The sequence below is a fragment of the Oryctolagus cuniculus genome, chromosome 17 (genome assembly GCF_964237555.1).
Source record: "Oryctolagus cuniculus chromosome 17, mOryCun1.1, whole genome shotgun sequence".
In the NCBI taxonomy this organism is placed as follows: domain Eukaryota; kingdom Metazoa; phylum Chordata; class Mammalia; order Lagomorpha; family Leporidae; genus Oryctolagus; species Oryctolagus cuniculus.
In genome coordinates, this window is record NC_091448.1 from 24,094,532 (window position 1) to 24,161,082 (window position 66,551).

Below are 66,551 nucleotides of genomic sequence, written 5' to 3' on the forward strand. Positions count from 1 at the left end.
GAGGGCAGTGGAGGATGGCCCAAGGGCTTGGGCCCTGCACCCGCATGGGAGACCAGGAGGAAGCACCTGGCTCCTGACTTCGGATTGCCACAGCATGCTGGCTGTAGCAGCCATCTGGGGAGTCAACCAACGGAAGGAAGACCTTTCTCTCTCTCTCACTGTCTATAACTCTACCTGTCAAATAAAAATAAATATATTTTTTAGAAAAACTCGCCAAGAAAAGACCCCTCAGATGTCAGCATGGAGGACTTCTTTGGGGGAGAGGGATTCCTTTATCTGACCATATGGGAGACTATCTTCTACCACACCTGGGAGGGCTTGGTTTCTCCCAGGAAGGGGACTTGTCACGGGGCCATCACAGTCCACACAGGTGTGGTAGGGAGTGTTCTCATTCCTGCTCAACCTGTCTCCCCCACTTCCTCTCCAGCAAGCCAGCAGACCCCCGTTCTTGCACTGTCTAAAGGCTTCTCCCAGTCCCCTGCCCCTTCTCCTGCCCCAGCTTTCCAGAGACAGATCACTGTCAGCTCATGCAGTCACCAATCTCAGCCCTGCAACTGTCGGAAAGACACTGAACCCAAGACTACATTTTTTTTTTTTTGACAGTCAGAGTTAGACAGAGAGAGAGTCAGAGAGAAAGGTCTTCCTTTTCCGTTGGTTCACCCCCCAAATGGCCACCACGGCCGGTGTGCTGCGTCGATCCGAAGTCAGGAGCCAGGTGCTTCCTCCTGGTCTCCCATGGGGTGCAGGGCCCAAGCCCTTGGGCCATCCTCCACTGCCCTCCCTGTCCACAGCAGAGAGCTGGCCTGGAAGAGGGGCAACCGGGACAGAATCCAGCGCCCTGACTGGGACTAGAACCACCTGTGCTGGCGCTGCAAGGCAGAGGATTAGCCTAGTGAGCCGGCCCCAGACCACATTTTTAAACTTGAAAAGCAGAGAAAAAAACAGACAGACAGACACACACACACACAGAGCGAGTGAGAGAGCTTTCATTTGCTGATTCACTTCCCAAATGTCCACAATGGCCAGGCCTGGGCCAGGCTGAGGCCGGGAATACGGAACTTAATCTGGGTCTCTCAAATAGGGGGGCAGGGACCTAACACTTGAGCCATCACCTGCTGCCTCTCAGGGTGCATATTAGCAGGAAACTAGAACCAGGAGCTGAGTGAGGACTTGAACCAGGGCACTACGATATGAGAGGTGTGCACCTTCAACAGGGTCCTAACTGCTGCACCACCCCCACCACCCCCATGAGCCCCCACAGAAGAGCAGACTCAGCACAAAGAGGGGAAGCACCAACACCTGCTCCAAACACCCAACAGTACTGCTCCCTTCTCATGCATCAGAGAGAGCCCATGGCCCCAGGAGAACTGATGCTGCTATGGGAGAATCACAGGAGGGTCAGGACCTCTTGGAAAACAGCACCGGGAGAGGAAAGGGGGCCCCGGTGACTACAGAAGTCTTTTCTCAAACGTTGCCTGGAAGTTTCAAGTCACTAAGGTTCTAGGACAGAGACCCAGTGAGTGCATGAGCTGGAATCCCAAGGCCTGTAGACTCCGGGAGGAGTCTTCCGCTGTCCATGGTGCTGCTGGCTGCAGGCTGTGACAGCCGAGGAAACCCGTGGGGGGCTACCAAGGACATCTAGCCCAGGGGTCAGACACTGGAGGGGGTTCTCTATCAAGATCGGGGGACGTCACCCCACGAGGGTTCTTCCACTTTGACCTCAGCAAGACCGCTCAGCAGGCCTTCGGAGCCTCCGACAAGAGAACCACACTTCAGAGTGCGCTGAGAGATGGTGACCCAAATATGGTGGTGACAAAAATGAAAGTCCACGGAGCCAGGAGCTTTTCGTTGCCAGTCCTCCCCCCCTCTCTACCCGCTTCGAACGCTGCGCCCCTCGCGCCAGCTCCCGCCCTGCCAGCGACCAGTGTCGTCCTGATGCTTCGCCTGCCCCTCTCTCTCGGGAAGCCACGGAGGAAACCCGGAGGTGCTGGGGTCAGGTGGAGGAGGCACCCAGGGTGTGGGGCGCCCTTGGCCTGCTTTCTGCAAGTTGGGTGCAGGCTGGGGGCCGGGGCCCAGGCCCAGCAGCGCCCCCTGCTGGAGCTGCGAAGGGAACCCGCTTGTGCACGCGGCTGCGCCCTCCCTTCAGGGGCCAACTTGCCTGGAAGCAAGGGTGAGTCTGAGAGAGCGAGAGAGCGAGAGAGCGTCTGCTCACAGAGGGAGGAAGCAGCTGCCCAGGTGTCCGGGCCTCCATCTTTGCCAGCCTTGGGCTCGCTACCCTTCCAGGACTTTCTGGTCCCTTTAGCCTGGTTTTCTTGCAGATCTGAGGTGGGTGGGGCAAGGGGATCAGGCATAGGTGCAATGTCAAGGCTCTGGGCCCCTGCCTGCACGCCACAGGGAATGGGATCGCTGACGGGAGGGCAGCCTTTAGTCCGCTGTCTCCTGGGGCCCCACTTGCTTCTCCCCGGGGAGCTCCTGAGTTCATTCCATTCCCAAACCCCCTTGCTGACTGCAGCTTCCTGCCGGTTCAGACTCTGGGAGGCAGTGGTGTCGGCGGGTTCCTGTCACGCACGCAGGAGACCTGGACGGAGTTCCCAGCTCCGGGCTTTGCTCCCTCTCTATCCCCAACCCTGGCTTGGCCCTGGCTCAATCCTGAGCGAGTGGAGCGGCTGAGGAGCGAGCTAGCGATTAGGAGCCCACCCCCAGTCTCTCTCTCTTTTTAAAATAAATAACTTTAGAAAGAATTTATTACTTTCTGACAAAAATAAGCAAATTTTTGTCTAAATTGTTTCAAGAACAAATATATAAGCATAAACATTAATTTTGTTTCTTATTAATATATTAAGACTACTATATTTACATTCTTTTTTTTTTTTTCACATATTTACTACTGAAGCAACCCACTGGTCACAGCCCTAATCAAACATGTCCAGCTGTCCAGATGGTGGTGGCATCTTCACCTTGATGTGGTGAGAAAGATAGTGACACTGAGACAGCAGAAATATGTGTGCCAGCCATCCAAGTGCAATTCCTTAGAGACTCAGCTTGGTTCTTCTCCAATGTCTACTCTTGGAGTTATACCTGATTTTATTACCAGTTTTTATCCGAGTCCACTGGGGAATGAGCCAGTTTTGTTTTTGTTTTTGGCCAGGAATCTCTTGATTCTGAGGGTCTTGTGGGACATGGCGAGGAAGCGTCAGGTACAGGCCCCACGATGGCAGAGGAAAGGGGGAGATGGAGGAAGAACGTGTTTAGAAGGCCTACATTATTTTAACCAGCAACGTTCGGTAAAAATCTGGCTTTACTTTGGATCAAATAGTTTATCAGCAGTTGCAGTCACCAACAGCCAACCTATCCTTTCTTTCTTGTGGGTTTATAATTCTCTGTGGCACAGACAAAATTCTTGCGTGTGCTGTAGTCTCCCACACCCACTGTTGTTTTTCAGAATCCATTTGATGATTAGGAGGTCAGTGACATTTAACCTAATGCATTTAGAAAACATTTTAATATCTGGTGGGAAAGTACTTAATCTGAATATTTTTAAAATTTTCCCATGGATCTAGAACACCAATAGCATTTAGAATCACACTGTCAATTTGTGATGATCTCATTTAGAATTTTTTTATTATAAGAATGGCCGGTGCCGCGGCTCACTAGGCTAATCCTCCACCTGTAGTGCCAGCACACCAGGTTCCAGTCCCGGTTGGGGCACTGGATTCTGTCCTGGTTGCTCCTCTTCCAGGCCAGCTCTCTGCTGTGGCCCGGGAGTACAGTGGAGGATGGCCCAGGTCCTTAGGCCCTGCACCTACATGAGAGACCAGGAGAAGCACCTGGCTCTTGGCTTCGGATTGGCGCAGCATGCTGGCCACAACGCACCGGCCTTAGTGGCCACTTGGGGGGTAAACCAATGGAAAAAGGAAGACCTTTCTCTCTGTCTCTCTCTCTCTCTCACTGTCTAACTCTGCCTGTCAAAAAATAAAAATAAAAAAAATTTAAAAAAAGAAAATGTTAAGAATTTTTTTATTATAAGAATAATACATATCCATGACAGTGAAACAATGCAAAAGACATAAAGACATTATAATTTCACCCCCACCCTATTCTATCCTTTTCACACAATGTGTAGGGTTTAGTGTGCATCCTTCTATAGCATTCTTTAAAAAAAAAAAAGATTTATTTGAGGGGGGCCGGCGCTGTGGCACAACGGGTTAAAGCCCTGGCCTGAGGCACCGGCATCCCATAGGGCGCTGGTTCTAATCCTGGATGCTCCTCTCCCAATCCAGCTCTCTGCTATGGCCTGGGAATGCAGTAGAAGATGGCCCAAGTCCTTGGGCCCCTGCACCCATGTGGAAGCTCTGGAAGAAGCTCCTTGCTCCTGGCTTTGGATCAGCACAGCTCCGGCCATTGTGGTCATCTGGGGAGTGAGCCAGTGGATGGAAGACCTCTCTCTCTCTCTCTCTCTGCCTCTCCTTTGCTCTCTGTGTAACCCTGTCTTTCAAATAAATAAAATAAATCTTTTAAAAAATGAAAGAAAAAAAGATTTATTTTAAAGGCAGAGTTACAGAGAGGCAGAGGGAGAGAGAAAGAGAGAGAGAGAGAAAGAGGTCTTTCATCCATTGGTTCACTCCCAAATGGCACAACAGCTGGAGCTGCACCGATCCGAAGCCAGGAGCTAGGAGTTCCTCCAGGTCTCCCATGCAGGTACAGGGGCCCAAGGACTTGGGCCATCCTCCACTGCTTTCCCAGGACATAGCAGAGAGCTGGGTAAGAAGTGGAGCAGCTAGGGCTTGAACCGGCACCCATATGGAATGCCAACACTGCAGGCTGCAGCTTTACCTGCTACACCACAGCGCCAGCCCCCCCATAGCATTCTTTGTGCTTACAATATATGCAAACATTTGTGGTTTTTTTCTTTTCCTGATAAAAAGTGAATTTTAGATTCTATTATTTACATTACTCTAAAATTTGCTTCTTAAATTGAAAGATAAATCATAAAAATATTCCTAATCAAATGCAAATATCCTCCATGTTTTTTTTTTTTTTTTTAGATTTATTTATTTATTTGAAAGGTGGAGTTACAGAGAGGCAGAGGCAGAGAGAGAGATATCCTCAATCCGTTGGTTCACCTTCCAAATGGCCTCAATAGCCAGAGCTGAGCCAATCTGAAACCAGGAGCCAGGATCTTTTTCCTGGATCCCTACGCAGGTGCAGGGGCCCAAGGACCTGGGCCATTTTCCACTGCTTTCCCAGGCCATAGCAGAGAGCTGGATGGGAAGCAGAGCAGCTGGGACTTAATCTGGCGCCCATATGTGATGCCGGTGCTGCAGACAGCGGCCTTTCCCGCTACACCACAGTGCCGGCCCCTCCTCCATGTTTTAATTTTCAATTATTTTAAAGGCTTATTTATTTGAAAGGCACAGTTACACAGAGAGAGGGACACAGAGTGGGGGGATCATCCACCTGCTAGTCACTCCCCAAACAGCCACAATGGCCAGGACTGGATCAAACCGAAGCCAGGAGCCTGAATTCCACCTTGGTCTACCTCATGGGTGCAGGGGCTCAAGCACGTAGGCCATCTGCTGCTGCTTTCCCAGGCACATTAGCAAGGAGCTGGATCAGAAGCAGAGCAGCCAGGACTAGACCCGGTGCCCATATGGGATGTGGGCGCTGCCACAGGCAGTTTTACCCTGGACTCCACAGCGCCAGCACCATCTGCCTTTCAAATGCTTAAAGAGGAAAACAAACAGACACACCAGGGCTGCAGTAAACACGTGCTCCACACTGGGATACAGTTCTACAGTGTAAAGGCCCCCGTTCTCCATGAGTGAGCAAGAGCAGGGGGTGCAGCCTCAAATTCCAGGGCCCCACAGAACTGGGCGTTGCTGCCCTCCCCCCACCCCCTCGGCACCCTGGGCGGAAACCACGCCTCTTTGCTCATCTCTGGCCACCCCACAGACTCTGTTGTTTGGTTTTTTGTTGTTGTTGTTTTTTTGTTTTTGACAGGCAGAGTGGACAGTTGAGAGAGAGACAGAGAGAAAGGTCTTCCTTTGCCGTTGGTTCACCCTCCAATGGCCGCCCCGGCCGGCGCGCTGTGGCCGGCGCACCGCGCTGATCCGATGGCAGGAGCCAGGTGCTTTTCCTGGTCTCCCATGGGGTGCAGGGCCTAAGCACTTGGGCCATCCTCCACTGCACTCCCTGGCCACAGCAGAGAGCTGGCCTGGAAGAGGGGCAACCGGACAGAATCCGGTGTCCGGACCGGGACTAGAACCTGGTGTGCCGGCGCCACAAGGCAGAGGATTAGCCTGGTGAGCCACAGCGCCGGCCCAGACTCAGTTCTAGTAATGGCTGACGGGCAGTGCTTTGCTGCACTTTAGCTGACGTTTGTAAGGCATTAATAGGGCCTGGGAGCACTTACGTGGCAAAAAAGAAAAAGTTTACATCAGTGTGACCACAGCAGGGGAAAGGACCAACGGCCTTGGCGGGAGGAGGTGACCGGAGGCAGCGGTTATCACTGTCTTTGAGGGCAGGGATGAGAGCGATTCTTTCTTCTTTATGCTTTTTATTTCTGTGCTTTTTATGCATTAAGAGGATCAGGATACTTTATAAATTTTATTTACTTATTTTTATTTGAAAGGTGGGAAAAGAGAGAGAGAGAGAGAGAGATCCTGCATCCGCTGGTTCACTCTCCGAATGGCCCCAGCACTGGGTGGCAGGGACACAAGCTCTTGAGCCATCTTCTGCTGCCTCCCAGGATGCGCAGTGGCAGGAGGCTGGATTGGAAGTGGAGAGTATGGGATTGAATCAGGTGCTGTGATACGGGATGCGAGTCTCACACAGCAGCTTGTCCACCCCTATAAACTATAATGTTAAAAAAAAATGCCCATGGGGGCTGGTGTTGTGGCACAACAGGTTAAAGCCCCAGCCTGCGGCACCAGCATCCCATATGGGCATAGGTTCGAGTCCCAGCTGCTCCACTTCTGATCCAGCTCCCTGCTAATGTGCCTAGGAAAGCATCGGAAGATGACCCAAATGATTAGGCCCGGTACCCACGTGGGAGATCCAGATGAAGCTCTTGGTTGCAGCCATTTGGAGAGTGAACCAGCGGATGGAAGACCTTTTTCTCTGTATTGCTCTCTGAAACTCTACTTTTAATAAATAAATAGATATGTTTTTAAGTGCCTGTGAATGAAGCACTCTGACAACCAGAACAATGCCAGCAACTGCATCTCTGGGCTCCTGCCCTAGCTGGGTGCCTGGATCCCCTCCAGGGTTCACCGTTCTCCTGAGCTATGTACGTGCTATTTCCCTGTTTAAGTTCAAAAAGTTTTCTGAAGTTTATTTTGGGGGCAGAGAGAGACAGAGAGAAAGATCCTATGTCTGGTTCACTCTCCCTAAGCTGCAACCTGTGGCTGGGAACACCATCCAGGTCTCCCATGTTGGTGGCTGGGATTCAAGCCCCTGAGCCTCACCGCTGCCTCCCAGGGTGTGTGTGTGAGCAGGAAGCTGGGGCCAGGAGTCGGAGATACCAAGCACAGGCACTGTGATATTGTGCCCTAGGCTAAATGCCTGCTCCATCAGTTTAAAAAATTACAGCCCAGTATTCACACACCCTTACACAAGATGTTATTTAGTTGTGCTTCCTTTTTTTTTTATTTTTTATTTTGACAGGCAGAGTGAACAGTTGAGAGAGAGACAGAGAGAAAGGTCTTCCTTTTTGCCGTTGGTTCGCCCTCCAATGGCGGCCAAGGCCGCGCGCTGCGGCCGGCGCACCGCGCTGATCCGATGGCAGGAGCCAGGTACTTATCCTGGTCTCCCATGAGGTGCAGGGCCCAAGCACTTGGGCCATCCTCCACTGCACTCCCGGGCCACAGCAGAGAGCTGGCCTGGAAGAGGGTCAACCAGGACAGAATCCGGCGCCCCGACCGGGACTAGAACCCGGTGTGCCGGCGCCGCAAGGCGGAGGATTAGCCTAGTGAGCCGCGGCGCCAGCCAATTGTGCTTCCTTTTCAATATTGGAAGTCTTTTTCAAGGCTTCTTAAGACACTTGGCCCACGGAACTCAGAACAGCTGTGTCTGAGTTAATTCCCTTGGAGGGAGAAGAGGTCAGACCCTCAGTTCTCCTCGCGACTGGAAGCCATGAGGCCACGGGGCTAATTTCATAATTGGCATTGATTCTCTCCAACCTGTTGGAGGGACGGTGTGTGGGTTACCCACGTCCCGGACAGGTCAAGGGCGTGTCAAGTGTTCCGCTAATGTCCCTCCCCCTGAGATGCAAATCACTCCTCCTCCCTTGCTCCGAGGATGTGGAAACACCAAAAGCCCTTAGTGTTCTCAGGTCTACATTGGGCACTTGCTGGTTCTTCCGGTTGCGGAGTGATCCCGAGGGAGGGGCGGAAGGCTCTGTACTAGGTGCAGGTGTAGAGTTCAGAGGGCGAGGAGACAGCCCCCGGTCCTCCTCGCTGCCCCTTTACCACAAATGACAGAGAGGAAGCAGTGGACGGAGAGAATTTCCAACAATATGCCCGGAGGGGTATGGCCTCACCTGGCCTCGTCCGGTAAAGAGCCAGAATCAGGGGCATGAACAGAACGTGCTGCGGCCCTGGGTCTCTCCTAGCGAGGGTCCTGTGGTTGCCTCAAAGTCTCCCAGTGATTTCTGGGCTGTAGAAACCAGTCAGGCTGAGCTCTGGCAGAAGTGTGGTGACACTGGGCTGCCCTTATCCCCCTCAGCTCACTCCATCAAAGATCATCCCCCCCATGGAGGGCGCGGAACCAGCTCCCGCCTGGCTTAAGCGGCGGCGCTCACCGAGGCTGGCCTGACCCATTGCCTGGCCTCTTTTCCCTCTTTTCCAGGTTTGACGCCGTCCCCATCTCCCTATGCACAAGTGCTGCTTACTGCATCGTGGAGACAACTGTGCACTGGACTCAGAGGTGAATTTCAGGGGCCAGCGTTCAGAGACCGCCATGTCCCAGCCCGCCTCCTGCCGCCAGCTTCCTGCTAATGCGGACCCTAGCGAGTAGCCAGTGAGGGCGCAAGGAGCTGGGTTCCTGCCGCTGGCACGGGACACCTGGTTTGATTTCCCAGCTCTGGTTTCTGCCTGGCCCAGTCCCAGCTCTTGTAAGCATTTGGGGAATGAACCGACAGAAATAAAAGAAAAAAAGAAGTGGATTTCATACATAGTCATTATAAGGTAAACAATGAGTGTGAATTGAACTAGAAACCGTAACATAATTATATGAGAAGGAAGTGCAGAGGAAGTGAATGTACATGGTGGTCAGAGCACGAACCCAGCTTTCGTCACGGCGTGTAAAACTGATAAACAGGCTGGTGCCGCGGCGGCCATTGGAGGGTGGACCAATGGCAAAGTAAGACCTTTCTCTCTGTCTCTCTCACTGTCCACTCTGCCTGCCAAATAAATAAATAAATAAAAATAAATTTAAAAAAACTCTAAAAAAACCCTGATAAACAAGCTATGTCCATAGCAGCAGAAGCCTTGTGTTTACTATATAGGAATGTAAACACCAGAAAAAAAGAAAAACAGCTGGAAGAGTTTGGGATGAGGGACAGGTTGGGGAAGAATAGATCAAAGAACCATTTTTTGTTGCTATAAGCACTATGTACATTTTAAGGTCCACACACATATGTATGTTAAATGTAAAAACAAAAACTTTTTTGAAGTTAATTTTTTTTTTCACTTTATTTGTAGGGCAAAGAAACGGAGATGAAAGATCTTCCAGCTACTGTTTCACTCCCTAAATGCTGGGCCAGGCAGAAGCAAGGAGTCAGAACTCCATCCTGGCCTCCCACCTGTGTTGTAGGTTCCCAAGCACTTGAGCCATCACCTGTTGTTGCCTTCCAGGGCGCACATTAGCAGCAAGCTGGGTCAGGAGCAGAATAACCAGGACTTGGATTGGGCACTAATTATTTGGAAGGCAGAGTGACAGAGAGAGAACAACAGAGACACAGAGAGCTCTCCCATCCCTGGTTCACCCCCCCCCCCCCAATACCCACAACAGCCAGGGCTGAGCCAGGCCCCAGCCAGGAGCCTGGAGATCCCTCTGGATATCTCACCCGAGCGTCAGGAACCCGAGTACTCGAGCCATCCTCTCTGCTTCCCAGGGTGAGTATTAGCAGCGAGCCGGATCAGCTGAGAAGGTGGGATTCCAGTATGAGACGTGGCATCCCACGCAGCCCACGGAGCCAAGAGACCTGCTCCAAGTCCTGTTTAAGCGGTCATCTGGGACATACCCTACTCCTGTTGGGTGGGTGAGTGAAGTAGGCCGTCAAGGATTGGGGTGCCCGAGGCCTGCTGTCTACGGGGCGTTGGGGCGAACGGTCCTGTTGGGGAGGGGACCTGCGAGTGGGAGGCAGCACCCTTCCTCCTGGTCCCCAGCGCAGTTGCCAGGGCTCAGGCTTCTCTGGTTCTCGAGCTCCACCCCGTGGCCGCAGGGCCGGCTGCACCCGAGCGCTCCAGGCTGGTGCCTGGGGCTCTGCTCCAGTACTCCAGAAGCTGCCGTCTGCGCCCGCTGGCCGGGTGTGGGTGCCCCCACGCCGTGTCCGCCCCTGCCACCCCGTGTCGGTCCCAGAGCGCTCGCTGAAGTCTTACTTGGGGCAGATGCCCTTTCCTGCCCCTCAGCCTCTATCTTTGCCAGCCTGGGGCTTCCTGGACTTCCAGAACTTTCCTGTGTCTCAGGTGGAAAAGGAGTGAACCAGCAGATAGATTCCTCTGTGTCTCTCCGTCACTATGCCTTTCAGAGACAGAAATAAATAAGTAAACTATAAAATAGAAAAAGCAGGAAGGAGGGGAGCGAGACTTTTAAAGTTATAAAAAGCAAACTTCAAATCTATTCTGTGCTGCAGTACTGACAAATAGAACTGTGTTATGACCTGAAAGGCTTGGTTTAAGTTTCCAGTTCCCAGACTCCTCAGCGTTCCTGGGCAGTGCGGGTGGACAGGGCCCCAGGCCAGTGCTGCCCTGGATTTGCCACTGCCCTGCCGTGCAGCGTTAGCAGGTGCAGCTGCCCTGGAGGAGGTATGCCTGGGAAAGACGCCTGCACATGGCGTTAGGGGCCCAGGACCAGGGCGTGGTCTATGAGGGGGTCGGGTGGACACATTGCCACAACCCTCAGCGTCCTCACCCAGAGAGGAAGGCAGAACAGGACCCTAAGGCACAGGGCCCCAGGTGGGGCACCTCTTGTCTGGCTCTGAGGGCGGCAGTCTTCCCATCGCCCACTCTCCCTGCCTTTCTCTTTGGAAGCCCCGAGCTGGGGGACAGGCCTACACGCAAGGATTCCAGTAGGGTATGTGATGGTCTCAGGGGCTACAGCAGCAGATGGGGTGTTCAAGGAAATGGGCAAAGCCCTCCCGTGAGGAGACTTGCGGGGGGTGGGGATCCTGCATCAGCCGTCTTGGGGGCCTGCTCCATGGCTGTGAGGGGACACCCTCCTGCAGACCGTCTGGGCGGCTTCCTGGACTGCTAGGGACACCTGGTTCTCCCTGACTCATGAGCATCCTCTGACAGTGGTGCAGCGCCCGGCCACCTGCAGGGCTGTGGGCGGTAAACGGCGCCTTCCCCTGCCGCTCCTCCCAGCTGAGCCAGACCCGCCACCGCCATGTGCTTGGGAGACTGGCACTGGGAGCCCACGGTGCTGCCGCCACCTCCCAGGTGGGGCTCAGGTTAGGGCTCAACAGTGCTTTCCAGAGCCCAGGCGCCCTCTTGAGGATGCTTGGAGAATCTCAGCACCTTGTCCCCGAGGCCAACAGCCCGGCTGACCTCCATGGTCGCACCTGCTCGCTGCCCCTTCCAGTCTTTTTCTCCACCCACACCTCTCCTGGAGCCCAACCCACCCCCTGCCAACCTAGGGCAGAGCCTCCATTTTGAAGCCCTCTCAACAAGGCCCAGACTGCCCAGGGCCCTGGCATCACAGGACATAATGCCAGAGGTTTAGACTCTGCATTTTTATCTAGCTCCCTGCTAATGGGCCTGGGAAGCAGCAGGTGATGGCCAGAGTACTTGGGCCCCTACAACCCAGTGGGAGATCCTAATGGAGTTCCTGGCCCCTGGCTTCAGCCTGACTCCACCCCAGCTGTTGAAGGCATTTGGGGAGTGAAACAGCAGATGGAAGATCTCTGTCTCTCCCTCTGTCATTCTGCCTTTCAGATAAAATAAATGTCTTTTAAGTTTGTAGAAAATGGGGGGCCAGCACTGTGGTGCAGCGGGTAAAGCCACCACCTGTAGTGCCGTCATCCCATATGGGCGCCGGGGCAAGTCCCAGCTGCTCCACTTCCGTTCCAGCTCTCTGCTGTGGCCTGGGAAAGCAGTAGAAGATGGCCCAAGTGCTTGGGCCCTGCCCCCCGTGTGGGAGACTGGGAAGAAGCTCCTGGCACTTGGCTTTGGATCAGTGCAGCTCCGGCTGTTGCGGCCAACTGGGAAGTGAACCAGTAGATGGAGGACCTTTCTCTCTCTCTCTCTCTCTGTCGCTTCTTCCTCTCTATGTAACTCTGACTTTCAAATAAATAAATAAATCTTTAAAAAAAGGAAAATGGGATTCAAAGATAAGTTCATTTTGGTGCAAAAATTTGAAACCCATGCAGTTTTGTATAGCAGGCATTTTCCTCATATGCATGAATTTTAAAATGTTTTGCTCCAAAATAACCTTACCTTTGGCGCTGTGGGTTACACTGCTGCCTGCAGCGCTGTCTGCATCCTATATGGGTGCTTGCTCAAGTCCCAGCTGCTCTACTTCCAATCCAGCTCCCTGCCAATGCACCTGGGAAAGCAGAAGCTGGCCCAAGTCCCTGGGCCCCTGCCACCCATGTGGGAGACCCAGAAGCAGCTCCTGGGCCCTGGCTTTGGCCTGGCTCAGCCCCAGCCATTGCGGGCACTTGGGGAGTGAACCAGCAGGATCTCTGTATCTCTCCTTCTCTCTCTGTAACTTTCAAATATATAACTTTGTAAAAATTATCTTTTGATTCTATTTTCCACAAACTTATTGCAGCAGCCTCGGGCTGGGTGGTTTAAAATCAGACATTGATTCTCTCACAGCTGAGGCCAGAGGGCTGAATGAAGAGAATGAAGATATCGGCAGAGTTGGTTCCTGCTGGGAGGCCCAGAAGGGAGTCTGTCTGTCTCTGTCAGCCTCGTCCATGCCTCTTCCTGGCTTCTGACGGTTTCCAACAAAACCCTCAGCGCTCCTGGCTTGTGGATGCATCACTTGAGTCTCTGCCTCCCCCTGCACGTGGCCTGCTGCCCCGTGTCTCTTGCACACGGTCACCTTCCCTCTGTGCATGTCTGGGCGCCCACATTTTGCTCTTCTTACAAGGACATCAGTCACCACGCACCATGACCTCACTTGAACTTGACTCAATTCGCAAAGACCCCATTTCTGAGCAAAGTCACATTGACAGGAGCCAGGAACACGTCTCCTCGCGGGACAGCATTCAACCCAGGACGGTGGCCAAGGGCCTTCCCCGACGAGCACACGCCTTTTCCAGTGAATGGTCACAGGCCAAAGTCTGGGAGTCTTTATTGGGGCTTGGAATGTCATAGCAGTTCCCCTGCGCCAGAGGGCAGCCTCCAGGAGAGGAGCAGCAGCTGTGGCCGGTGCCCAGCGCAGGGCTGTCCTGGCTCGGTTAAGGGATCCTGCTCGCCGGCAAGCAGGATGCAGGCACACACGCATGCGCACACGCTCTCCTACACGGACGTCCACACTCACACCTGTTCACTCGCTCCCGGTGGGTCTGAGGCCAGGCGCCTCGTCTGCTCCCTGCCTCTCGGAGGGGCATCGTGCATGGGGGATCTGCTGACTGAGACGGAAGGGAATCGCTTGCGGGTCAGGGCGCAGGGGCGGGCAGCTGCAGGCGCTGTGCAGTTTGGGGCAAGGGGATGCAGGGGGACAGAGGACTGGCCAGGGAGCAGCCATAGGGAGCGGGAGAAAGTCCTGCTGGGCCAGGGCGAGGGGAACCGGTGCTGGAGAGCAGCGGGGCTGGGCGGAGCAGGAGAAGAGGCCATGCCTGCTCCCTCGCTCACTTGAACCTCTCAGAACCCTGGGCATAGAATGCCTGGGGAGCATCAGGGGGTCCCCTGTGTCCTAAGAAGGCACTGAAGTGGGGAGCAGCCCCTGGGAGCCTGGGGTCTCCCCCGAGCACCCACGGGGGACAGGGAGGGGATGACGGAGCTTACATGCCGGCTGTTGGGGCAACGAGACTGGGGAAGCCTGGATGCTGCTTCTCACCCAACCACTGGGTGGCGAGGAGCTGAGATGCCGGCCGGCCCTCTAGCCAGCAGAGGGGGGCCGCCGCCAGCGATGCCCCTTTGATTGAAGGGCAGTGAGGGAGGAGCCCGGCCCCACCCATGTGTCTGTGGCAGGGCTGGGGGCAGGAGGAGTGAGGCCCCGGGTCCCCCTGCCCCCAGGGCCAGGGCTACCAGAGCACGGCCCCGTCCAGGTTCCCATAGCCGGGCTCGGCCCGCAGCCTCCAGTAGGTGTTGTTGGTCACCCACCACTCCTTGCCGCTGCTGTCCGTCTGCCGCCTGTGGGGGGGGGGGGCAGCAGGAAGGGGCATCAGATTGAAGCCTGGGCCCACTCCGCCGAGGTGGGGCGGGGGCGCGGCCGGCACCTGAAGAAGCGAGCCTGGTGGGCGATGTGGTTCTCCTCCATCACTCTGCGCCGGTCCCGCTGCAGCTGCTCGATCCTTCTCTTCTGGGCCTCGGCGGCCTGCACGTTCCCCTCCTCCAGGTACCTGGGGTGTGGATGCGGTCAGCGGGACTGGCCCGCAGGCGCTCCCAAATCCCAGGCCTCGGGGCCCCAGATGTGCGCGGCGCGGGGGCGGGGCGCACAGCCAGGCACTGACCTCTGGTCGGGCCGCAGCCGCGTGTCGGTGGAAGGCAGCGTCCGCTTCAGCTCCGCAGTCAGCTCATTCAGCTCCAAGGCAAACTGAGTGAAGCCGAAGTTTCGCTCATGGTTTGGGGGCATTGAGTCTGGGGGGAGGCAAGGGGCTGGGGCAGGTGGACTGTCCACGGCTGCCCTCAGCCCCGCCCAGCCCTCCCGACCGCCCCACTTACTGGGTTTCCAGATGCACTGACCGCCTGGCGGGGGTCCCCGGTACAGCCCCTCGTGCCACTTCCCGAAGAGCCGGTGGAGCACACGGCCGCTCCGGCTGAACACGGCGCCCTGCACCTCGTGCACGTTGGAGCTCCAGTACTTGGCCTGCAGTGGGCAAGGCGGGGGCTCAGGGAGGGGCCCCTGGCCCTTACCCAGGGAGGCCCGCTGGGGCAGAGGCTGCTGGGGGCGGGGCGGGCCGGGGCTGCCACCTTGCAGAAGGTGATCTTGCAGTGGCAGGAGCTGTCCTTTGTGTTCCGGATGAGCACCTCCCCGTAGTGCTCGATCCAGCGCTGGCCACTCAGGATGTTGTGGATGCAGGATGTCACCTTGTTCCACTCGAAGTGGTCCCCAAACCTGCAGGAGAGGGCACGGGAGGGAAGCGGCCGGCCCCGGGGAACAGGTGAGTAGGGGGCGCCTGGGGGAAGGCGCCGGGGTCCTGGGTTCTGCTCTGCAGTGCAGGAGGACTTGCACTTAGCAAGCAGAGCCACTTGCATGGAGGCAGGCAGTGAACGCGCTTTCACGTTCAAGCCCCTGAGCCTTGGAAAAACACAGACAGGGCACCTGCCCTGGGCTCAGGGGCACAGCAGGGGCGGTAGCACTGCCACCCCCAGGGGGACCTGTTCCTCTCATTTGATTCGTGGGCAGGCCAGGCTCTGAGGCAACCCAGCCTTCTGCTACTGGCAGAACCCCACCCAGGACTTCCGGCTCCGAGACCCGTGGCAGACTCCTGGACCAATCAGAACAAGGCCTTTCCCCTCTGGCTTCAGCCTCCACCTGTAAACTGACCTTAGGGAGGGTTTTCTAATGTGGGTTGTGACCCAGGCATCCTGAAATCAGTTTAGGTTTCTCTGCCCGTGCATGCAGGCATATGTGTGTGCATGTGTGCGTGTTGCATTGCATGCCCATGTATGTACACATGTGTGCACCACCTCAAAGCTTCAAAGGCACTCCTAGCGTGAGTCAGAGCCAAAAGAGTGTCAAAGCCGCTGAGTCAGATGACCTTGATGGGCCCTTCCTGCTTTACTGTTCTAGACTTTTCACCTTTTTGTATTGCCGACTGCTGTAAATACAGATGGAAAACGTAGTCATCACCTCCCCTCCCTTGCTGCGAGCAGTTCCAGGCCAGGCCTCTCTCACCCATCCCCAGCACTTGTCCCCTGACGGCGGGGCTAGGCCTGTCTGCCGGGGGCTCAGGGTGCTCACCTGGGCAAGCTGACATTGACCATCCCCACTGGCACGATCTCCAGGGATTTGCCCCAGAACTTGTTCTTCCACTTCATGTCTGCAGTTGGGTTGAGGAGGGAGAGGCATCCCGGAGATAAGGCCAGAGAATGTCCCAGCCCCTCCCCAGCTGCCTTTTACCCTGGACCCAGCCTGCCTTGCGCCACCGCTCCTCACCTTGCCAGAAGATGAAGTTCTCGGACTCCGCATGGCACGCCGAGATTGGGGGATGGTGGGAGACCTTGATGAGCAAAGACATCCTCTTGGGGCTGTCCCAAAGTCCCTTACCCACCCCCACCCCGTTCCCCTGCAAACCATCAGATCAGTTAGTTCCAGGTCTCTTATCCATGTCATCCCTGGCCACCACACAAAGCCACCAACCCCTCTTCTCCCCAGAGGGTCCCTCTATTCTCCCCTCTGGAGCCGCCCTGGCCGACCCTGCTGGTTTCTGCAAACAGTGGTGGGCGGGGCCTCCATGCCATGCCCTGCCTGAAACCCAGCTCCCCCAGGGGACCCTCTCCCCTAACCATTTCCTCCCTGCAAAGCCGATCACACACACACACACACACACACACACACACACCGCAGTGTCCACACCAGCCCCTGGGAGATGCCTGGCCTTGTCCTGAAAACAGCTCCACCTCTGGAACCTGAAACCCTGATGCCCCACAGCCTGCCTTCCTGGCTGCAGCCCAGCCCTCCAGGCCCCCGACTGCCCTACTTTCTCCTGGTCTGTCCGCCCCACCCTGGTTTCCCTTCCTTCCTGCCCATCACCTCCACCATCACACCTCATACCCTCAGTGACCTCCTCCACCGCCTGCCAGAAACGCCAGCACTGGTCTCCTGCGTGCACCCCCGACACACACCAGCCTGCCGAATCCCCCCCAGAAAGAGGGTCCCTGCACCTGACTCTCCCTCTGCGCCCATTCCCCTGTCCTCTACTCGAGGGAAAAGCCTGCCAACAACTGGGGCCTGACACCGGCAGCATGCGGGGCCCAGCCCAGGTGCAGGCCCCGCCCAGAGAGGTCTCAGCAGGGCACCCACTGACCCCCTGCAGCGGCAGCCCCAGTGCTCCCACAAAGGGCAGTTCCCAGCCCATCACTGCCTTCTTCAGTCCTCCTCACCGCCCCTTGCCTTCAGGATTTAAAACTAATCAGAAACCCCGAACCTCCTATCTTGACCTCTTTCTTGCCCGCGCTTCCAGCCTCCTCTTTGCCCACCCCTAACCTGCTCGGCTCCTTGACACTGGACACCCCACCCTCTCAGCGCAGGACCTGGCTCAAGGTCGCCCCCTAGAGTCCACCCCCAGATGGAGCTTCTCTCCTCTGACCTCAGAGCCCTGGACAGGAACTCCCCGTGACCTCCCCCGGGGGAGCTGGGAGCTCCCTCCAGCACAGCCGCTGACACCCCCAGCATGTGCCCCGGGGCCTGGCCCGAAGATGACTGCCCCTGCTCCTCTGACCCCTGGCTCCTCTGACCCCAGCCTCTGTCTGTGCCCAGCAACCCGAGGCCAGTTCTCGTCTCCCGGCACCCACACCTGCTCACTAATGAAGCGGAAGCCACGGTCGGGCCGCTCACACTCGTAGGTCTCCCCGAGGACCGGGTTGAAGGGCTTGCAGCCCGCGCGGTGGTACGTGGAGGAATAGGCCGAGACCGCAAATGCGGCGATGTACACCTGCGGGGCGGGGTCGGGGGGAAGCGCTGGGCTGAGGGGGGGCGGGGCGCCAAGTCCCGGCCCTGGGGGCGGAGCTTCAGCGAGCAGGGGCCCTGGGGCGGGCAGGGGCCAGTACCATGCGCTCGCAGGGGTCCGCGATGCGGCTGGCCTGGTCCAGGAGGCTGCTGTACTCGAGTTCCTCGCAGAGCCGCTGCAGAGTGTTGAGCGGCTCGTTGAGCTGCACCGGCATGGACACCTTGGACAGGTCTTTGCCGATGTTGTTGCGAAGAATGTTCCACAAGCTGACGTCGGCACCTGGGCCGCTGGCCGCGGGCAGGCAGCGGCGGCGTGGGGGCCCGGCAGGTCTCCCTGGAACACAGCCCCCTGGGCCAGTCCCAGCCACATCACTCTCCCCGAGGACACTGGCGTCCCGGCCACGGCAGGCCACAGGCTGGTCCACAGGGCACTCACTTGTAGAAATGCTGCCTGACGGGGGGGTGGGGGGGGTGGGGGGGGATCTAACTCTGGACCAGCTCTCTGGGGATTTTGGTGGCCACAGGACTAAGAACCACCCAGGGGGGGACAGGTGCCACTGCTGGACAGCCTGTGCCCTGGGAGCCTTCCCAAGGCCCCACTTTGGCCTTCTATCCCCTTTAGAAACATAGAAACAGGTGTCAGGATGCAAATCATTCAGCCCGTTTTATAGATAGGGAAGTGGCTCCAAGAAGAAATGACAGGTGCAAAGCCACAGTACTAAAAACAAGGGAGAACCTTTCATTTCTCGGTCAGCCCTATCTGAGCCTTCCCAGCCTGTGGACAGAAGCCAGAGCCAGGTCTGAGCCCGGCCCAGGCCCCAGGGCTGCTCCTGGAACATTCCCAAGCTCATGGCCCAAAGCTGTTCACACCAGTTTCCACAAGGGGCTGCCTCTGCATGGGGCCTGGGCCAGGGGCAAGGCCTGTGTCTGCCACACGCGCGCACACACACACACACACACACACACCCGCCCCCCCGGCCCACACGCCTGGCTGGCACCTTGCTGACAGTGCTCAGCTCCCCTGAGATCCAGCACCTCCTCGGACAGGCTGGTGGTGACTTCGCTGGTGCACGACTCCTCCTCTTCTGAGCCCTGGGACGGGACAGAGGACAGGCTGGGCAGTCTGGGCCTCCCTGGGGAGCTGGGCAGTACCCAGGGCCTGGCAAGAATCTGCCCGAGAGAGACAGGCACTTGCAGGGGAGGGGATGCCCGGGAGGGGCGTGGGGGCTGCTAAGAACTGGAGTCGGAGGCAAGGTTCCTGGGCAGGGGATGGGAGCTGGGACGGGGGCAGCGGTTCCAGGAGATGCTAACAGCGACAACGGGGAGAGCGGCCGCATAGACTCGGCACATTCCCAGAGAGAGTGGCCCGGGGGTGGGAAAGGGAGCTGGGGACTGCAGGTTTGGGTCTCTCCAGCCCCCACCCCTGCCTTCCCAGGTCACTCCGCCCTTGCTGTCAGCTTCCCTCTCCCTCACCTCATTCTCGGAAGAGCTGGCGGACAGCAGGACCTCGCAGGCATCAAAGAACTCCGTGTGGGAATCGGCCAGGGACAGGACGCTGCTCTGCGACAGCTGGGGCGTCAGCTCTCGCCCCTTCATGTACAGAGCCTCTTGCTGCGGGACCAGGATGGGGGTCAGGGATGCGGGATGCCCCCTACCTGAAAACTCCCTTAACTAGAGGCTGCCTGAGTCAGGGAGGGGCGGAGGGGAGCCGGGGAGGCGGGAAGGGGCATGGGAGGACCTGCAGCCTGGGAGGAAGTGGCAGGGCCCTGCCATGACCGCTTATACTTCCGGGCACAGACTGGCCCCCCTCAGGGCCCTCTCCCTGTGTTAACCCACCCCATCCTGACACGCCCCCTGGGAGGCCAGAGCAGACTGGGACTCGAGAGTTGACCTGTCCTGGAGTCAGATTCACCCCCAGTGGGCGCTGCCACCCCTAAGGTCCAGGTCAGCCAGACTGTAACGGCGGAGGACCTGAGCCCACCAATCACGGTTCAGTTTTGTCGCTGCTCTTTGCACTCTGAATTAGACGTCCAAGCACCAGAACAGTCAAGCAGCAGCTGCCACCGATGTGGGGAGAAAGACGGTGGAGCCAGGATCCTGGGTTCTGTTCCCGCCCAGAATCCACCTCTGCCCCCTACCCTGGCCCTGCTGGGAAAGAAGGCGCAGGAAGGAGGCCCTCGGGTGCCCGGCTCCTCACCTCCTCGGGGTTGAGGGAACTGAAGGAGTCGGCCGTGGTGTCCGAGGAGATGGATAGTGAGTGGAGGCGCCTCTGGCCGGCAGGGGCCTCGGAGATCTGGGCAGACGGGGAGGGGGGAATCACTGCCACCCTGCCGCCCTCATCTCCACAGAGCCAGCCCCGCCCCCCCCAGCTGCCCTGTCCCCCAAGCCTCACCCCCGTCCTGGATAGCTCTGAGCCCGGGTGCAGGTCCCTGAGTCGGTCACGTTCAGCAGTGAGGGCGGCCAGGACACTGCTGAGGGAGTTGTGCACTGCGGGGGCGGGGCAGGCCGTCAGCCCCCTTGGCCCTTGCGCCTACTCCTTGTGCCCCCTCCCCCGCCAGCTCACACTCACCCTTCTGTGCCAGGGCCCAGAAACTGCGCTGCAGGTGGGCGTAGTCTTGGGGGGGCAGCCCCCGGGGGCCTGAGGAGTCCCGAGACTCCAGGTAGCGAGACAGGTTGGGGACGGAACCGTGCAGACGACCAACCTGGGGTGGGGGGGCAGCGGAGGGTTAGAAGGTCACCCACATGCAGAGCACCAGGTCCCGCACCTGGGCGTCCACGCCCCACCTCACCCGCCCGATGCTGTCGTCCTTGGCGAAGCTCTGTGTGCACCACATGCGGCTGCTCCGCTTCCCCTTCTTGGGTCTCTCAGTGGTCACTGAAGCCTGGCAGGTGGGGGTAGGGGGAGCTCACTGGCAGGGTGAGGGAAGGGGCAGGAGAGGCGGGCAGCCCGGGGAGAGGGCGCAGAGCCATGGGCATGGGGGAGTCATGGAGACATAGCCTTGGATTGGGACAGGGGGGTGGGGGGCGAGACAGCGACAGATGCTGGGCTCTCTGGAAACTACAGGGACACAGAGAGGAACGGGGTGGGGGGAAGCTGTCCCCGCGAAGCAACAGGGATGTAGGGCCCTGGCAGGCCGCCACCTCCTTCCCCAGCCCTTACCTGGTGTGTGGGGATCACAGGGGCTGAGGGGATGCGGTGCAGGGACTCCAGGCTCTGGAGGAGTCTGTGCAGCTCCTGCAGCTTCCCCTGACACTCAGAGAGCTCTGGGGGGCAGAGGGAAGAGAACAGGGATGTCGCTCCCCCAATGCTGGCCAGGGTCCCCCCAAGGTCTGTCCCTTGTCTTCCTTCCACAGACATCACTGACAGCCGTGGCCACCCTGACTCTGCTCCCCTTTCCCTGCTCAGGGGCCCAAAGCACTTCCAGCCCCCACCCCCCCACACCCCCAGTGTGGCTTCCCCCTGCCAGGCCTGCAACCCAGTCTCCACTCTGTCTCCAGATACAGCTCACCTGTGCTGCCTGCTCCCAGGCTGGGGCTGCCCTTCCCCTCCCACTCCCCTGGCTTGCACCTCCCTTCTCAGCCCCTCTGCAGGAAGCCAGCCCTACAGTGCATCCTTCCCTGGCACTGCTCCTCGGCTTTGGCCACCAGCGTCATCTCCGTCCGTGTCTACGTGCCTAGGACATGAGCCCCACCATAGGACCAGGCTTTCCAGGGCAAGGCCCAAGTGGACCCGATCACCTTGGAGGCAGAGACTGTCACCCCAGATTCTCTCTGCTGCTGCTGCTGCTGCCACCTAGACCCAACAGTGGGACCCTCCCGACAGAGAATCTGTGCTCAGGGCCCCTCACCATGAGAGCAGCGATCCAGCCCATCACTGTCCCTCAGCCAGGAAGACACCTTCTCCCGAGGCCCAACCCCAGGCAGGGCGGCGGCACTGCCTGCTGTTGGAAGCTGAGTGCCGGGAACCTGCAGGGGGAGTCCAAGCGGCAGGAAGGTGGGCACCTACACAGCTGTCACAGGGGTCCCATCCCCTGCCCCTACCCCAGGGCCCACCTTACCTTCCGGTGAGCAGTGCTGGGCAGGCCTCGGGGCGTGTCCAGGCGCTGGGCCAGGCGGTGGGCACGCAGCTGGGTCACCCAGCTCTGGAACAGGTCCTGGGATTTGATCTGCAGAAGCCATGTAGGAAGGGGCTATCTGAAAGGAGAGTCTGGCTTCCAGGAGCAGGAAGTCAGAGCTGGGTCCACAGACAAGCAAGGTCTCCCTGGAGAGTGCCTGGTTGGGGCAAAGCCATCTTGTGGGTGTGTCTGAGCCCTTAGCACTGTGCTTGTTCACGAAACAACCAACAGGGATGGGTTTGGCCTTGGCTGTGTCACACGAGAGGAACTTTGTCCTTGTCAACCGCAAGGACAGATCCTGAGCTCCACACTGCCTCAGCCCCTGTCCCTGTGTGCCCCAGAACCTCTGCCCGACTGGAGACTGAAACGCTCCTTGGCTGCCAGGGAGGTCACCTTGAGGTGGTAGATGTTGTCTTCAGTGTCAAGGTCAATGCGCTGGGCCTTCTTGTTGATGGACATGACCGACAGCCGGACATCGATGGAGCCATGGAGCTTCCCCTTGGTGATCTGGGGTGGAGGTGGGGGATAAGGGACTGGTTTTAGGCTCCCAGGGCCACAGAGACACCATCTCCCTGCAACCACTCCAGGCTCCAGGGCTGGGCAACAGGCTCCCTGTCATGTCCAATCACACTGTCAGTTCTGACTTGTCAGTTACCTCCTTTGGACAGAGCACTCCACTGTGTCCAGGCTCGTTCTGGACCCCGGGGAGTCACACAGCCAGGCCCAGTGCTCTCACCTTCAGGAATCTGAGGGTGTCCAGGCCTTCGGCTCCTTCCCAGCATGAGCATGGGACAGGGACAGGTGACAGTAAGGCCTCAGGTCCGAGTGCTTCTTTCGCACTGGGTACCATCATGCACATCGCCTCCCGTGCACCACAACAGCCTGCACCTGGGTGGTCCTTCTCTCCCCATCTTACAGATGAGGAACCAAGGCCGATGGAGGTAGAGTCACCGCCTCAGTATCCTGGGGGTTGGTTCCAGGATCCCCTGTGGCTACCCAAATCCACGGACACAGTCCCCTGTGTAAGCTCATGCAGAATCTGAGTGTGACCTCCCCGGATCCTCTGCCCGCTTTACTCTACGTTACCGAAACTACCTAACACAATGGAAGCGCCATGTACACAGCTGTGATGCTGTGTTGCTTAGGGAACATTGACAAGAAACAAGTATACGCATGTTCAGTAACAAACACAATTTTTTCCAATTATTTTCCATCCATGGTTGATTGCACCCAAGAACGTGGAACCCGCGGATGCTGAAGGTCGGCTGTGACTCGCCCTGGATCCCACACTCAGCAAACAGTGGCCCCCTGAGTTCAACCTCTCCCCAGTAGACCCAAGGCCCCCAGAGCCCATCTCCTCCCACAACCGCCAGCCCGGGCCCCACACTCACGTCTTGGCGGGTGGTCGCATAGTGAAGGATGCCGTCCTCAAGCACAAAGTATCTCTGAGAGGAACAGGAGCCGGAGAGGAGAGGGGATGGAGGAGAGAGCAGTGCCCACAGGCTCGCCTCCCTCCCTGCACCTGCAGCCTCCCCACACAGGGCCCTCCCCCGGCCCCACCCACCCTACCTTGTGCCAGCCCTTCAGAGGCCACTTCCTCTTCTTGAGCAGGTGGCCTTCCTGCCTCTCAGGCCGGACACCCTCTGCCCCCAGCCTGCTGCGGGGCTCCTCCAGCACCTCCCACAGCTCCGAGGCCTTGGAGAGAAGGGCCGGCTGGTGAGGCGCCATGCCCCACCCCCACCTCCCCCAGCCCAAGCCCTGCCACCCGTCACCCCTGCATCCCCTTCGGACCTGCTGGGCGCTGCTGGGCTTTGAGGACTGAGAGTTCTGGGCCAGGGACGGGGGGTCCCTCTCTTGGACGTCCATGGAGGAGGGAGAGGCCACTCCTGGCTAGCAAACAGAGCAGCTGGAAGGGGAAAGGCGTCACCTGCTCCCGAGGGGGACCTTGGAGCGAGAGAGAGCCCCCATTAGCACAGATCCTGCTCTTGTCTTCCCCACTTCCACTGCCTCTCAGATTCCAACTCACCAACCACCTCTGCTCACCAATCCTGCCTCTCCCGTTGGTCCCGACACCACCCTGGGCGGGTCCCCCTGCCCACACCCTGCCACTATGGCGGCGGCAGCGGCAGCTGACCGGTGCCCAGAGAAAGCCGACAGAAGAGTGCCCAGCCCCACCATGGGCACACCAGGGTGCTGGGAACACACAAGGCTTTCTTGGGCGGATTCCCTGGGGTGATCAGAGGTGAGGCAGGGGAGTGAAGGACACGGCTCTGAGGAAAGACAGGGACTCAGAGCTGGACAGGAGACATCTCACAAGCCAGCTGCCTCTGCCTTCAGCACCCTCCACCCCAAGCCCCTACCAACTGGCCTCCCCACTCTCTGTATGGGGAAACTAAGGGCCTGGAACAAGCTCCATCGCCCCACCTCCCTGCCTCCTCTTCCCAAACATGCCCCTAGGATTCCCACCTCCGGTGCCCCCCATGCCCCCAGAGCCTCGCTGCTCCAGGGCCTCCGAGAAGCACTGCCCACCCAGAGAGCAGCACCTGGGGACACAGGGCGGGAGGAGGGCTGCCCAGGTCCCGCAGCAGTGCCTACAGGCGCCCTTGGCACTGGCCCTGGCCATTCTGGCTCCACTGGGAGATCAATAATGCATGCAGCTGTGCGTGTGTAAGCCGGGGGAGGGGACTGGAGGGGCGAGGTTGGCCCGAGGCTGAGGAAGCAGCCCGGATCTCATGGAGCCAGCGAGCACCTGAGGAGCTGAGACTGGGAGGGGACAGGGACATGGCAGGGTAAGGTGGAGGGGAGATTAGGCACGGGGGCCCCACACTGCAAGAGCCTGAGCGGTGGGGGGGGGCAACTCCTGTATTCAGCCATTGAAAGTTCCCAAACTCCGCCCATGTGTGCCCTTGCCCTGGCCCCGTGGGATCCCCAGCCCCTCGCTGCTTGCCGGTGGAGGGGGAGGCTCCATCCGCGGGAAGGTGGGAGGTCCCGGGGAGCCAGGCGGGTGTCCCCTTTCCACCTCCCCTCCCGCCCTGGTCTCCGGAGCAGCAGATCCTGAGCTCCAGGTGGGAGGAGGCCCTCCCCGGGGGATGTCAGCCGATGCCACCGCGGCCCCTTACCCCAAGGTCCATGGACGCCAGTGCTCCTTGGCCCGCACAGCGCTCTGCCTCTGAGTCACTGGCTCCCTCCTCACGGAGCTGAGCAGTGGCAGCAGCTGCTGCAGGAACCAGGAAGGAAGGAGACGTTGGAGCCTCCCCTCTCGCCGGATCTCCCCACCTTCCCCTCCCTGTCCCCTCCTCCTGCCACGCTCCGGGCGGCGGCCGCTCAGCTCTGCCCCCCTGCTCCCCGGAGGACTCAGGGCCGAGCGGAGAAAGGAGCAGGGAGCAGGAGCTTAGTCCCCACTGGGCACGGTTCCAGATGGATCAGAGGACGGGGAAGTGCTGGCCTCAAGCCAGTGGTGGTAGAGGACTTGTTCAGATGGGCATGGCCTTGACCCCAGTGAGTACCCAAGGCCATTTCCTTATTAACCCTCGCCTCTCATTTCACATCTGAAAATAGACTGCAAAATTTGGAGCCAGCGAAGGTATCAGGTTGACGGGGAAGGGACACATCGCCCCTATGGGACACAAGACAGTCTAGTAGCATAGTCAGCAGAGGCAGCTGAGCCCCGAAGACAGCCACGCTGAGGCTGCTCACTGGGGGCAATGCCCCCTCCCACCAGGCCAGGCCCCCACGCGGGCAGGATAAAACCCCAGAGGAGCCAGCCTGGGCATCACCAGCTAGCTGGCCATCAAGAAGGGCCAGGCTGAGCCAGTGTCCCTCTTGGAGCACCTCCACTCTTCTGCGGGTGTGCCGTGCTCACTCCATGCTAATTAAAAGTTGGCTCTTGAGAAAGATCTAAAATTCATTCAAATCAATGTGACAGCCTGACAGCTTTAAGCACAATGGAATGGGTTTCTGGGATGTGGGTTATTTTTAAAATAATTGATTTGTTTGAAAATCAGCATTACACAGATAGCGGGAGAGACAGAGATCTTCCATCCACTGGTTCACTCCCCCGAATGGCTGCAACAGCCAGGGCTGGGCCAGGCTGAAGCCAGGAACTATGAACTTCTTCCAGGTCTCCCACCCACGTGGGAGTGCAGGGGCCCAAGCACTTGGGCCATCTTCTACTGCTTTCCCAGGCCATAGCAGGGAGCTGGATCACCAGTGGAGCAGCTGGGACTCAAACTGGCATCCCACGTGGCTTAACTCACTACAGCACAGCGCCAACTCTGGGGATGTGGGTTTTTAATAGTGGGGCCTCAGGCACAGCCAGCAAGGTTTCTCTCTGGTCCCAGAAATGCCGCAGGCCACTGCTCCTTCCACCTGAAGCCCACAGGCCTTGGTTTTGCTTCAGGGGTCTCGCACCCGTCTCAGGGATGTCTACTGTCCAGGCTTGCTCAGGGCCTCGACACTGTTGTGGGTCATCCAGGGAGGGACATGGTTAGCACCTGGCAGCGTCTGGGACGTGGGCAGAGCCACTCCAGCAGCCAGGGCTGCACTGGCCAGCGCAGCTCTGGCATCCGGGAGCCTCAGGGGCCTCTCAGGTCACTTGCCAGTGATCAAACGTCCCTGGGCACATGGCACAGAACTGGGCACTGCGGGAAGCTGGTCCGGGGCCAAGCCGTAGAAAAGCTGCTGCAGGCCATTGCTGCCAGCCTGTGCCTGCCCAGGACTAAGGAGGTGCAGCACTGCGCCCAGTCCAGGAGGGAGTGCTGAGCAGCCACCCCAGCCCGACACCCCACACACACCCAGAGCGCTGGCCAAGGACACCAGTGGGTAGTCTTCTCCTTACACTTCCGGCTCCCCACTCAGAGGAAGCCTCCACTTACAGCCCCCAGACGCTCCTGGTTTCCCCAGAGCCATTTTGCTCAGAACCAGCTGAAACACACGGGCTACCACGCACAGCTTCGGCTGCCATCATGTAAGCGGTGCCGTTTGTGGGAACAGGCACGAGGGAAGAGAACGCTCTTCTGGAAGGAAAGGGAAGGAAGGCAGAGATGGCCCTGAGAGGACGTCTACAGAGAATAGGGCAGCAGGAATGCAAGGAAAACACATTTTATTTTATCATAAAGCCACAACCCGGCACACCCTGAGGGTGGAGAAGTCGCATCCGAGCACACCTGGCACCCACTTCTGGGTAATCTAAGGAGAAAGCTCCGATGTCAAAATTCAGGGCAGGTCTTGCAAGCAGAGTGGGCCTGTTCAAGTGCCCATTCCGCCACCTGCCAGCTGTGTGGCCTTGTGCAGGCTGTTCAACTTCTCTGCCCCCTCATTTTCTTCTCTGTCAAAGAGGGCGGTGTGGTAGGGAACGAAGGAACTGAAAGACAGACACGGCTGAGCATGGGACCTGGTACTCAGCAAGCTCTCAAGGGTGCCACTCCCAGGACACTCCCTGAGCTCGTGAACGTGTGAGGGGACAGACTGGGGACCGTGATCGAGGAGGCAGGGTCGGTGCCCTCATCTCTTCAGCTTCGCCTCCTTGGCCTGGACAGCTGAAAAAGAGCCTTTGCTCCTGCCAAGTCCCAAGCCGGGAAAAGGACGGCCAGTGACAGCATCCTACAGCTTCCGCTCTGGAGCCCTCTGCCTCCAGCGAGGTCCACGCCAGAGGACGCTGCTGTCGGCGGCAGCCGAGTCACAAATGCCACTCCCCACCCCAAGTTCCTCCAGGCCTCTGCACAACCAAGTGGGGCAGAGCGTTTGTGTGGGCAGGGCTGGGTACACCAGGCCGGCTAGGAGTCGGGAACAGGGCCAGGAGGGTCCGGCTTCCCGCTGGCAGATGCGGCGGAGTCTCCATCTTGTTGCTGTCTGACGTACTGAGCCAGAAGGGCCGTCGCCTGCACTGGCTGCTGCTGCAGCAGGTGGTGGGTCTGGGCCGTGAGGAGGGCGAGCCCGCCGACCAGCTGCCCCTGCAGCAGGGCCAGGCTGGGCAGCTTGGAGTAGTTGACAAAGCCCTGCCTGCTGAGGATGGTGTCATCCACACAGCCACCTGCGAGGACACGGGGTCAGCCAGGCTCCTGCAAACGCCTCCTCTCTGAAGACAGCACTGCGACCCGAGGGATTTGCCTCCACTGCCCCTCTGGCCTCCCAGCCTGCCCCGGAGTCTGGTTCCTACTCGTGCCCCACCCCACACTCATTCTGTTCAGGATCGCCCCCTCCCCTCCCCTCTCCCAGTACGCGTGCCTGCTGGATCTACTTGGCCCCGGCGCCCACAAGTCAGTGCTTCCTGCAGCTCCTGGAGACAGAGCTCCAGCCTCAGGGATGGGCGGCGGCCATGGCTCCCAACTTTCCCTAACACACGGAACTGCACACTTAAAACTGGGCACGATGGAGATGTTACGTGTGTTACAACACAAAAATCAAAAAAAAAAAGAAAAAGAAAAAGGCCCTTGGGGGAGGGGAGCTAATACAATCACAGATCTACGGCTCTGCATTTCCAGACACGTGCGGTATGTGCCGAGTCTCAGCACCAGCGGTGTCTGGGAAGCACGGGTCATGGTTGCTCAGTACCCTTCGCGCGGGGTGCTCTAAGTATCTCCCTCCACGTGGGTTTCAGCACCCACTGCCCGCTGTCCAGCTTCAGGTATCTGATTTTTCTCTCTCCCTGCCTTCTGCAGTCCTCCAGCCAGTGACCTGGGGCAGTGGGGTAACGCAGGTCTCGCAGTGACACCCCTCAACATCAGGCTCCACCCATGAAACAGCCCCTGCAAGAATCTCACGGTTCCACCTAGACACACCTAGCAGATGGCAGCATGCTGCTGGAGCGCCCGCCCCCTGCACCCCGCCCCCGGCTGCAGGGGTGCTGGCTCACCGAGCAGTGGCAGGAAAGGCACACTCTTCAAGATCCGCACCATCTCCTTGACCTTGGGCTCCTGACTGACCAGCAGCATGTTATGCCCCACAAAAAGGGGCAGCAGGCTTTGGTACTTGGACTGTTCCAGGAAGGGCTTCAGGACCTGGGACAGCAGGAGAGAATGGCTTTTGGGGGATGATGAGGAGGAGCCTCTCACCTCTGTCACAGGCTGCACCAGGCTCGGGCGGGAACCCCAGGGTCCCCTCAGCCCCTAAGTGCAGTTTAGGCACCTGCTGAGGGGCTGGCACACAGAGGGAGGAGTGGGGAGCAGCACACGGCAGGTGCAGCCCAAGCGGGCATGAGGGCAGAGGGTGCCCCCGCCAGGGGCCTGGCCCTACCTGGTTGGGGAAGACCTTTGTCAGGATCTCGTGCCTGCGCAGCTGGTGCCGCAGGAGAAGCTTGTCCTCGGCACTCAGGGGCACGTTCTGGCACACGGCGATCATCCGGTTGTCTCGGAACACCGCCGCGATCTCCCGCCGGAGGAGCCGGATGAGGCCTGTCTCCTGAAGCCAGGGAGGGACAAGCCGGGGACGTGAGCTGTCTGCTGTGCTGGCCCTTTTCGCTGCCTCTGAGAGGGGAGCTGGGGCCCCCTGTGATGCTCACCAGTGGGACAGACCAGGGACGGGCAGGACAGCTGGGCCCTGGTGCGCAGACCCATGTGACTGCCCCCACCCTCACCTGTTCACATCAGGTGACCGCTCCGGAGGGCAGTGTTCGTCAAACGCGAGGACAGCCGGTGCCCTCCTCCCCACCCACCGCCCCACGACATCGCCCACGCACTTCAGTCTGGCGCCGTACTCCTGCTCCTGTGCTTTATTTACCAACTACAAATGCAAGATGACTCTTTCGTGGCTAAGACGGTCGCATTTTCACAGAACAAGATTCCCTCTCCTTAAGGCAGTGTTGCTCACAGCTGAGAAGCACAGGACTGGAGACTACACGGATTCTGAAGTTCTATTTCAACAGTGCGCGTGACCTAGAGCCCTGGTGCTGTCTGCAGAACTCTATGCACGGATCCGTACTTGCCAGTTACGGTAACGGGCCGCACTGCTGGGCTCCATCTAGGCTCGAGACCTGCCTGTCCAGTCGGGTAGCCACTGGACACGAATGGTTTTTTATACTTAAATTACAATCATATACGATCACGAATTCAGTCTCTTCGTCTCACTGCAAGTGAAGTATGGTGAGCATGGTGAGTGGCTGCCCTACCAGACAGGGTGGGCAGAAATGCTTCCATCAGCCCAGAGAGCTCCATTGCGTGTGCTACCCTGGATTCTCTTCCAGTTATGAGGAGTTATGTACTAATGGGTTAGAAAGAAATTATGAAAGGAAAACTCAAGTAGGAAAATCCCATTCAATGACACTCTGTAATCTGAGCCAGGAAGGGGATATGCAATCAATTTTTTCTGGGCGAAAGCTAAGTGCCGGGAACCAGGCCCGGCCACTGAAACATGGTCCATCAGACACCGCTCGGCAGAATGACCCTGTCTCTGTTCCCATGGGAGGAACCCCGACAGGTGGGTGTTTTCCCACGTGTCCTGGAGGACTTGCTGCCGAGTCACTCAAGTCGTCTCCCCCTCAGTGCCTGCCGCCTGACCTCAGGCCCTCGGCCTGCAGCTGGGCATCCGCTCCCCACGTTCCAGCCTCTGGCCGGAGGGGCCGGCTCACCGGTGCTTAGACAGCAGCAGCAAACCAGAGAACTAAAATCTATTAGGCACTATCATCACAGGAGCCACTACAGAGTCATGTATTCCTCACCAGCCTTTCTGTTCTTTTTTCTATTTTCCCCATGAGGCAGAGTGCCAGGGACAGGGAGACAGACAGACACAGAGTTCCCTTCTGCCGGCTCACTCCTCAAATGCCTACAATGGCCAGGGCGGGGGCCGGAAACTCAATCCAGGTCTCCCACATGGGTGGCAGGGACCCTGATACTTGAGCCATCACCTGCTATCTCCCGGTGTCTTCACAAGCAGGAAGCTCAAGTCAGGAGCTGAAGCCAGGAATCGAACCCAGGTACTCTGGGTTCACAGTGGGAACACGGGTGTCTTCATTGCTAGGCCAAATGCCCAGCCCTTCCTGTTCTTTTTAAAGGAGAGAACCCTTCTATCATTCCTCTAGGAAAGTGGAAGCTGTGACTCCTTTACGACAGCAGATATTCCCCCCAGTTCCATCTGCTTGGGCAGCTTTCACACAAAAATCAAAGAATGAAGGAAATTGGAGACAACGAATGAAGGAAATTCAAGAGGCCTGTCCAACCCATAAAGCCCAGGGTCAGCTGCAGATTTCATTTTAAAGTATCTGGACTGGGGCCAGTGCTGTGGCGCAGCAGGTTAAAGCCCTAGCCCGAGGCGCCGGCATCCCATATGGGCACCGGTCCTAGTCCCGGCTGCTCCTCTTCTGATCCAGGTCTCTGCTCTGGCCTGGGAAAGCAGTGGAAGATGGCCCCAGTGCTTGGGCTCCCGCCAACCATGTGGCAGATATGGATGCAGTTTTGTACTCCTGGCTTCCAGGTGGTCCAGTCCTGGCCATTTGGGAAGAGAACCAATGGATGAAAGAGCTCTCTTTCTCTCTCTTTTTTCATCATTCTTTTTTAAAAACAAATACAGTACCTGGACCACAGACCAAAGTGGGGAAATGAAATAATGACGTGAGGGACTGTGGCTTGGGCTCCCACTTCACGGTGGCCAGAGAAAAGGTGGCTTCAGCCCACCATCCCGCTGCCAGGCAGTGTGCACCTCGTCTCCGCCTTACCTCCTTGGGGGCGCTGTGGGGAGGCGGCAGGCATCTTGGGTTGATGGGAGGTTTGGGGGGGATGTACTCGGTGACCGCCATCAGCTTCTGCCGCTCAAAGTGCATCACGCGTCGGTGGCGGGTGACGGCCTTGGAGCCATGGCGGACAGTCTGGAGAGTGGGCAGCCGGCCTGGGAGCAGAGACGGCGACATGGTGAGATGCAGCCCCTTGGAGGCCTCCCTCGCGTGTCCCCAGTGGAGAAAACACACAGCCTCCGCACCCTCTGGGCAGAGACAACCATGGCTCCCACAGCCAGACTCAGGTCAAGGAGACGCCTGCCAGAATCCTGAATTCTAAAACCTCTTTACCAGGTGAACTTAGGTCAGCCGCTTGATCCCTTGGGGCTCCCATTTTCCCAGTTCTACTTATGTGCAGGGATGAAGAGAAGAAGGAGGACAAAGGAGAAAATATCTTGAACACATAAAGAAAAAGTGGAAGAGGGTTGAGCAAACAGTCTTAAATGGCCAAACGGTAAATATTTTAAGTTTGGAGGCCACAGAGTGTGTTGCTAACACTCCACACCACCGAAAGCAGCCACAGACAATACACAAAGCGGCCAGGTTCCAATAAAACACAGTGACCGGCCCTGCTGTAACATGCCAACCTCTAAGAGAGTGGTTCTCAGAGTGCCCTACCCCGAGCCTACCCTCCCCTAGCCAGCAAGAGCAGTATCTGGGAACTTCTTCGGCTCACAAATTCTCAAGCTCTGCCCTAGACCTGCTGAATCAGAAACGCTGCAGATAGAGTATAAGCCCCCAGGTGATGCCAACACCCGCTGAAGTTTGAAAACCACTGCTCTACCCGCTGCTCTGAGGCCTTCTCCTACAACGAAGCAGGAAGGAGACAAGTTACTCTGCCCACACAGCCCTGGCAAACCCGTCTGCACCAGCACTGGAGAACACCCTCAGAAAACCAAGGGGGCCAGCGCTGTGGCTCACTAGGCTAATCCTCCGCCTTGCGGTGCCGGCACACCGGGTTCTAGTCCCGGTCGGGGCGCCGGATTCTGTCCCGGTTGCCCCTCTTCCAGGCCGGCTCTCTGCTGTGGCCCGGGAGTGCAGTGGAGGATGGCCAAAGTGCTTGGGCCCTGCACCCGCATGGGAGACCAGGAGAAGCACCTGGCTCCTGCCATCGGATCAGCACAGTGCGCTGGCCGCATTGCGCCGGCCGCGGCGACCATTGGAGGGTGAACCAACGGCAAAAAGGAAGACCTTTCTCTCTGTCTCTCTCTCTCACTGTCCACTCTGCCTGTCAAAAAATAAAAAAAATAAAAAATAAAAAAAAAAGGAAAGAAAGAAAACCAAGGGGGCAGGCACTCCAAAGCACTCAGCCAAAGCGACCCCTCTAACCTCCACACGAGGGCCAAAACTAGGGCTTCCCACTGCCACCCCCTCCCGAGGCTGGGACGGGGCCCCAGGGAAGCTTCAGAGGGAAGATGGTTCTAACAGCCCGAGAGCACGGAGCTTTGCTAAGGTAAAGAGCTTTTACTACCTGCGGCCACCAATCTAACTGTTTCCAGCACAGATGTGGAGTCAGATAGAGCTGGATTTCAATCCCTCCAACTAGCTGTGGCCTTGACCAGTCACTCACTGAACTGGTCTGAACTTGCTCCCTCACCTGCAAAAAGGGGATGATAATACCTTCCTCAGAGGGTACTGGAAGATTTAAATGAGATCACGCACGTGAAACATCAACCCTCTCTGTTAAGTTCTCAGACGCATTCCTCAACAAGTATCTACTGCATGCCTGTTGACATCAGACACCATGCCACCTGCCGGCTATGCTCAACGAATGCGCTTCTGCCCTAAAGGAGTTTAAAAGTTTACTAACAGAAGACAGACGAGCAAACCAATGCGAAGTTAGACTGTGATGGGGCTAAGAAGTCGACCAAGAAGCAAGGTGCAAGTTGCAGACGGCACTGGGGAAACCTGCCCGGCAGGGGGTGGTGACCGAGAAGGTGACATCTAGGCTGAGACCTTCAGAAAGAGGCAGAACGCAAAGGGGCAGGCGCTGAGGGATCCGAGGTAAGGACACCGCTGCGGGCGACAGCGGGGCGGTGGGGCAGACACCCAGCCTGGGGCTGGGGCTAAACACTGTTACTACTGACGTTACGGCTGTGAGGAGACGAGTCCCAGCAAACTGGGGGGGTTAGGGAGGCCAGCGACCCAGCTGTGGCCAGGGCGCAGGGAGCAGTCTAGGCTGAGATCACGGGAAGGGAGGAAGTAGAGGAGGGGAGACAAGGACGACGCGCAGGGAGGTCCTGAGCCGCTCCTTACCCGCCTGGGGCAGGAGGCCCCCTCGCACGACCGCCACCGCGGCCGCAGCCATATCCACCGGAAGAACCAACCGGCGCTGAGCGGAGGCGGAAGGAGCTAAGGATTGTGGGGCGGCGAGCGCGGGACAGGAAGCCGTGGGCTGACCCGCCGGGTGGGGCCTAGTCCGCATGCGCCGATCCAGGGCGCTGGAGCCGGACCAAACTCCGCCCAACCGGGCGTCCGGTCTCCTAGCAACGACACCTCGCTTTACTCGCGTCTTCAGCCGTACCCTGAAAAATTTGCTCCGAGCTTCTCTCGCTTGCTGGGTTCCGCCACGCCTAGCAGCGGCCCTCCTTGGCTGCCCCGCAACTCTCTCCCGCCTCGGGTCAGCGGCCGCTTAGGTTCGATGATGCCAGGAGGTGAGAGGCGGGCGGACCAGGGGGTCAGGGCTTCAAGAACGAGGTAGGGTAACAATGGGACTCTTCCGTGACAGCGAAGCTTGTCCAGAGCCCCGAGGAAGGAGGCGTGTGCATTACTGAAGCCCTCATCACTAAGCGAAACTTGACCTTCCCTGAGGACGATGAGCTGTCGGAGAAGATGTGAGTGCAGGGGGAGAGGAGGAGGGGAGCGCAGGGGAGCTCTGCCCGCTTCTCTCTGTCTCTCTCGGCTGACACCACGCGTCCAGGCCGTGCTAACGTCCAGCTGATATCCCCTCTTAAGTCACTGCTTCCTGTTAACCGCCCTCATTCGTCAGGCTGTCATCACTTCTCAACACACCCCAACTCGCCTCCTGTCCCCAGCCTGGCCCCCACAGCGTTGCCAAAGCGATCCTTTGAAATGGCAAGTCTGATGGAGCTGGCCCTCCTGGAGGCTCCCTAGCCTCTCCGTTACCTCCGAAGGAAATCCAATTGCCCTCGCAGGAGCGGACCTCTGCTACCCGTCCAGTCTTATCTGCAGTTTCTCATACCGTAGCACCTTACTACTGAGTGTGTGTGTGGGGGGGTACCACCGGGAGCTTGTTACAAGTGAAGAATCTCAGGTCCACCCCAGGCCTGCTGAATCAGAACCTGCAATTTAATGGCCCCAAAGGATTCATGGGCACTTGAAAACCAAGAAGGGCTGGATTAGCGTGCACTAGTCACTCAGCTGGAAATGCTGTTTCCCCACCCCCACCTCCTTCCTACCTACCTCCTACTCTCCCGTCACTTCCTCCAGGAAGCACTCCCTCACGCCCCTACTCTGGACTTGGTGCTCAGCCCAGGTACTCCCATGGACTTGCCCCTATCACCCACTTGTCTGACATGTGTAGTCTGCCTCCCTGACAGTGACAGGCAGGGATTCTGCCATTTGTCACTAGTAGGCACTAGTAACTGCTGTGGAATTAATGAATGGATGGGCAGAACAAGTGATTTGTTTCCTTCTGTGGCCACTCAAAAGGGAGGTAAGGAAGGAGCTTCCTGCAGAAGTGGTCGCCATCTCTGACCTTCCAAGCTGGTCCCAGGAAGCCTTCCTCCGGGCCCCGTCTCCTAGGTGACCCTTACTCTTCCATCCCTCCGATCCTTCCCAGTGCTCCCAGCAGAGAGCCAGGCCTCCCAGTCTAGCCAGTTTCAGGACCTGCACACCACCTCCGGAGTCAGGAAACTGCTCCTGGTATCTGATCAGTCACTGAGCCAGCCACCTCTTGTCCCCTCCCCTGCGAGCGGGCACAGAGTCGGCGCCCCGTCAAGCACCCCGCCCGCGTGCTTCCAGGTTTCACACTCTTGCTGAGCTGCAGACCGTCCGCCTGGACCGGGAGGGCATTACCACCATCAAGAACCTCGAGGGCCTGCAGAACCTCCACAGCCTCTATCTTCAAGCGGTAACATCCTGTCCCCTGCCCCTGCCCCGCCCTCGCCCGCCGTGCACCACGTCTGGCTGATGTCAGAGCCAGGCAGGTCCTCCTGTCAGTCCCTGGCGTGCACTCAAACCATTCCCATGAGTCGGGGCTGCTCCCCCTACACAAACAGGTCCTGACCATGCTCCTGGAGCACTCCCTAGGCTCCCGACACGTCCCATCTCTCCCGTGAGGTAGCTCAAGCCCACTTCCTGTTTTGAAGATGAAACCACGCAGACTCCCCTACACCCTGCAGGTCCTTGGTGGTGGTGATATTTGCTTTTTGTTGTTGTTGTTGTTAAGATTTATTTATTTATTTTGAGAGTTAGACAAAGAGATCTTCCATCTGCTGGTTCAGTCCCCAGATGGCCACAATGGCCAGCCCTGGGCCAGGCTGAAGCTAGGAGCCAGGAGCTTCTTCTGTATCTCCCATGTGGGTGCAGGGGCCCAAATCCTTGGGCCATCCTCTGCTGTTTTCCCAGGTGCATTAAAACAGAGCTGGATCAGAAGTGGAGCAGCTGGGATTCGAACCGGCACCCGTGTGGGATGCGATGCTGGCTTTACCTGCTGCTCCACAATGCCAGCCCCTTTTGGTTGCTCTTCAGGCTTTCCTGGGTTACACACACCCAGCTCCTTTGCCCTTCCCCCAGAGACTTTACAAATCAAATCTGTACCCGCCCACTGTGCTCTCCCTGTGTACCAGCCACCACCAAGGCCTTTTCCATTCCCAGGGTGGCCCTCGGTTTCCTTCTCAGATTCCCTGGTCATGCTCTGGTTGTGGGGTTGGAGGAACATCCTTGGGTCTATTAGGCCAGCCCTAGTTTTACACCTGTAACTGTCTACCTGGAGAACACAATTTAGCTTTCCCAGGGCAGTGACAACCAGTCAAGGAGTAGGGTGACCACGGCCAAAGTGCACTGCCTCCAGCTGCCAGAGTGGCGGTGGTCCTGGGGCTTTGATCCCTTAGAGGGACCCCCACCCAGCTGACCGTCCGCAGCTGTGTTTCCTCTTCCTGCAGAACAAGATCCAGCGGATTGAGAACCTGGCTTGCGTGCCCTCCTTGCGGTATGTGGGACCAGGGCTCAGGCAGGGGAGGTGCGGGCAGAACTTGGCAACACCCTGAAGAACTGGTTCAGATCTCTCTGAGCCTGGCTCCTCATCAGCGGGGAACACAGCAAGCCCAGGAAGTCATGTGCCCCGCGTGCCACGAGCTGCCAGCCAGGGGGCCCAGGTGGCTGGCGCCTTCCTCCTCTCCCCCCTAGTTGTCCTGATTCAGCTCTGGCTCTGCATCCCACTCTTCCCCTCCAGCTTCCTGTCTCTGGCAGGGAACCGAATCAGGCAGGTGGAAAACCTCCTTGGCCTCCCGTACCTCCAATTCCTGGACCTTTCCGCCAACCTGATAGAAACGCTGAAGCTGGGTAGGAGCTGCCTGGCCCTGGCTCATGGGCCACGGCCATACCCACATCTCCCTGTGCTCCACCCCGGCGTGTGCGCGCTGCATCCTTGGGGGCTGGGGGTGGGCAGGAAGGTGGGTGAGATGCTCAGGCCCTCGCTGCACTGTGCAGATGAGTTCCCACACGGCCTTCTCATCCTCAACCTGACCGGCAACAGCTGCACCACCCAAGATGGCTACAGGTGAGGTGGTGCTGAGGGAGAGAGCAAGGTGCTGGCCTCCTCGAACTCCCCAGGGCTCCCTCTCAGCCTCAGACGAGGGGGCCTCATCCATGGCACCCTTCTCCCTGGATTGCTCCCTCGCGCCCCTTCCATTCCCAGCCCCTGAGCCCTAAGGGCCCATCTCCTGCCCGGGAGCTGCCCCTCCCAGGTGAGGGGGCTGTGGCTGCTCCACTGCATCGCCCCCCTCCCCGGCGCCACCCCAGCCCACCCCACGGGTGTTCTCCGCCCTGTAGGGAGCGGGTGACGGAGGCCCTGCCACTGCTCCTGGACCTGGACAGGCAGCCTGTGTTGGAGCGCTGGACCTCAGACGAGGAGAGAGCCTCGGGCGATGAGGACGAGGAGTTCCCGGAGCTCAGTGGCCCATTCTGCTCAGAGCGAGGTGACGCTGTCTTCCCCAGCGTGCAGCCTCCCCGGGGCCCCACAGGCCCTGTCCTGCGGGCTGTGGGGGAAGCTGAGATTTCAGCGGGGTCTGGGTAGGGTAGCTCCAGCCCAGATCACCAGCTGGGCCAGAGGTGGTGGGCAGTGCAGCCAGGGCCGGGTGTCAGTCCAGGGCGGGCGGTCACCTCCTCCCCGCTAGGGATGGCAGGGGGTCAGAGCCTCCCTGGCCCTCACAGGCTTCCTCAAGGAGCTGGAGCAGGAGCTGAGTGGCCACAAGGAGCGCAGGCAGCAGGCAGCCCTGACGGAGCACCTGCTGAGGATGGAGACAAAGCCCGCCCTCGCCAGCCTGCCCCCGCGGCCACCGCTGGAGGAGCAGCCCACGGCTGGGGACAGCAGCCCCTCTGCCACTCCCAGGCAAGGGAGAGAGATGCCCCCTGAAGCCCCCTCCTCTTCCCTGGCCTCCTCTCCCACCAAGAAACCCTGCGCTCTGGCTCCCAGGGCCCAGCAAAGCTCCCAGGCAAGGAAGGGCCCCCACGCGGCTGCAGCCCCCAAGACCTCTGGGGTTGGGGCCACCAGAACTGTGACCAAAAGCGCTAAGAAATAAAGCCCCTGCGGCGGCAGCCCTGCCCAGTAAAGCGACCGCGCTTCTTGTGGTCACCAGGGGCCCTGGGGGAGGCACCAGTAAGACCACCAGGAGGCAGAACGCACACAGCCCAGGGAGCAGCCTGGCTCCAGGAGTGGCTTCTCGGCCCCCAGGGGCTGCCAGGGATGGGCACACCTCGGGGCCCCGCCTGGGGGGACGGGAAGTAAGCGCCACTCCTATGGCTGCCATCCCAGGCGGGCACAGCTTACTGCCACCCCTAGGGAAGGCCACTCCCCAATCCAAGGCAAGGACCAAAATCCCGTGGTCCTAACTGTCTCCAAATAGTAGGCAGTGGCCGTGCCCTGGGGGACCCTGGGCGGGGGAGGGGCTCACTTCCTGTCCCTGTGGCCCCTTCACAACCTTCATGGCTGGGCCCTATCACCCACTTCACAAGAATCAGCTCAGGCCTGCCCTTGGCCCTTACTTGGGTTTCCTACCCGCACCGGACTTGAAATCCAGTTCACTGACCGAGAAATAAAACGTTTATTAAGGCCCAGGCCAGCAGGCCGCTCAGAGCGCAGCCAGGGATCTGCCCAACTCCACCACCCAGGCTCAGGGCAGTTGGCCCAGGGGGTCGTTGGGTGCCCACGCCAGGCCAGCAGGAGCGCACGCTCAGCCATAGGCCTGGCTCTCTCTCTCCACGAAGGCCTGGAAGAGGCCAGCCAGCTCCTGGGGTGATGGGTGCCACTCGCCAGCCAGCAGCCCCCGCACAGCCTCCAGGCCTTCCTGCTCCAGATCCCGCTGCTTCTGCTGCAGCTGCTGCCCCGGACCCTGCAGGGAAGGGGCCAGGCAGGGGGCTCCGTCCAGGACCGGCCACCTCCACCTCACACAAGCGGGAGTGGGGCGAGCCCCTCGACCCTGGGGGTTACCTGCTCACTCTCCATCAGCCCCAGGGCCGCCTGGTGTCCCCGGTAGAGGGCATGCCTGCGATCCACCTGCGTCTGGAATCGGGGCAGGGTCCGGACAGGGTCCTGTGCTCCGAAAGTGGGGGACACGACCTGGGGGGCCGGGGCCGCCCCCACTCCGAAGACAAAAGGCTTGAACACGGACCTGGTGGGCCAAGGGTGGGAGGACTGAGGTGGGCGGCCTCCTCTCCCCTCCTCTGCCTGTCTCCGGCCTTCCCCAGCCCCGTCCTGCTCACCTGGACGGGTCAGGCGTGGCGGTGAGGAAGTGCACGCAGGGCTGCGTGGGATCCCGGGGCAGGACGGACACCATGCTGGCCGTGGTGCGGAAGCCGCCGGAGTCCATGCAGATACCACTCTCCTTGTTCCTGAGGATGTCCATCATCGCCTGGGCCGTGAGGGCCCCTGCCGGGGAGCGGAGGGTGAGCAGGGCGGCTGGGCGCAGGGTGGGGCGCTGGCTCCCAGGCCTGCCCTGCCCGCCCCTGCAGACCTTGCTGGTGCCGCAGCAGCTCCTGCCCGGCCCGGAAGCGGGCCTTGGCGGCCTCCATGCGCACAGGCTGCTGGGTCAGGGAGAAGACCTGAGCAAAGTCAAAGGCGCCCTGCCCATCCCACCAGCCCTGGGCCCGGGCGTGGGTCCGAAGCTCCGGGTGTTCAGCCGAGATGTCCGTGCCGATGCTCAGCTGGTTGGACAGGTTACGGGCCCCCTCTGCGGAGGAGATGGGGGGGGTCATCCACATGTCTTGATGCACCTGCTCTCTGCTGGCACCAGGCGAGGCACTGAGGACACAGGGTGATGAGAACAAGCTACCCGCCTGGAACCTATGGGGGCGAGGGGGAGACGAACAAAGCGAGCGCCCAGATACACGGAGGTGTGTGCTGGGGCCAGTGAAGGACGTGGAAGCCTGACCACCCAGAGAAGTCCAGGAAGGCTTCCCAGAGGAAGCAGAAGGCTGAACCGCAAAGGCTCACTGCCCAGAGCTCCGCCCCTGCATCAGGCCAACATGGGAAGGGGGCGCCTCACCCTGGATCCTCTGTGCGGCCCACAGCCTCCCGGCCGTCTCCAGCACCCACGCCTCCGTGCGGTCGGCCAGCAGGAAGGTGTTGTGGTAGCAGAAGGGCGTGGGGTCCTCCCGACAGCTGCCCCCCTGCCCATAGCGTTCCAGCAAGCCCGTGATCACCTGCCAGGCCTCCCGGGCAGAGCTGCTCCGCTCTAAGGCCAGCCTGGCAGAGAGAGAGAGAGGTCCAGGGGCAGCCGTGGCCCAGAGAGGTCACACAACCCATCTGCTGGCCTGCACCGTATTAAAACACAGCGATGCCAGTGCTTTCCAAGCTGTGCCCTGAGGGCCCTGTGCACGGGCCTGAAACTTGGTCCTCAACCTGCCCGTAGACACAGCCCCCCTCCCCCCGCCGTGGATGGGTTCCATGAATCCAGCCTCTGCACGAGCAGCTGTAAAACCGCTGCCCTATGTGTGCACCAGGAGAGGCTCCTCGGCCTAGGCAAAGGGAGGTAGCAGACGGCAGGGGCAGGGCGGCCTCCCGCGAGAAGGCCCAAGGGCAAGGTCAGCAGAGAGGACCCTGGGAGCCGGGGTGGGGGTGGGGAGCCCAGCGCCTGAACTCTGCCCTCAGATTTCTGGTGTGCTGGGCAGGGGCCACACCTGAGCAGGTCCATGCCCAGCAGGGCTTCCCCCTCGCCCACCGGCTCCTTGGTCCACACGGCCTCGTTGCCTATACAGACGCCGTGCTCATTGGCGCCCATCTCGGCACCCCACAGCCAAGCGGGGCGGCTGAGAACCACAGCGTGCGTCTTCGACACCTGTTCCACCTCGATGTAGGTGCACTGACAGGAAGGGAGAGGGGAAGAATCCGCTCAGGTGAATCGCAGGGAGGAAGGCCTCATACCCATTTTACAGGTGAGCCGACTGAGGCCGGCAGGCTCGAGTAATCCTCTCAAGCTCCAGACCTGGCAGCCTCCCAGGCATGGGGAGCAGGGGAACACGCAGAAGGGTGCCCCCACCTGCCCCTCCCAGCACCCCGTGGGGCCTATCCCACCTGGAGCCGGCTCCCGGGGACGTGAGTGCCTGCTGGTACAAACACCACCTCCTGCACCTCGTCCCGGGGTCGGTCTGAGTTCTTGGCAAAGATCACGGCCGGGATGGCGGAGGCAGGGGGCACGGAGACAAAACAGTCGCAGGAACACGGGGTGTCAGGGCTGGGCGACGCCATCTGGGGAGAGGCGGGGGTGAGTGTGTCCCTCCCAGGCCACCTCTCCACAACCCTGGCCGCGGCCACACGCGCAGCGCAAGACGCTGCCGCGGGCTCAGCACCGTGCACGGTGTGCACAACCGGCGCACCCGCCCCTCCCCAGGCTCCGAGGGTCCTGTCCCTGCCGGGAGCCCTGGCCCCTAGGGGCAGTCGTGGGAACATCTCCAACCCTTCTCCTCGTCCGGAGTTCTCCCGCGCACGCCCAGAGGCCGCCCCGCTCCCGCTCACCGCTTCTCGGCGTCCCCAGGACTGGAATGCCCCTCTGTCCCTCCGAGACCCCCAGCCTGCCGCCCGGCACCGCCTCCTCGGCGTCGGGTCAGGTGCGTCCCTTTGGGCGGGCGCTCCCTGGTGACCTGGAAGGCCTTGCGCCCCGGGGGCGGACCGGAACCTGCAGTCCCGGCATTGCCCAGCAGGGCGCGCGCCGGCACTACTTCTCGGAGCTCCTAGCTGGCTGCGGGCCCAAGGGCCGGGATGCCGCGGCGGGGTGGGTCGTCGTGGGGGAGCTGAAGCCGGGAGTGGAAAGGAGCCCTCGTGAACAGGGAGGATTTGTCAGAGCGGGGACTTGTGGGGCATCTGGAGATTAAGGAAGAGCCTCAGCCACTTAAATCCTGGCTTGAATTCCCAAGGGGCAATCCTAGGCCGGTGGCGCCTCCGTAATAAGATCTTCTGAGCCCTCAGAAGCCGGGAGGTGGAGGAATAACTTAAGTTAATGCACTGTTTATTTATCTTTATTTCTATATTTATTTCAAAACCAGAGAGACAGAGACAGAGCTCAAATCCTCCGATTCACTCCCCAAGTGCCCCCAAAGGAGCCAGGAACCCCATCCCTGGCTCCCACGTGGAAGGCAGGAGCCGAGTACTTGGGCCAGCATTTGATAATGCATCAGGAGGAAGCTGGATCAGAAGCGTGCAGCAGCCTGGAGTGGAACCAGGCCCTGGGTATGCGGTGCTGGCATTCTGCCACTCAACCCACCCCGCCACAGCGCCCACCCTGGTCAGGGTCTTGCTGTTCTCAGGGTGAAGGTCTTTCACCTCCTTGGTTGCATTAACTCCTTGGTCTGCTATTTTGGGTAGCTATTGTCAATGAAATTGCTTTCTGAATCGTTGGTTTGGTGTATAGAAATGCTGCTGGTTTTTGTGCACTGAACTTTGTATCTTCTGTCTTCCGTGTGGGTGTTTGCCTAGTCCTGACCAGTTTTTGGTGGAGTTTGGTTCCTGAGGTTCTTTCCTAGCCTGCACTGCCAGGGGGCTGAGCAGTCAGGCACAGCAGGGTTACGGGGAGGCGAAGGCGGTGTTGGGTGCAGTACTGGGAGGGGGCTGGGAGGTTGCTATCAGATGCTCCCCAAGCAGACGCTGAAGCCGCGAGCTGATGAGCGCGGGGCGCCAGCATCTGTCTGCAGGCCTGGGGGCTCACCCCCTGCATTTCCCCAGCTCCCCGCAGTGGGGCCCCAGCAGGCAGCAGGGAGGCCTGGAGACGCCACAGCACAGCCCCAGGCGACCTCAGTTCCCAGGCTAGCCTATTCCTGATTTCCCATTCCTGATTTCATTCACCCACCCCAAAGGGACTCTACCCCCACTTCCCAGGATTGGGGATGGCCCAGAGAGGTCGCGTCCAGGGTCAGCTCAGATGTTGTGACTTCCCTGGCCCCTCCAGGACTGTCCGCCAGAGCACCACATCTGGGGGGTCAGAGGTGGCCTTGGGCTCTGCTGGGGAGTGGGGCAGGCCAGCCAAGCAGCATTGCAAGGGAGCAAGGGAGCGTCAGAGCCTCGCCAAAGGCCCCCGCTAAGAATGCAGGTCAGCGGGAGGAGCTGCCCGGGAGGAGGGGCAGCTCGGCCCTGCCCAGACAGGCCCAGCCGGCCCTGCGGCTGCCCTCCTGGCCCTGGGGGCAACCATGGGGGGGACACAGGAGGGTCATCAGGTTCCAGGGTCTAACTCCCCCAGAACCAGAAGACAAAAGAGGCACCCGTAGGAGTGGGGCAGGTACGGGGCCGCAGGCAACTGTCTGCCTCTCCTCCCAAGCTGCTAAGTCCAGGAGCAGAAGGGAGCAAGCAATCGCGCCGCCCCAGGTTCCCTTAAAAACCCAAAATGTATGTTTTTAAAGATTTATTTTATTTATTTATTTATTTATTTGAAAGTCAGAGTTACAGAGAGAGGGAGCAAGAAAGAGAGATTTTCCATCTTGCTGGTTCACTCCCCAAAATGGTTCACTCTACAAAGACTGGGGCTGGACCAGACTGAAGCCAGGAGCCAGGAGCTTCATCTGGGTCTCCCACATCAGTAGCAGAGGCCCAAGCACCTGGGCCAGCCTCAGCTGGTTTCCCAGGAGCATTAGCAGGGAGCTGGATTGGAAGTGGAGCAGGCGGGACGGAACCGGCACCCATATGGGATATTGGCATTGTAGGAGGTGGCTTAACCCATTACGCCACAATGCCTGCCCCCTCACCCTAATGTTTCTGATTCCCCCATCCCAAAGTGCCCTGAAATCTCATGCCCCACACTCCCCGGATCAAGGGATGGAACGGCCGGAGCTGGCTCGAGAAGCCGGCTTGGGGTCAGAGTGGGGGCGGGGTGGGCAACGGGAATCTCCCTGGGGGAAAACGAGAATTTTGGCCAAAAAGAGTGAGATGGGAGGTGGGAGAACGTGGTCACCCAGCCCGTGCCTCTGCAGGCCCCTCTACCTGCCTCCCGAGAGCCAGGCTCATTTTCACAAGGTCTTTAACTCAATCGCTTGACACGAATTAGGCACCCACGTGTGCTGGCACTGGGCGGCCTGGGAAAGTGTGTACAGGTGGGAATTTCTGCTGGCTCCCCGGGGGCGGCGCGCGCGCTGGGTCCAGCGAGGGATTTTTGTGTGCACGGCGGTTGTGTAACTGCGGCAGCCAGGAGTGGCGGCCGGAGCCTTTCCCGGGTGCCTTCCAGCTGGGCAGGCGCCCATCAGATATCTGGCTGCCTTTCATCGCCTTGTCCCCGATAGGGATCACCCTGGGTGACGAAATCGCTGTCAGTCACCCCCACCTCGCTCAGAGCCAGAGGGCCGGCCGGCATACACACCCCCACGGGGCGGGGGCCGAGAGCCTGGCTCGGCTTGGGAAGGGAGAGAACTGGGGTTCGTAGCAGGGGAGGGGAAGAGGGGACTTGTGTGTGGAGGAGGCGGGAACTGTCTAGAACAGTCTGCTTCCTCTAGGTGCAGACCAGGGAGGGCTCTCCCTCCTGCAGCCCCAACCCTCCCCCGGGCAGGGTCAACCCCGCCTCCCCAACCCCAATCAAATGGAGATGAAGCTGCCCCCGGGGCTGCGGGATCAAAGGGAAGGGTCCACCCCGCCCTGCAGCCCGGAGCCCGTCCTCGCTGCTGAGGACGGAGCTGGAAGACAGATGAAGCAACAGAGATGTCGTTGATGACTTTATTGTTGCATAAAAAACACAGGCTGTTTCTTCCTCCTCCTACCCCCCCAAAGTGGGTTCACAGCAGTTCAAGAAAAAAAAAAAAATCCTACATTTTCCTCTAGGGAGGCTGCCTGGAAGGGCAGGCAGCCGAGCCACCGAGATCTACCAAAGTAGGGAGCAGAAGACCCCTCTCCAGAGCCCCGACCTGCATACCTTAGAGCTAAGGGCCTCTACGGGGGCAGCAGCCGTGTGCCCCCCAACACCCAAGTGGGAGTTCCCCTTAGAATGGCCACTGGACAAGGCTGTCTTGGTAGCACAGGGAGGGGGTGGCTGGTTTCGATGGGTGGAGAAGAAAGGCATCCCACACCCACAGCGCCCTCCTTCCTCCCCCACCCCCACCTGGCCAGGCAACCTGCGGCCTTGGCCAGCTCCCCTTCTGCCCCCAGCCCTCTCAGGGAGGAAGGGGACAGCGGGCTGGGTTAGCCGAAGGCAGGGGAAAAGGAGAGGGAGAATCGAGAAAGATCATTACTTCTTAAACTACCCCAGGCCCCGGGGGCCCTCAGGGAAGCCCCTCTGTCCCTGTTAAGGAAGGCCCCTTTCTACACAAACATGTATTCCCACCCAAATCCCAGCCCCCACGTCCCATACAGCTCCCAGTCCTCAGACTGGGCCCCAGCATCCCCAAGGCAGGAAGAGACGCTGCGGGCCTAGGCCCTAGACCTTGGACGGGGTGAACAAGATGGGGTCTCAGGAGACCCCAGGCTCAGTAGAGAAACACACACACACATGCACACACGCACACATGCACAGGTGCACAAGACATGCACGCACACACATGCCCTAATATTAAATAAAATACCCTTTGCTTATAACTTAAAAATCAATACACAGCTAATCCCTGCAGAGGGCTCTGGGTGGAGAATGGAGAGCGAAGCGAAGGGGGAGGTCAGAGGGACTTTAGGCCCAGGGAAGCCCCCAGCCCCAGGGTCCCGTGGCCTGCCAGACCCTCCCCTCCCGGGACCAGCTCCTCTCCCAGGTGCCTGGCCCAGCCTCTGCTGGGCCCCTCCCCACCCCCACCCCCAAGATCCCAATCCACCTGTATTTCTAGCATCTAAAGGAGAAGGGGCCAAGTGGGGACAGCTTCTTGGACGTCACCTCTGACGGCAGAGAAGGCCATCAGAGGGAAGACAGCGCCTGCACGGGGAGAGGACTTTCCCCTGCGGTGAGCTGGGGAGGAAGCAGCTTCCTGAATGCACTCTACAGGGGGATGGGGCAGGGCAGGGCAGGGCGGGGCAGGGGCTGGCCAGGCAGCCCCAGCGTCCTGCACTCCAAGTGGGAACAGCTAGAGGGGTCTCTGCTGGACGCCCCCAAGGGGAAGGCAACTGAGGGGAACCTCCGGGAGAGAACTACATCAATTCTAGAGCTGCGGCTGCTACTGGGAGCCTTGGAAACCTACCTAGGGGCACAGACCCGGAAGCTGCACTACTGAGCTTGCTTTTTAAAAAAAAGACCAAGAGTCAAGGACTGCACGGGAGCAGAGGCGGAAGCGGGTGGTTGCGCGCATCCCCTCGACGAGTCCCTCTCTTTCCTTTTAGAGGGGGATTTCCCTGCTTCCCCCACCCCCACCCCCCGCCTCTGTTCTCCGCCCCATAGCTCTGGCCTGAGAACTGTGTGGGATTGCTACCCTCTTCAATCCTGGCTCCACTAGACTGGGTCTGGAAGGGTTAATACGGAGGCGCGTCAAAATTTCTATAACAGCTACAGACACGCCCCCAACCTAGGGGGTCCCCCCCATCTGGGGGGGGCCTCCGGAAGCCCCAGGACTCAGGCACCAGGAGGCTGAGGAAGGCGACCCGGCCCCTTCGGGCGGCTCCGGGGGCGCTTCCGTGTCCAGGTTCCCAGGCCTGCAAGGACGAGTCTCGACAGCCACCCCTCTCCCCGCGCCCCCGGCGGGCCCGCTCCGCTCAGCTCCGGGCCGCTTTCCCCTCCAGCCGCCGCAGGGGTGCCCACCCCCACCCCCGCCCGGGGCCCTGAGCTGCGCGCACGGCTCCTCCCGGCCCCATCGGGCAAACACCTTCCGTCCAGCCCCAGCGCCCACATTGCTCCCGCAAGCGCCCGACTCCCCGTCCCCGCCCCGCTCTCCCTCCCGCACAATAAATAACCGCCTTCCCTGTTACTGACTGCAGCCGGCCCCGAGGACGTCGGCCTGGGGACTCTTGCGGCGCCCCCGGGAGCCCGGCCACGGGCGGCACCCGCGCAGCTCAGTTGGAGGGAGGCGCGCTGCCCTCGGCCTCCCGCTTGCCTTTGCCCCCGGGGGGCTCCACCGCGCCGCCGGCCTTGCCTTCGCCCTGCGCCGCGCCGGCCGCCTCCTCCTTGGCGCCCTCGTGGGTCTTCATGTGCTTGGCCAGGTGGTCGCTGCGCATGAAGACGCGGCTGCAGACCGCGCAGGGGAACTTCTTGGTGCCCGTGTGGGTCTGGAGGTGGCGCTGCAGCTCGTCGGAGCGCGTGAACCGCTTGCCGCAGAAGAGCCAGTTGCACACGAAGGGGCGGTCGCCACTGTGCCAGCGCAGGTGCGCCTTCAGGTGCGACGTCTTGGCATAGGCCTTCCCGCAGCCCGGGATGTGGCAATTGTGCAAATGCTTCTTCTTGCCCCCGTCGGGCCCGCACGGTGCCCCCAGTCGCTCCGCCTCCAGACAGTTGGGGCAGCGACACACGGTCTGGCCTGAGCTGCGTGGCACCGACCGCCGGGAACCTTTAGGCCGGGTCGCCCCGTCCAGACTGGAATCCAGCCCTTGGGACTCCGGGGCAGCCGCTTCCAAGGCCTTAGCCCCGTCGGGTGGCCCCAGGAGGTGCTGCCCTCCGGCGGCTGGGAGGAGGTGGTGCGGGTGCGGGTGAGGCGGCGGGGCGCAGAGCTGGTGGTCGCCGACGTAGCCCCCCAAGCCGGCCTGCAGCGCCCCCGGGTGGCCAGGTGAAGTTAGCGCGCCCTGAGTGTGGGGGAGGTCCATCCAGCTGGTGCCCGGATGAAGGTCCCACCAGGAGCCATCCTCCGTGCCTGGGTGAGTCGGCCGGAACCACGATTCGTAATGGTGGGACATGTCCGGCTGCAGGAGCTTGGAAAAGGGTCCCGGGGCCAAGGGACTGTCGCTTTCCAGGTCCTCGCAGGTCACCCGCGAGGAGGCCCCCGGCAGCTCATAGCCCTGTGAGAAGTCCACCTCCGGGCCCAGCGGGAGGCTCTGCAGCTCGGCAGGCTGCAGCGGGGATGGGTAGTCCCCGGCCTCCGGGCTCGTGTGACCCTGGTATGTTTGGAGAGGCTGCAGGTCGAGGCGCGGCGGCGAGGCGTGAGGCGCGTCCGTGTGCTGGCTGCCCAGAGAGCCGCAGACAGCGGTTAGCATTGCCGGGGCCCGGGGTGGGTGGGGGACAGGGACGGTCAGGGGCACCTCAGATGGGACCTAGAGAAAGCAAAGCGGAAAATAGGTGAGGAAAGTCCCCGGCTTTCGCTCCTGACCCAGATCCCCTCCTCCCAAAGTGCTCCTCTCTAGCCCCCAGGGAAAACACGTTGGGGCCTTTGGGTGGGGACTGGGGAATTTGGGAGTGCTAGGGAGGGTTGCGGATGTGCGGGGCTCAGGCAAGGGCAGAGCAGGGTGGAGATCTGCCTTCCTAAGAGATCGCTCCCATAGGACACAGGGCATCCCTGCTGAGTTACACCTGTCGGACTCTGCTAGGTCCATGCCCACCCCGGCTGCCCAGGCCAGCAGCGCAAGCACAGCACACCTGCTGCCGGGCCCTAATGGAGCGTACAGACCCATCTCAGCTTCCCTGGTTGACCTCAGCACACAGATGGGGGGGGGGGCGCGGAGGTGGTCTGCTGGTGAAACCAAAGCTTGGGGGTCTCTGCTCTGCAGAAAGTCCAAAGCAGGTCCTGAGCTTTTTAAAAAGGCACTCCTGCCACCACCAAGGCATGTCCACGGAAGCCGACCTTCCCCTTCACTGCAGCAGCCCCCGTGACGCGCAGCTCTCCTCCCGGCCTGCTTGCCAGGGCCCCATCAAACCCACTCCCCTGCCTGGCAGCGCCCCTTTCCCTCGGGCAGGGACTTCACCTTCCTGGGGAGCTGCCGTGGTACCAGTTTGTTTTCCTTGGCAGCCCTCCCCCCATCCAGAGAAACCCGAGAAGCCGGTGCCAGCCCACTCTGGCTACCACCCATGCCCTTCTCCAAGCCAGGGGTGGTGGTGGGGAATCAGACATGAAGCTGGGGGCAGTTGGTTTCCCCCCAGAAGGGAGCCAGCCGAAGAACACCTTGGCGGCAAGCTCAAAGCTCCTCGTGCCACCCCTTTAAGGGCTGCAGGGTCAGAGTGCAGAAGCCGAGGGCAACTAGGGAGGCCTTGATGACCCCAGAACTGGAGAGGCAGAACGGCCGGGAGAGATTCTATCAGGGGTGCAGCTGGGCACTCCCCCAAGACTGCCATCAGCCGAGTGTGGAGACCACGCAGCCTGGCCAATCTTCTTTTATAGAACACTGAGCACACCTTGCAGTACTGACTCGGACCATGATGCTGCTCCTCTGTCTGCTCATTCAGTCCACAGTACGGCGTTCCTCTGGACTGCCTCGAGCCTCTGGACCCAAAGCCGCCATCGGCTTCCCTCCACCTCTCCCTAAGGCCTGGGAGCCCTGGGGCCACCACGTGCCTGGCTGGGGCTTCTCTGGGGTCTTTTCCTTCCCACAGCAGGGCTCAGCTGACCCCTACCACCTTCTGGCCCTGGAACCAGGGTGGTGGCACTAGTACTCTGGGAGAGGCCGCGAGAGGAGGGCTGGGCGCCTACTCAGGCTCCGGCTGCCTTACCACAAGAAAGGAACGGGGTGAAGCCGCAGGAGCGGAGCCCCAGGCCGGGGCGGGGCGGGAGCAGCCAGGCCCGGGACCCTAATAGCTCTTGGCGCCTGGGAACTGCCCCAGGGGCTGAGAGGTGGGGAGGCTGGGACGATCCCGGCTCCAGAGTGGCCTCTCACAACCGCGAGCGGAGAACCCAGCCTGGGATGCCGCAGCGGCTTGCACCGAGGCTTCGGGCGAGGAGGGCGCAGGGCGCCAGGGCGGTCGCGGGAAGGCGGGCAAGGGACGCCCCTGTGCCCCATTCCGCCGGTGCTCAGGCAGTCGGGCCTGACCCGTTCCTGGTTCTCAAAGTTCCAGTCCTCCAGTTGTCCCCGTCGCTCCAGTTTCCCCAGTTTCCAGTCTCCTCGGTCGCTCCAGTCTCTCTTGTCCGCCCAGTTTTCCCTCCTTCGAAGCCCTAAGCCCCTCGGATCCTGGAGGACCACCCCGCTCCCAAGGCCAGAGGAGGCTGCCGCGCGTCGGGAACACTTTTTCCCAAGAGAATTTCGGCAGCGACCACCTCGCGCGCACACACACACACACACACACACGCTCCGGGCCACCCTGCCTCGGGCCGGGCTCCTACCTGGAGGCTGCGCTCGGGCTCCGGGCGCGGCGGGCTGGTGCGCTACAGACGCGCGCTCATGGGCCCTGCGCGCCAGCCGGTTCTCCTGCAGTGAGGGGCAGCAGCCGAGGGCGCGGGGCTGCGACCAGACCGGGCGGCGGCGGAGGAGGCGGTGAGAGCCGGCGGGAGGGCGGAGGCCGGAGGGCGGGCGCGAGCCAGCGAGCGAGCGAGTGAGCGAGCGAGGCCAGCTCCGCCCGTGACTCACCCGCGCTCTCTGCCTTCATCCTCTCCCCTGCGCTCCTTTTTCCCCAGAACTCGCGGCCCCGCCCACCTCACCTGCCGCAGCCTTTAACCCTTGCGGGCTCGGCCGGACGGGAGGCCCAGCCCGGCGCTGGAGGAGGGGGCGGGCGGCCGCGGGGGAGGGCTGGTTAACTAGGCCGGTCCCCGCCGCTCCTTCGCTCCTCCTCGTCCTCTCCACCCCCTGGGCCAGGGGCCCGGGCGCGGTGTTTCCCAGGTTCTGAGACCCGCCCCATCGGGTGGAAAACTGCCCTCGAGCTGCTCGGATCTGGATGGGGACGCGGGACTCAGGCCCTGGGGGAGTGGAGGAGGGGCAGGTCCTGGGGGAGGGGTGACCCTGCGCCGCTCTTCGGGCGCGGGTTGCCCTGGTGTGCCCCGTGGCCCACCCACCCCGGCCGGCCAGCGCTGCTGCCCCGCGGAAAGGAGAGGACACTGGACTGAGCGCTCGGCCCAGGCCAGGCCGTGAGAAGCCTGGGACGTCCTGGCTGCCCTGCTTCGCCATTGCCCTCGCAGCCGCTCTCCGCCGCAAGCCACTTCCCCGCTGCGGGTCGCTGGCTGCCCCATGCTCTTCTGGTCCCCCAGCCCAGCTCTCACAGTCCACCGCCCCTTAGGGGGCAGCCCCGGCGCCCGCCTTGGTGTCCTCTCCAAGACACCACCCCCTCCTCTCCGTCCCGGGCGTGCTCAGCCGACGCCGGCACCCTGGCTCCCGCACGGATCCAGTAGACTGGTCAGGCGCCTGGGTGGATTGAGCGACCCTTTGCCACCACTCCCCGATTCTCACCTGAATGTCTAAACCTAATATTTTTAACGAAGGGTCCGGATTCTTTTGAAGAAAACAAATGCTCTGTACACCATGCGACACTCTGGCAAAATTTCAGGGCGTTGGTGGCGCTTGCCTAAACACTCCGGGGTCGGATGGGTAGAGAACCCGGGACGAAACGATTGCCTGGGGTGGGGGTGTAAGAGTCCCCCTCCCGCCGGGCTGGCGTCTGCACCCTGGTGAGCCCCTGCTCCTTTCTGAATCGAAGCCTCCCAGGCTGGCCTCATGGGACCTCGCAGAGGACTTTCTTTCTTTCTTTCTTTCTTTCTTTCTTTCTTTCTTTCTTTCTTTCTTTCTTTCTTTCTTTCTTTCTTTCTTTTTTTCCTGTTTTGGCACGGGATTTCTGATCAATTTCCATATTTCTTTCCCTGTGCGGGTTGGCTTCTCTCGTGCGCTTTGCCGTGGGGTCTTTAAAATTTCGTTTTTGTTTTTAACAGCCAATTTCATTCAGCCCGACTGGAATTTGGGCTGATTTAATCTGTCCTCTCCAGCCCGTGTTCCACTCCCATTGCTTTATCTATCCTGCATTCCCGTTTGGGACACGCTGGGAGTATGGCTATAAAAGGGTTGAACAGAGTCTGGGAGCAGAAATCAGAGTGTTGTGGTTCCCTCCAAGTGCACGCACAACACGGGCACCCTCCTCTCCGGAATCAGTGTCGGGTTCACCCTGCGATGTCTCCCTTTTCTAAGGCTCAGTTCCCTGAGCCGGATGACCCCGACTGGAGGGTTTCCCAGGATTTAAAGGAATGGTACCTAAAAATTCCTAGCTGGTGGGGCTCCTGGGAAGTATGCAGGCAACAGAAGATATTTTTGTGTCAATGAATCAGTTCCCAGCAAATGTCTATTGTATATATTCAAAAGACTGAGGGCGAACTAACGTTTGCAGACCTGAATTCCAGCCCCAATTCTGCATCGCTTAACTGACCCTGGGGCAGTCGGCTTGCTCTAAGCCTCGGTTTCCTGGTGGGTGAAGCCGCCCTGCTGGGTTAAGGACCAGCCTTCGGAAGCTGGGTGGCGCCTCCTGGACCTGGGACATCGCTGGGGTTGGGATTTCTGATGACCTGGATTTTCCTTCTTCCAGGCACTTGGGGTCCTGAGACGGAGATTCACAAGAACTGCTTTGGCTCTTGTTGCCAAAGCTAAATTGCGCCGCCGCCCCCCTCCCCCCATCAACACGGTTTTTTTCTCTGGCACTCAGCTTGCAGATCCAGGCTAGCTGGGTTCGCATCCCCATTCACGGCTGCCTCTGGAATAGTTAGGGGCTTGTCAGAGCAGGGACAGAGCCCCCAGACCTGACTCAGGTGACTCTGGCTCCTGGTTGCGACTCCTTGGCATTCCTGCCTCCTCCTCCCATCTGCCTGCTGTGGCCACGTCTGCCGTTCTCTAGATACCTCGCTCCTGTTTCTAGGCACCAGACTGCCTTATCTCCCCATCGCCTTCCATCCCTGGAAAGCAACAGTGAAAGGGAATCCAGCCCCAGGTGAGTGGATACCCGCCCCATTTTCACCCTCGGTCCCCTTTAACCCTACCCTGCCCCATCCTGACCTAATGCCACCTGGGGTCCCCAGAAACAAAGACCTTCCGTTAGCGCAGGGCTCATCAGCGTGAAATTCAACCAAAAGGAAGTCATCTCTGGGAACTCAACCCTGCTGACTTCCTGCCCTGCCCAGGTTTCTGCCTCTGACTTAGCATGGTGTCACTGTGGTTCTTTCAGATCCCTCTCGGCTTGTGGTCCTTTGCTTCCAGTCCGTGGGTTTCCCACTTGCTAGATGTTTTCCAGCCGAGTGATGGCTATGGCCGGATGTTGATGTGACTGCTGAGGTCACCATAACCCGTTGCCCAAATTCATGTCTTGACTCAGAATTGAACAAGGCTGCCCCCCACACCAGGATCTGCCCAGCCCTTGGGCCATCTCTGCTGCTCTCCCTCATTCCCTCAAAGGCATGAATGGGAAGATTTTGCCCACAAGTGTCCACCTCCCATCCCTGCCACCCCTCCTCTTCCCAACTGTCCTTTGGTCAGGACCTGTTCTGTGCCTGGAGCAGCCTCACTAGGTTGTGTTAATCCTAACCATCGTTGACTTCTAAAGCACCTACTATGTCCCGGGTCCCACACACAGATAGCGCCACTCACGAGCACTCTCGAGCACGTGACAGAGTAACTGTTATTGTTCCCATGGTACAGAAGAGGAAGCCACAGATGAAAGAAGTTAAATGAGTCTCCCAAGATTGCAGGAGGGAACTGTCGGTCTCCGAAGCCCAGGTTCTGCCTGCTATTCTGTCCTGTTTCACTACTGCAGAGGTGATGGCCCTGGGAGTCCAAGCGCCCCTAGATCCTCAGGTGAAGGGACAGCATTCCTAGAGTCACCTCTGATCAGAGCCACCCACCATCCTGCACCTAACAGGACCCTCTGGTGGCATCGTGCACTGCCGGGACTGGTCACACACCACTCGGCTGTGGCTTCTAAGCCTCAGCTGTGCTTAGCGTTGGCACCATGGGAACATCAGAGCTGGTCTGCCAGGAAAAACAGTCTAAGCCCAGGCCCTCATTTTCCTGGTGGGGACTGAATCCCAGGACAGGCACAGAGCAAGTCAGCAGCAGAGCAACGACCAGAAGCCCCATCTCCTAATTCCCGGCTTCTTGGTTGCTAGCCCTTCTCCTCCACCTCCAGGAGGCACTTAGACAGACTCAAGCTGGTGGCCCTGGACAAACACGTTCCTCTGTCCCCTCTTCTCCCCGCCTCATTCTCCTGCTTCCTGGAGAAAAAGGCAGAGTCCAGAGCCGGGGTCATAGTGTTTTCTTTCATTCATCCTGTCTTCATTCAGCAAACACAGAGGGTCTGTCTAGGGCCAAGCCCTGTGCTGGGCACTAATTCTGTTATAACCCCCCTATCATGAGTGTCTGCCGTTGCCTTTCAGTCTAGAAGATGAACCCATCTGTGGATTGTACATATGTGTGCATGTGGCTGTCTACAAACGTGTGTGCATGTCACACGTGTGTGTGTGTGTGCACGCGTGCACCTGTGGACTGTGGCACCTGTCATCTCTCTTCCATCATACAGGGAGCCCCCTTGCTACCTCTGTGGGTGTCCTGCCATCCAGGACACCCTCTACATCTGCTAATATTCGCCCAGCCTTTGTCTCAGAAAGAAGTCCCAGGCTCAAGTCCCTCCCCCGCCCTCTCCCAGATCTCAGCCCAGCTCAGTCCAAAGACCTCCAGGAGCTCTGTTTGGTCCTCCCCAAAGACCCCACCAAGATGTCCCTCTTATCCCTCCCTCCCTAGTTAAGAGAGATCCAAGCCGTCCAGATCTCTGTGCCCCCGCACCCCGAGAATAGGGTCCTAATGCTGTGTGGAGGTCCCCTGTCCTGGACAGGGAACAGTCTCTCTTACCCGTCCATGGAGCCCAGAGCTGGCAGCAGCAGTGAGGGGCAAGTGGGGGTGATGGAGAACCAGGCTTTATAAAGGAGGCGACAGTCAGAGCCAGAGGGGGAGGCGAGAGCCGGGAGCAGGGATGCTGCCAAGTCCTCACGGCCTCGGAAGCTTTTAGGATAATCCAGGAAACAGTGGCCCCCGGCTCTCCTGGGGGAGTGGTAGGGGGTGAGAGCGGAGCCTCTGAGGTCTGCCAGGAAAAGAGGATTTCAACTGCAGGAGGCATCTGGGGTGGGGGTGGGGTGGCGGGCAGGACCCGACTCCTCCCGAGGCGGGTGGGCAGCAGCAGGACTAAGTGGCTCTGGGAGACTGGACAGAAGAAATGAGAGCCTTGCTAGGGAAGAGAGCCAGGGTGGGAGAACTCGCCACCCTCCATCCTCCTTCCTCACCATGGCTTCACCATGGACTTGGTGGGAGAGAAAAGAAGGTCCACTTTTAAGAACCCACACGCACGCATACACGTGCACACACACAGCAGGGTCAAGTCAGTCCTCCCCTGCAGAACCCTGCCCCCCCCCCCAGAGCTGAGGATGGCTCAGCATCTCCTGCTCCACTTCCTCCCTTTCTCACACACCCACTTCCAACTTGGATCCCCCAGGAGGATCCAGTGTAATCTGCCACATGAGGAGGGAGGTCCCTCTCCCTGACTTTGGCTGGGGTGCAGAGCTTGAAATGGACAAGAGTTCATCTAAAAGCGGAGGCAGAGCCCAGCCAAGAACTTGGAGCTACTTCAGGGTGCCTGGGACTACAGGAACTTAAAGAGGCCAGAAAGATGGCCTGGGAAAGGGAGAAGGGCCCTGGAGGTGGATTTAGGTGGTCCTGCCACATCCCCCACTGTGTACAGGACCCTACCTTGGGGGTGGCTCTCAGTTTAGGCAGGCTGGCTAACAGATGCATGTCTTGGGGCAAAGAGGGACAAAGGCCAGGAAGGAGAAAGGAGATGGAACAGAATAGGATTGGTTTCCCAAAGCCCTCTGCCACTGGGAATTCTGACCCCCATAGGAGAGTGGCCTGGGGACTGTTCACAGGGGGCACCATAGCCTTGGCCACCACTCAACACCTGGCACTGAGGCTGGGCCTTGCTATGCAAGCCCCTGCACACGCACACACTGAACCTGGTGCCCAGCTTGAACGACACCTCCCTCCCACAGGATGAGCCAGGGAATCTTCACCCCAAACTCTTTTCTTGCTCCTCCCCCTACACCCCCAGCAATCTCTAGACTGGGGATTCCCAGTTTCTTCATTAGCTTTTCAGTAATTATCTTGTAAAGGCCCCGACAGGTCTTTCTTCCCATTTCAGAGATGAGAACATTGAGGCCCATAAGAGGTAAAAGCTTAGCAGAAAGCCACCCATCAAGCAGGAGAGAACTTGATAGTGGGGGCTTGGAGGCAGAGCTGCGCCCCTTCCTTCGCTTGCGAGGACAGGGCCAGCTCAGCTCCCCCAGGGGGGACCCAGGCGTCAGGGATGAGGTAGGCTCCAGGGAGGGGCTGCCCTGTCCCACCCCACCTTCCAGCCCAGAAAAGCAGAGTGAGGGGGAAGCAGCCCCGGAGACCACACAGGTGGAGTAAATAATGTTAATACGGGAGCATTATCACCAGGGCATTTCCTCATGGATAAATGTCTCAAATACCAAAGGATGCCTCCAAATTATAGTTAATTACAGAGTTGATTTGCATAAATTATAAGGTGAGCATACAAATTCTTTCAATCGGTTCCATATGCTTAGGTAGCAGGTCCAGTCCAAAAGATGGGCGAATCTTGGGGTGGGGGGCAGCTTGGGAGAGGAAAACGCCTGGGCTCTGGGCCCCTAGCAGCAGGCCCGCATCCCTTTCTTTCCTTGGGATCAGCAGAGGGTCCTGCAGACCCCGCCAGGCTCACGTGGAGGGTGAGCGCCAGGAGACCCCCTTTCCTCTTCTATTCGCACCTCCCTGCATTGTGCTTTCCCACCTCTGAGGCTGGGCGGGAAGGGATGAGGTAGCAGCATCCCAGCTTCTCGGCTTCCAGCAGGACGGGGGAGGGGGTTGGCACAAGCCAGGGACCCCTTGAGCTTCAGGGTGGACTCGGTCCCACTCGCTGGCTCCCTGCTCCCCCGGAGCCGCCGCCCCCCACCTGGGCTCACTCCCGGAGCCAGCCCTGGGATCCCGGGTTTGATGTTGCCGCTGCCTGCACCTTCCAGGTGGCTCCGGGGCGGCTCAGACTCCCAGACTCTTGTCTCCAGTGCCTGGGCCCATTTCCTCTGCCCTCGCCTCCCAGGCCCCCGCCTCCTCCCCCACGCTGGCTGCTAAGACTCTGCTTCCTTCTCCAGCTCTCTAATTTGTCCCTCCCTCCCTCCTGCCCCATCCTCAGCCCCAGAGGCCTGCGTCCTCCCAGTCTTCTCCCTCCCCCTCCTCCTCCCCTTCCCCTTCCTCCCCCTGCTCCCCCAAGATCCCAGGTCTCCCCCACACTCAGCTGCCCGCTTTTACTTTCTGACCGTCTTCCAGCCCCAAATCCTCACGGAGTATATATAGTTCCCTCATCTTCTCCATAACCCTGCCCCAAAGGCAGGAGCCCCTGGATCAGCTTGGGTAGGGAGGCAGGGCTGGGGCATGGTCCCCCAGGTGTGAATGGGTAAGAGTTCACCTCTGTCTGTCTTCTCATCCTAGAATCCAGAGGGGTGGGGGATGAGGAAAGAGCCTAAAACAGTGCCTGCTACTTAGAATTTTATAAATGCTTGTTTAATGAATGAATGGAAATGGACATTGATCTGTGAAAATTCTAGGGAAGGGGCTGGTGCTGTGGCACAGCAGGTAAGGCCGCTGCCTGTAACACTGTCATCCCATAAGGGCGCCAGTTGGAATCCCGGCTGCTCCCCATCCCACCCAGCTCCCTGCTAATGCACCTGGGAAATCAGCAGAAGATGGCCCTAGTCCTTGGGCCCCTGCATCTACATGGGAGACCGGGAGGAAGCTTCTGGCTCCTGGCTCAGATAGGCCCAGTCCTGGCTATTGCAGCCATCTGGGGAGTGAACCAGTTGATGTAAGATCTCTCTCTCTCAGTCTCTCTCCCTCTCTCCCTCTCTCTCTGTAACTCTGCCTTTCAAACAAATAAATCTTTTTTTATTTTTTTTAAGAAAATCCTAGGCAAGTGCCAGCTTGTCAGGAATTACTTTTTATAATACTTTTTATTAAAGTATTTTGGGGCCAGCATCATGGCACAGTGGGTTAAGCTGTTGCCCATAATGGCGGCATCTCATATCAGAGCACCAGTTCAAGTCCCAGCTGCTCTGCTTCTGATCCAGCTCCCTGCTAATGCACCTGGGAAAGCAGCAGAAGATGGCCCAAGTCCTTGGGTCCCTGCCACCCACATGAGAGACTCAGATGGAATTCCTGGCTCTTAGTTTTTGCCTAACTAGCCCTGGCCTTGGGGCCATTTAGGGAGTGAAACTGCAGATGGAAGATCTACTTCTCTCTGTTTCTCCCCGTCTTTGTCACTATGATTTCAAATGAATAAAATAAACCTTAAAAATATTTTAGTCCCCCATTTTCCCTTTTTCAAGAAAAATTTATTTATTTGTTTGAAAGTCAGAGTTATAGGCAGAAGCCAGGAGCCAGGAGCTTCATCTGAGTTTCCCACATAGGGGGCAGGGACCCAGAAACTTGGGCCATTTGCTGCTGCTTTTCCCAGGCCATTAGCAGGGAGCTGGATCAGAAGTGGAGCAGCCCGGACAGAAACTGGGGCCCATGTGGGATGCGGGTGTTGCAGGCACAGCTTTACCTGCTATGCTACATGCTGGGCTCCTTTTTTTTTTTTTTTTTTTTTTTTTTTTAATGAATGACAGAGAGAGGGAGATCCTCCATCCATTGGTTCACTTACTTCTCAAATGCCTAAAACAGCCAGGGGTAGGCCAGGCCAAAGCCAGGTCAATTTGGGTCTTCCATGTGGATGACAGAGACCCAAGTATTTGGGCCACCATCGGCTTCCCAGAGTGTCATTAGCAAGAATTGGGAACGGGATTCTTCGCATGGGACGCAGGTGTCCCAATTGGCACCTTGGTTGCTGCACCAAATTCTGCCCCAGGAATCACTTCGTTTTTAAAAAGTTGATTTATGGGGTTGGCGCAGTGACATAGCAGGTTAGGCCTCTGCCTGTGGTGCCAGCATCCCATGTGGGTGCCGGTTTGTGCTCCCCATTCCTTGGGCCCCTGCACCCATGTGGGAGACCCAGAAGAAGCTCCTGGCTCCTGGCTTCAGATCGGCCCAGTTCTGGCCACTGCAGCCATTTGGGGAGAGAACCAGCGGATGGAAGACCTCTCTCTCTGTCTCTCCCTCTCTGTGTCTGTAACTCTACCTGTCAAATAAATAAATAAATCTTTTTTTTTTAAAGTTGATTTATCAGGGCCAGCACTGTGGCGCAGTGGGTTAAAACCCTGGCCTGAAGCGCTGGCATCCCATATGGGTTCTGATTCTAGTCCTGGCTGCACCTCTTCCGATTCAGCTCTCTGCTATGGCCTAGGAAAGCAGTAGAAGATGACCCAAGTCCTTGGGTCCCTGCACCCACGTGGGAGACCTAGAGGAAGCTCCTGGCTCCTGGCTTCGGATCAGCGCAGCTCCAGCCATTGCGGCCATCTGGGGAATGAACCAGCAGATGGAAGACCGCTCTCTCTCTGTCTCTACCTCTCTCTGTAACTCTATCTTTCAAATAAATCAAATAAATCTCTTTTTAAAAAGTTGATTTATCTACTTGAAAGAATCACACACACATACACACACACACAGAGGGAGGGAGGGAGGGAGGGAGGGAGGGAGACATCTTCCATCTGCTGGTTCACTCCTCAAATCCCTGCAACAACCAGGGCTGGGTCAGGCCAAAGCCAGGAGCCAGGAGCTCCATCTGGTCTCCCACATGGGTGGCAGGGGCCCAAACACTTGAGTCTCTGCCAGAATCAGAGGAATGGGGACAGGAACTGGTCCCAGATATCCCAAGCAGCAACTTAACCCACTCAGCACAATGCCAGCCCCAGGAATCACTTCTTGTCTGGATTAGTTTTGAGGTTTCCCGTGGGCTCTCTGCGGTATCTGTGCCCACCCACCCGAGCTGTCCTGCAGAGCAGTGATGATTAGCTAACCTAAATGCCCCCTGTCTTGGCTCTGCCCATCTCCAACACACTGAGTGCCCCTCAGTGCTGACCGTGACAGCCGAGAGCCTCCGACTCTCCACCGCTTTAGCAGACTTCGCTTCCAAACCCTGCAGCCCAGCCCCGCCCAGCCCGGGAGACTTGATGCTTGTCAGACGCACCTGACCTTCCTACTTTTGCTGCAACTCTTTCCACCCCTGCCGCCCCATCCCTGCCCCGGGAAAGCACAGCAGCGTCCTCCAAGCTCCCAGCCCTGCAAGGTGCTTTCCCTAGGAAGTCTCCTCTTATCAGCTGGTCACGGGTTGTCCTCAGAATTTCCTTAGCACTTATTGCCTCACGCCTGCTTCCATGGGGTGGTTTTCTTTTGTAAAGATGTATTTATTTATTTGAAAGGTAAGGTGACAGAGAGGGAGATACACACACACACACACACACACACACACACACTCAGAGAGAGAGAGAGGGAGGGAGGGAGAGAGAGAGAGAGAGAGAAAGATTTCCATCTATGGGTTCTCAGCCCGAATGCCTGCCAACAGCCACGTCTGGGCCAGGTTGGAGCCAAGAGCCAGGAGCTTCATCCCAGTCTCCCACATGAGTGGCAGGGGCTCAAGCACTTGGGTCATCGTCTACTGCCTTCCCAGGCGCATTAGCAGGGAGCTGAATCAGAAGCGGAGCAGCCCGGACTGGAACCGGTGTTGCTCATATGGGATGCCGGTGTAGCCCCTGCAACACAACGCCAGCCCCAGAGGTTGGTATCTTATCCCCCCTTCCTAGTGATAGGCTCCTTGAGGGCAAGGCTGGGTCCTTTTCATACTGCGCAGTCCTCAGCCTGATGGCTTTCTTTGGGAAAGGGATGGCTAAGCCATGGCTGAGCGAATTAGAGAAATGTTTCCCTGGCATCCATGCTTCCAGGGGTTACTAGGTTGGAGACGGCCTTCGTGAAGGCAGAAGGCTGGGTCTCACAGGAGGACACTGCAGGGCCCTTGAACCTCGGAGATCCATGAGGAGCAGCGAGCACAGATGCCCTGTGATGCCCTGCGATGCCCCCAGCAGGCGCTGGCTGTGTGATGGAGGTAGGAGGGTGCAGCGGGGTGTCGGGACCTGTGAGGTTGAGGGGTGATGGCTGAGGCAGGGTGGAGCCCCTGACACTGCTTGCAACAAAGAGTTAGAGGTTTGGGACAAAAGGAGCAGGGGCAGCGAGTGGGAGCTCGGGGGAGGCTGGGTGAAGAAAGCAAAGGCAGAAAAAGCGGCATCACCGTTGTCCCTCCGTGAGAACTTAAAATTCTTCCGACCCTGACCATGTCATGCCTCAGTTCAAAAACAGCTGATGGTCCCCCTCACCTATGAGAGAAAATCCATACTCTCTGCCCCGGAGGTTTCAGTCCTATTTCCCGTCCCGTCTCTGCCTGCTTTGCCAGCCACGTCTGCTGCACAGCCCAGGTTCCAACACAGGGTCTCTGGACTCTGCCTCTCAGGTCCGGGTGCTTTCAGCGCCCATCTGGTCTCGCAGTGAAATGCTTTTCTTCATTTCTCTGGCTGATGAGCCTCATTGATCTTCTGACGCCCAGTTCAAACATCCCTTCCTATAGGGAGCCTTCTCTGCCTCTCTGAGTCACACCTTCCTGTGCTCTCAGAGCCTGAAACTACAGCGGGATCAATGCTGTCCCATGGGCGGTACGATGAGCTGCGTGTGTGTCGGACTCTGAGCTTCTGGAGGGACCGGAACGTTCTCTGCTTGTAACCCCCACCCCAGCACTCCGTGCAGGGACGCAGACTGGACTGCACCCTTGGCGGGGACGGGGCTGCCTGGACAGAGGTTCTGCACAATCTCTTTGTTGCCACCTCTGCAGTTTGCCTTCTGGGCTTCAAGGTATTGTGCCCCTAATGCTCCCTGTGCCCAGTGCGCTGTTAGAATCCAATGTCAGGGCTGGCACAACGAGGCCTTGTGACCTGGCCAACCCAGGCACGGCCACCACCCTGCAGCCAGGGTCATCCAGAGACCCTCCAACTGGACCCCATGAGCGGGGGGGAATCAGAGAGGAGGCTTGGGCATCAGGACCTGGCAGGCAGAATCGGCCAGGGAAGGGAGGGCGGGCAGTGCCCTGGAAAGGGGGCCGGTCTCATTGTTGTGGTCTGTCTGGGAGATTCCTCCCCTTTTTAATTTGCTTCCTGATTGAGGGGTTGGCTCTGCCTGCCCAGCTCCCCCGTCATTATCTGCTGCCGGTGGCTCAGGTGCTGGCGAGCCTGGCGTGGCCCCTAGGTTATTACCTGGAGCTCTGGGGGTGGCAGAGGCTGCCCCTCTGGCCGGGGTGGGGGCCTGTCTGGAATCTGCACTGATCCAGCCACCCACAGGGCAGCCATCTTGGTGGGAGACAGTCGGTCCCAGGGGGACGTCATGGTCCAGAAGGAGTATCTATGGCACTGGAGACGGGCTGGGTAGTAAAATGCTGGAAGACCAGCCGCCCTTCTGAGGCTGGTGAAAGGTGCAGCAGTCAGATGTCAGGAACTTCCCAGCCACGTGGGCAAGGAGAAAGAGGGCAGTGAAGCCTGGTGATTCCCACTCCAAGTCCTGCTGGGGCTGCGGCGTTCTGAAAACCAGCAGTCATCGAGGGGGAGGAGTGGCGTTGGTCTACGGACCTGGGGACTACTCGATCCCAACATCTAGGAACTCCCCAAAGTGTGGTGCACAGGGGACTGCGCCCCTCGGCTGGCGCCCTGGAGCATCAGACCTCAGAGCTTTGCCCGCTGCCCCTGAGCTCAGCCTGGAAGCTGTCGGGGAGGGCACCTCACCCCCCCCTCCCCGCCCTCGCTTTGCCTAGTCCACCTCTGGGCCCCTGGGCGTCAAGGACAGGCGATAACATCAGTACAAACAGGAAGTGCTGAATTAGAGACACAAAGCGTGTTGTTTTAGTGGGCGCCCAGCGCCAAGAAGCGGTGCCAGGTTGGCAGCCCTGGAGCTGGCGTCTGCCTGCTCACCGTGCAGCCAGCTGCCCCTTCACCCCTCTGGCAGGACCAGGGCAGGAGAGCTCCCTGGAGAAGAAGGCGGGGGTAGGGGCAGGGGGAGCGTGTCGGGGGAGGGCCTGGGCCAGTGGTTCCCCTTTCCCCACCAGCTGAGCTTCTGTGGTGTCACCTGAGACTCAGGCTGGGCATCCGGCACTCATTCCACAGCTATTGCAGGTGCCTACTCTGTTCCAGGCACGTGCTAGGCACAACCCCGACCCCTGCGGTAGCAATGCCCTCTCTAGGAGCTTCGCCTCGTGGAACCAGGGGTTTGGTTCGTTGCTCTATGCCCAAGGCTTGGAGTGGTGCCTCCTGGCGCTCCCGGGGTGCTTTCTAGGCTGGCGGGGTGGATGGGTGGGAGCCTGGATGGAGGGCAGAAGTGGGAAGTGGAGTCCTTACGGTGGGCATGGGGAGTTCCCTGCTGTTTCAGCCCACTCTGCACCAGGGTACTGCTCATCCACCAGTGTCCTTCCCATCCTGTCCACTCCCAAATGGTTATTTCAGTCTTGACACCTGTAAGTGGTCATGGTCCTAACTGTTGTCCAGATGTCCCCCAGGGACTTGGGATGACCAGGACACGTGAGCCGTCCACGCGGGGAAGCCCCCGGGGCCACACCAGTCCCTCCTAAGACCTGGAAGGGCTCGTGGTCTCCGGAGGCCCTGGAGCTGGCTGCCCTCCTGGGCCTGGCGTGCTGCCCTCTGCCCTGGCCCTGCTCCTTCCCGGCTGCCGGTGCCAGGTGAGGCTTCGGGCACGGCAGAAGCTGAACCAGAAGCCACCCCACCTTGTTCCTGCGGCTCCATTCCCCCCATCCACACCCAAGAGGTGAGATCCTGGGGCAGTTGGCATCTGACAGCCTGGCATCGACTCATGCCAACAGCTTGGAAGCTGCGGTAATTAGAAGGGGAGAGGGAGAGAGGGGAGAGGAGGAGACGGAAGGCAGGCTCTGGAGAGAAACCTTCTCCTCCTGCCTGCCGCAGGGCAAACTACTTCAAACGAATTCGTTTCGCTCTTGTGAAACTGAAGACAATTTCCTTTTCTGTCATAAAACAAATTATTGCTCATCAGGAGCGCTGGGCTGGTCTCTCTCCCGAGTGTTTGCGCCTGCTCCTCGCGGGGCCCGGTGGGCGGCAGGATAGGGAGCATCAGGAGAAGGAAACGGGGCCTGGGAGGGGGTTCACAGGGAGCCACCCCCAGGAGGGGCAGGGAGAGGGGTGACTGTGCACCTCGGGCGAAGCAGCGCTGGCTCCCCTCGCCAGCCTCCCCTGCTGGGAACCCCAAGCTACCTGGGCCCGACCCCCAGGACCGAAAGGGACCCTGGGAGTTATCCCATCCATCCTCCTGTCTCAGAGCCGGCCCGGAGGCGGCACCACCTCCTCCCCCGGGCACCTGTTCATGGTGTGGACGAGCAGGCAGAGGCACGGGAGACCTGGAGAAGTGGAGGGACTCGCCAGAGATCACTCAGCAGACTCATTCATCGGGGCAGAGCTGGGTGTGCAACCCCATGGGTTCTCTTCCAGGTCGAGCTCAGAGGACACCTGGGGGCTTTCCTTAGTGCTCTGGCTACTCTAGGGGGCCCAGGACTATTGCCGGTCAGGTAGAAACCCTGGAAGAGGAGCTGGGAGCAGGCTCCCTCCATCCCCAACCATCAGGCCTCCGTGGCAGCCTCCACTCTGCCCTCGAAGGAGGGACTTCCTCTCCAGCCATCCAGGGAAGCCCCTCCAGACCCACCAGGGGAACGGTCGTGAACTTTCTCTTTTTTCTTCCTCTCCTACCCTACCTCCTGGGCCAGGGCGCAGGGGAAAACACCACTTCATATTTCAACTCCTCTTTCTCCTCACCTCTTCCCTCACTTCTTCCAGCCTGCCCTCCTTAGACCTTTCTGGCCAGCAATGGAAATGCAAAGTTTCTTTTCCTTGGGGAGAGACACAGGCCACGTCATCACAGAAGTCCTGACCTCCCTGAGCAAGACCAGACACACCCAGGAGGGACCATGGCGGGCTCTGGCTGGAGAGAAGTGGACGTTCCCAGGGAAGAGATGGGGCAGGGGAGGAGAAGAGGGGTGAGGGTGGGCGAGGGATCTCAGGGGGCTTCCTGGAGAAGGGAGGCAAAGGAGGACATGCGATGTGTTTGGCACCGAAATCTTGGAGGCAAAGATGAAAGATGGGCCCAGGTGGGGAGGGGGCGGGGACACCTGGGAAGGAGTTGGGAGACCCCAGCACCACGCACAACCTTCCTGGTCCTCCCAGCCCCTCCGCCGGCAGTCTGGGAGCCAGGACATGCCGTCTGCTCCATTCCCTAGTTTTCAACAGCCCCCCCCAAATTCATCCTTATGTCCATCCAGGGTTCCTTAGGTGCCCACTGGAGGCTTGGCAAAGAGCAGGACAGGAGCAAGACCGAGAACAACTGCCCCACTGACAAGTGGCTGGGAGGGAGACAGGGAGGAGGTGAGCAGAGGGCAGGGCCGGGAGAGGATCGTGTCCGGGCGAAGACTCCTGCTCATCGGACACGCCACGCTGGGAATCCGAGAATCCGCGGTGGGAATGGGCCGGGCTGGCAGGAACAAAGGATGAGAGGGAGGTTATGGGGCCAGCTGGGACGCACACACCCACCCCTGACGTACTTCAGCGGCCGTGACCTCCGCCAGGCGGTCAGACCCTGTCTCGCTGCACTGCCCAGTGGGGTCCCCCTGCACCCAGGCCCCCCAGTGGGGGTGAGAACGTGAGAGGAGCTGGTTAAGCACTCCCAGGACTCACTTTCAGGGTGAACTCAGGGAAGGTCTTTTCCCACAGGTGGGACACAGGAGGGTGAGGAGAAGCAGAGAGGACACCACGATGTTGGCGACTCCCAACTGAAGGCTACAGGGTCTCTAGGATCAACTGTTCATGTCTGTCTGAAGATCCCACAATGGGAGGGCAGGCCTGGAATGTGGAAGGCATGGGGTAGACACCAAGAAGAATTCCTTGATTTGGGGGTGATAGGGACTGAGTGACGGGTCCCACAGCTCAGCCTGGAGTCCTGCCTCCTGGGCAAGGGCACACCGCACTCGCCCACGCAGCTGGGACCCACCCATCATCAGCATCTCCCCCGTTCCCTGTGACAAGGAGCGAGTGGAACACGGCGCTGAGTCTGGGCTGCCTCCTGCTTACTCCGCTCTGGGCAAAGGAAAGGGGCTCCTGCCATTTCTTCCCTCCCAGCCTTGAGACCAAAGGCCTGGCAAGGCAGAATTCTCTCTGGGTGTGGACCCTCCTGCTCTTCTAAACCCACCCCATCACTGGGAGCCAGTATGGGT

At 59.3% G+C, this 66,551-nt stretch overlaps 5 protein-coding genes across 8 annotated transcripts; 1 reads left to right on the forward strand and 4 right to left on the reverse strand.

Moving 5' to 3' along the window:
- Positions 1-13,504: 13,504 nt before the first annotated feature.
- Positions 13,505-27,057, reverse strand: OSBPL7 (oxysterol binding protein like 7). Of its 2 annotated transcripts, XM_002719327.5 has the most exons (23): positions 25,241-27,057; positions 23,913-24,065; positions 23,691-23,816; positions 23,513-23,566; positions 22,515-22,628; positions 22,065-22,172; positions 21,855-21,972; positions 21,167-21,270; positions 20,796-20,888; positions 20,576-20,708; positions 20,399-20,493; positions 20,204-20,299; positions 19,480-19,617; positions 19,005-19,098; positions 18,108-18,355; positions 17,855-17,992; positions 16,495-16,558; positions 16,300-16,378; positions 15,306-15,450; positions 15,057-15,201; positions 14,846-14,972; positions 14,612-14,734; positions 13,505-14,525 (listed from the first exon to the last, which is right to left on the reverse strand). In XM_002719327.5, the coding sequence occupies exons 2-23, from the start codon at positions 23,985-23,987 to the stop codon at positions 14,417-14,419; spliced, it is 2,526 nt and encodes an 841-aa protein (XP_002719373.1). In that variant the 5' UTR covers positions 23,988-24,065; positions 25,241-27,057; the 3' UTR covers positions 13,505-14,416. The 2 variants fall into 2 exon arrangements, 1 of the variants encoding a protein (XP_002719373.1); XR_519318.4 differs by lacking the exon at positions 13,505-14,525 and having other exon boundaries at positions 14,846-14,928.
- A 148-nt stretch (positions 27,058-27,205) lies between these two features.
- On the reverse strand, positions 27,206-34,236 carry MRPL10 (mitochondrial ribosomal protein L10). Its single transcript, XM_002719326.5, has 5 exons — positions 34,081-34,236; positions 31,768-31,937; positions 29,355-29,519; positions 28,975-29,119; positions 27,206-28,152 (listed from the first exon to the last, which is right to left on the reverse strand). The coding sequence occupies exons 1-5, from the start codon at positions 34,130-34,132 to the stop codon at positions 27,896-27,898; spliced, it is 789 nt and encodes a 262-aa protein (XP_002719372.4). The 5' UTR covers positions 34,133-34,236; the 3' UTR covers positions 27,206-27,895.
- Positions 34,237-34,333: 97 nt separating this feature from the next.
- On the forward strand, positions 34,334-38,623 carry LRRC46 (leucine rich repeat containing 46). The gene is made up of 8 exons (XM_002719124.5): positions 34,334-34,478; positions 34,553-34,658; positions 35,809-35,917; positions 36,951-36,997; positions 37,241-37,350; positions 37,498-37,567; positions 37,840-37,985; positions 38,221-38,623. The coding sequence occupies exons 1-8, from the start codon at positions 34,466-34,468 to the stop codon at positions 38,586-38,588; spliced, it is 969 nt and encodes a 322-aa protein (XP_002719170.3). The 5' UTR covers positions 34,334-34,465; the 3' UTR covers positions 38,589-38,623.
- A 463-nt stretch (positions 38,624-39,086) lies between these two features.
- On the reverse strand, positions 39,087-42,434 carry SCRN2 (secernin 2). 2 transcript variants are annotated; one of them, XM_002719123.5, is made up of 8 exons: positions 42,020-42,279; positions 41,579-41,752; positions 41,185-41,366; positions 40,551-40,750; positions 40,020-40,235; positions 39,769-39,934; positions 39,497-39,677; positions 39,087-39,398 (listed from the first exon to the last, which is right to left on the reverse strand). In XM_002719123.5, the coding sequence occupies exons 2-8, from the start codon at positions 41,750-41,752 to the stop codon at positions 39,240-39,242; spliced, it is 1,278 nt and encodes a 425-aa protein (XP_002719169.2). In that variant the 5' UTR covers positions 42,020-42,279; the 3' UTR covers positions 39,087-39,239. The 2 variants fall into 2 exon arrangements, with proteins under 2 accessions (XP_002719169.2, XP_069916903.1); XM_070060802.1 differs by lacking the exon at positions 41,185-41,366 and having other exon boundaries at positions 40,020-40,306; positions 42,020-42,434.
- A 2,743-nt stretch (positions 42,435-45,177) lies between these two features.
- On the reverse strand, positions 45,178-55,219 carry SP6 (Sp6 transcription factor). Of its 2 annotated transcripts, none has more exons than XM_070060803.1 (2): positions 55,109-55,219; positions 45,178-48,625 (listed from the first exon to the last, which is right to left on the reverse strand). In XM_070060803.1, exon 2 carries the CDS (start codon positions 48,566-48,568, stop codon positions 47,438-47,440), a length of 1,131 nt encoding a protein of 376 aa, XP_069916904.1. In that variant the 5' UTR covers positions 48,569-48,625; positions 55,109-55,219; the 3' UTR covers positions 45,178-47,437. The 2 variants fall into 2 exon arrangements, with proteins under 2 accessions (XP_069916904.1, XP_008269592.1); XM_008271370.4 differs by lacking the exon at positions 55,109-55,219 and adding an exon at positions 50,623-50,984.
- Between the last annotated feature and the right edge of the window lie 11,332 nt (positions 55,220-66,551).

Excerpts from the sequence above, each read along its gene's own strand:
- LRRC46 (XM_002719124.5), top strand. Across the intron at positions 35,918-36,950 it reads ACAGCCTCTATCTTCAAGCG|AACAAGATCCAGCGGATTGA; the intron begins GTAACATCCTGT and ends CTCTTCCTGCAG. Across the intron at positions 36,998-37,240 it reads GCTTGCGTGCCCTCCTTGCG|CTTCCTGTCTCTGGCAGGGA; the intron begins GTATGTGGGACC and ends CTTCCCCTCCAG.
- MRPL10 (XM_002719326.5), bottom strand. The coding sequence starts at position 34,132 with ATGGCTGCGGCCGCGGTGGCGGTCGTGCGAGGGGGCCTCCTGCCCCAG. Across the intron at positions 31,938-34,080 it reads GGGCCTCCTGCCCCAGGCGG|GCCGGCTGCCCACTCTCCAG; the intron begins GTAAGGAGCGGC and ends CTCTGCTCCCAG. Across the intron at positions 29,120-29,354 it reads CAAAGGTCTTCCCCAACCAG|GTCCTGAAGCCCTTCCTGGA; the intron begins GTAGGGCCAGGC and ends CTGCTGTCCCAG.
- SCRN2 (XM_002719123.5), bottom strand. The coding sequence starts at position 41,752 with ATGGCGTCGCCCAGCCCTGACACCCCGTGTTCCTGCGACTGTTTTGTC. Across the intron at positions 41,367-41,578 it reads TCCCCGGGAGCCGGCTCCAG|TGCACCTACATCGAGGTGGA; the intron begins GTGGGATAGGCC and ends CCTTCCTGTCAG. Across the intron at positions 40,236-40,550 it reads GGCCGCACAGAGGATCCAGG|AGGGGGCCCGTAACCTGTCC; the intron begins GTGAGGCGCCCC and ends TCTCCTCCGCAG.
- OSBPL7 (XM_002719327.5), bottom strand. The coding sequence starts at position 23,987 with ATGGACGTCCAAGAGAGGGACCCCCCGTCCCTGGCCCAGAACTCTCAG. Across the intron at positions 20,709-20,795 it reads AGGACGACAGCATCGGGCGG|GTTGGTCGTCTGCACGGTTC; the intron begins GTGAGGTGGGGC and ends CCCCCACCCCAG. Across the intron at positions 18,356-19,004 it reads AGCTGAGCACTGTCAGCAAG|GGGGCTGTGTTCCAGGGAGA; the intron begins GTGCCAGCCAGG and ends GGACTGGCCCAG.
- SP6 (XM_070060803.1), bottom strand. The coding sequence starts at position 48,568 with ATGCTAACCGCTGTCTGCGGCTCTCTGGGCAGCCAGCACACGGACGCG.